This window comes from Pseudopipra pipra, chromosome 1 (genome assembly GCF_036250125.1).
Source record: "Pseudopipra pipra isolate bDixPip1 chromosome 1, bDixPip1.hap1, whole genome shotgun sequence".
Classification (NCBI taxonomy): domain Eukaryota; kingdom Metazoa; phylum Chordata; class Aves; order Passeriformes; family Pipridae; genus Pseudopipra; species Pseudopipra pipra.
Genome location: NC_087549.1, coordinates 28,791,315 through 28,863,403, shown reverse-complemented (window position 1 = coordinate 28,863,403; position 72,089 = coordinate 28,791,315). Strand labels below are relative to the sequence as shown.

The following is a 72,089-nucleotide window of genomic DNA, read 5'->3' as shown; positions in this document are numbered from 1 at the left end:
GAAGGGTTAAAGGTAGAAAACTTGTGGGCTGAGATAAAGACAGTTTAATAAGCAAAGCTAAATCTGCACACACAAGCAAAGAAAAGTAAAGAATTAATTCACTGCTTCCCATGGGCAGGCAGGTGTTCGACCATTTCCAGGAGAGCAGGGCCCCATCACACGTAATGATTACTTGGGAAGGCAAATGGCATCACTCCAAATGTCCCCCTCCCCCTTCCTTTTTCTTCCCCCCAGATTTATATACTGAGCATGATCTCATATGGTGTGGAATATCCCTTTGGTCAGTCAGGACCACCTGTCCTGGCTGTGACTCCTCCCAGACTCCCAGGCACCCCCAGCCCCCTTGCCAGTGTGGCAGTACAAGAAGCAGAAAAGGCCTTGGCTCTGTGCAAACACTGCCCAACAATAACAAAAATATCTCTGTATTATCAACCCTGTGTTCAGTACGAATCCAAAACACAGCCCCATACTGGCCACTGTGAAGAAAGTTAACTCTACCCCAGCCTGAATCAGCTCAGTGAAAAATACTATGTTTGAAGTATGGACTGTCCCATGTGTAGGTTGTGTTTGGCTCCTGCAAGGTAGTCTCTTCTAGCACAGAAAGCAGAGACTTTCTGGTCTTTTTTCTTCAATTTCTCTGAGGAAATTGAGGATAAATATGATATCCAGGCACAAGTACCTTGTGCTCTTCAACAGGTTGTCATTTTATGAAGTATGTTACAGAGAAAAGTATACAATGAATTTCACCAACAGAAAAATCCTTTATTAAAAAAGCGGAGTATTAAGACTAAAGAAGAAGGAAGGATGGAATAAAAACTGGTGCACACTAGAAGCAAAGGCAAAGGACAAGAATGGAGAAAGGTGAACAGTTGTAAAAATAGGCCATGCAATTTTAACAAATTCACTTGAGCTAAAAATGCTGTGGAATAGCTCTAAGGCCAAACTACAGTCATGATCCCATGTGTAATTTTAAAGTCTGATTGTTGCTTTTAGCTTCCCTGGCAGAATCCAGCTAAATGGGATTAGTGATAGAGATGGAAGGGAAGAACTTGTTTCTTTTCCTTTTTTGGATAAACTGAAAATTTGAAATTTTTTCTTAGAGAATAATTTGTTTTCAGTGAATCCATCAGGGGTTTGGATGCTGGTTTTAATCTTTTGAACAAAAAGAAACAAAGGGGTTCAGTTTCCACCTAGGACATCAAATCTGGGGGTCTCCCTTGGGTGTCCACATGCGCTTTAGGGGCCTCCTTCAATCCAGTGCCCCTACACAAGTGCTTGTCACCGTTTGGGGAGGCACTATATGCAACCTGCTGAGGTCCTGGGAACCACTGGAGGCAGCTGAAGACCAGGCAGACACCAAAGGCACCTTTGGTGGCACTGGATGTCTGTTTTAGGCAGCTGAAATGACCCTGAAGTCAGCTCAGCCAATGAAGCCTGGTGGTCCAGCTCACCCTAAAGTTGACCTTTATTCACTGGCCAGCTAAGCAGAAGTATAGGCTGTACCATCTGTACCAGCCAGATATCTGCTGAACATGAAGGGTGTCACACACCAGACCCCTATTACAAAATTATCTCAATCCTATGGCAAAATGTCATTTCCAAATGAAAAACTGGAATGATATAATTAGATTAAATAAAGATTAAGTATTCTCTAACTAAAAAAAAAGTGGTTTTTTTTTTCCTGAATCAAAATGGATCAATGTAATATAAATTAACTGCTGATGGCAGTTCATTTTAGGTGACAAAACTGTATATTTTTACCTCCACCAATACAAATGCTTTCCTTTCTCAATCTTTTATTTCAGTAGTTTAATTTTAAATCAAATATTCTATTTCTCAGCCCTTTTATTCATATCCATATGAGCTGGAGATATAGCTGTGAGGCATTGGCATACTATCTGAGATACTGATTTCCAAAACAGCCTGGCAGATGAGTAGTTTGCACACGTACTATGGATGTATTTGGAAGGAGTGTTAGAACTAATGTATGAACTGACAGCTTGGAGGATCGGCTGTCTTTCAGTAGGAGGGTCAATTAACATCTCATGCATGTAACATGCATGTTCTTGTGGACAAAGTAGCATCATTTTTTTTTCCTCAAGATTTTTGGGAAGAGGAAAACAGGGTGTGTATGTAGAGTCCTCACTGTGGATCAGAAGGAAATCTACTAGCAAAGTATATTTATTTCTTCTATAATCACTTTTTCTTTGGCAATAATATCCATTACTGGTAGCTGACAAATCTGTCTAAAAGGAAAATGCATACTTGCAGTTTCATTTTACATGCATGCACACAAGTCTGACTGGCTTTATCATAAAAGTGTAACTGGAGCACCAGTAACTCCTGGGATTGCTTACACATTTCCATTCCGTGCTCCTGTTCTGATGAGGGGAACAATTAATACTTCTAAAAAACATTCATCTTTCTATTTGCAACTCCCTAGAATTTGGACTTTCAAATAAACAAATGAAAGAATTACTATTGAAAGTATTTCTTTCTTGTTGGCTGATTTTAACAGGAGGAATGAGAAAATAACTTCCCAATGTTAAGTTCACTCACAGGATTTTTTTTACCAAATCTGGCACCAAAAAATCAAAAAGCATGGATTGAGCCAGACACGAGCTCCACTGAAGGGGAATATTTTATACTATGCCAGTGAAAACTGGACTTAATTTCATTAGTTATAAGTCCCTGAAAATCTGCTGGCAGGCCCATGGGGCTTTGGCAGGGCAGCATGGCATTGCTGGACACAGAATTTCCAGCCTAAGTGCACAGTGAGCTGGTGAGGTGACAGGGGAGGTGACTGATACATGGGTCACCAGTTCATTGGTGCCACTGTCCCTGCTGCAGGGACATTTAATATCAGAACATGATGCTAAAATTTTCCTTTTTATAAAGGTATTTTTAGGTTGACTAATTTAACTCTGGCATTTACAAAGGCCCCATGAATGTGGGCCAATGGCCAAATCCCTTGCCAGAATAAGGAACTGATGCCTGCTGATGCCAGGCTAGTGCTCCCGCTCTGATTGAAGTTTCCTCTCTTCATTTTTTTTTCCCGTTAGTAAGCTTCCTGCTATCCTCCTCTGGCAGATCTTTTGTCCAACCTTTTCCCCTTTTGGGGTGGGGTTAAACTTAGCTTTAGGATGGACTCACAGTAGAACATCTGAACAGCTATCTGACCTGCAGATCTAGGAATATCTTTCATAGGCATTGTAGCTCCTATAATTGTGGAATTAAAGCTATAAGCAATTGGAACAACAGTAAGTTTGCAATAATAATGTGTTTTTCTATAGCCTGTTCTGGACTCATTCTATGCAATATGTGTTTACAAAGTAGCTTGTACTGTGGCACTGTAATGGCTATAACTCCAGCAACCTCATTCATAAAGGTGTCCTATTCATTTCAGTCATCTCTGTAGAGAAGAACTGAGATTGCAAACTCTATCTTGGATTAAATTGTCCATTTGGTTAAGGAGTAGCCTTTTTTACTTCATACTCACTCTATGCTCTCTGGCTTTGTGTCCTCAAAATAAATGTCTAGGGCAAATCCCACTACTTGCATCTAGAGCTACTTTGGTGAAGCTGAAAGGGAAGCATTTTGAATTGTGAATAATCCCTAATTTAGAAGGGGAATGTAAAGGACATGTTGAAACAACACCTAGAATAAGTGTAGTGCCACAGGAGTGATATTAGAACAAATTGTCTGGAGTCAAGCACTCAGAAGGAAAGGAACGAAAGGGCTGTCTCACAAAATACTTGAATACAGCCATCAGGAACATTGCAGTTTTTAATGTTTTAAAGTGTTCTTTAAAAAAAACCTTAAACCCTCAAGGCCTGTCTGTATTCTTTGACTCATCTTCTCCATTAGCAGCAAAAACAAGCAGGGAGAGATAGGAGAGATAAGAGGTCAGGGAGACCAAAAGGGAGAGGGAATGTCACTTCTCAAGGCATGTTGATGACACTGATAAGTTTGTATGTCACTTTTTACTTTTTTATTCTCTACTGGATCTATTTGTTTTTCTGGAAGAGTTACATGATCTTTTGAGAAGATGGTAACTAAACACTTAATCTTGCATTGTGACCACATTTATGACAACAACATTATGTTAAAGTTACTGCTTTCAAAACCTCTTTAAAATTTGCTTCATATAAATGTAGATTGATAGGCCTATGAAATGAGACTATAACCACACTTAAAAACAGGTCAGCAGAGAAGATACTTGGGGAGGTGATTTTCCAGGCATATAAGTTAGGTCTATTCAAAACAGTACTCATTTTGTAAGTGTGATTCAGATATGCTTGCAGACACGCTTTCACTACTTAAAGCAGTGAGATAATGAGGCTTAAAGTGGATTTATCATTGCCCAATAGCCAGCATTTCACAATCTGAAATAAAATTACCTAAGGCCCTCATAGTGCATGCTCCATGTTGCATGCACCTCCCAGGTGAAAGGCAAGTGGTTGAAGTGATTTGAAAGCATAGTGTGATTGCATCAGCCAGGTGAGAGGCTGCTGGAGATGAGCTTCAGCCCTGAGTCAGCACGGTGTGGTGTGATACTGGCTGTGCTGGAAGAGGTGCAAAGCCTCCGTGCCTCAGCAGGAGCCTTGTGAAAGGTTTTGGCTGAGAAAGCTCTCCTAACACCTACTCCCTCTGAGCTGATTCCACATTTCCACAACAGATGCAGCTGTCTCCGTTTTGGGGAAATTTTCCCTAGGGTGCCCTGAGAATGATAGACATGTGGTTTTGCCCAGCATTTACAGGGATTATGCCAAACCAATATGGGAAGACAGGAGGAAAATAGATGTATGTCCTTGTTCCAAACACATGTATTAAGGCACATAGTGTGACAAATGAATGTTCTGGAAACACTAAAGACTATAAATGCTATATTCATCAAGGACTGCTGTGTGGCCTAACTTTTGTATTTTGTGAAGTAGTTTTCTCTGAATTGCTTAGCACATCTGCTTGGTGGATTATAGGATAAGTAGGCAAGGCAGAAGCAGCCATAATTTTTACTCATGAGACCACAAGGGATCGAAACCAACTACTCTTACAGTGATGTGAACAAAGCTGTAATCTTCAGCTCCTTGCCCTTTACTGCCCTGAATGGGAGTATCTACGTCAGTATGGTCGATTCTTTCACAGCAGTGAAAGCGTATCCTGTGTAAGAGAGCAAAATTCTCCATCTAGCAAGCCTGGTACAGTATTTGCTGATGGAAAGAGGACAGCTGCTGTCTGCTCATTGCTCCAAGGGGAATGTAATCTATGAAGGAAGAATATGCATCTGGGGATCTCAGCATTTCAAAAGACTTCAAAGTCAGGAACTCTGAATGGTACCCTCTTAGGAAAGACATAATACTTCCTCACAGCACGTCTTTTTTCATTCTCTTCTTCTATCCCATAAGACAGGGACAAGCCTATTTAGTATGACATATAAATAAACGTGTGTGAAAATTCAACTCTTTTAGAAATTTCTTTTCTTCAGAAACCCAAGCAGCTGTTCAGACTAGTAAGGAGTTATTGAACACTTCTTCCTTTTGTTCAGCATTTTACTGATTTTACTAAACGTGCTGCAATACCCCAGGCCTCTGACTATGTGAGATAGAAAAATGAGGTGATGATGATGGATTGGAAATGGAGTCCAGCCATAATGTCACCAGCCTACAGAATACAGTTTTCCATAGGAGCATGAAAGATGCTTTGTGAATGAATAGAAAAACTGAGAAGGGACTGGATGGGCACAAAAGCTGACTCTAAATATATATTCCAGTGCTGCCTACATGGCGAGATGTCATCACACAACATTATGGTCTTAAATGATTCCTCAAAACAACAAAGCCTGAAACTATTCATTTTCTGCATATTTCTCCCACATCAGTGGAAAATTTATATTGAGGCAGACAAATACCATTTAAACTAAAAATGTTAATACAAATATCTTTTATTTTTAGCTGCCTGAATGGTTAGGACATGCTTTAAGTGGTTACATCCACCCTATTTTTATGTGCTTAGACTCCTTTGTCTCCTCTCAGCATTCAAAGACCCACAATTTTTCTGGTATTTGTTTGCATGTTAGTGGTATAATTTGTACCATTTCTGGACTAAGTGTTGAAATTGTTTCTTGTTACTCCTAATGGGTGCACTGTCTTTTAATTAAAAACAAATGCAATGCAAACCACAATAATAAAATAGATTATAGACTAAGTTTCTAGCACCTGATCTTCATACAGCAGGCCGCACAAGCACACAGTCATTCACCTCATCTCCTGTTGTTGCAATGTCCTACAGACTTTATGCAATACAACTCTTAAAACATCTTGTTTTGGCTGGCATTTTGACTGCCTCTGGGAAAATCCTAGGAAATGAGCCAGCTGCCATTTTCAGAGCAATGAATTCAGTCCATTCCCAGATGTGACCCTATGATGGGAGGGACCATGGGTCCTTGTGGTGGAAGGCTGGTGGCAAAGGCTGGCTGGTTCTGCCAGACCAGTTTGTTTGGCACTACGGAGCAGTCCCCTTGTATCACTGTGGGAGTTTTGGGCAAGAGAGCAGGAAGAGCTGGTCCAGATTAACCAGCTTGTCAAACCAGATCTAGCTGATTGGTTTGAGATTTGACAACTCTGTAATAAGTAAATTAGTATTATACCCATTTTAGGCCACATTTAGGACCTTAATGATCTTAGGAACATTATAGATGGAGATGTTTCATGATACTCTAGTGTTTAACTTATGCATATTTTATACTTTATAGTACATTTTAAGTACAAAAAAATTTAACCCAATCCCTTTACTGCCTTTGTGAGACTTATCGCAATCAATCCCACTAAAACTGTCCTCATTTTTTACAACTCTCAGTCTGAAAGAAAAAATTCTAACCATGCTACATATTTGGAAGTCCTGATATCTTTCTGCAAGTTATCTATATCACTCTGTAGTAATACTTAGCTGTTGTTTTGAGTAGTTCTTCTTTCAGTCCTTGGTGGCATATTAAATTTTCATCATGGTCACTCTTTTATAGGTGGGGAAGTGGTATTGGGAATATTAGTTACAGTGACATTCCCAGAAAGCTGGTTGCGGTGCAATAACAGAAGGTAAGTTTTTATAGAGTTCTTAATTCACTAGTACCACTACTTCAGTTACAGCAGAACTTATGGGCTTGATGTTGAAGTTACAGAAGGAGTGACAGATACTATATGTTGTGCAAGTTAGATCAGAAATTATCTGTTTTTTGGCTTGAGAAAATTAGGAGTTTAAGAAAACTGCTATTGCAAGCCCTGGGAAAAAGTTTTTTTTCGACAGAACTTGCGAAAGGTTCTTATTGCCTCTTGCAACAAAGCTGATAGTGCTCAAGAAGATGCAGCTTGTGTGTCTAAGCCCCTGCATCTAAACAGAAGTTGTAGGTGTAGGCCTGCAAGGTGGACAGCCCTGATGCAAAAAAAGACTGTCATCCAGGGCCACGGGGTATAAAGACAAGAAGAAAGTCTTGTCTTGGAAATGACTGGTGAATTATTTTGCTTTGCTGCTGATTGATCGACAGGGTTTTTGAGATTACTTAGGATTTTGAAACCTTAGCAGTAGTCCCCCAGAGATGGTTTAATGGACAGAACAGGAACATGGCATTATGCAGATGCCACCCTCTATTTTTAGAGAAGAAAAAGTTTCTTCTCTTCTCTACAACGTATTTAGAAGAATGTCACTTGAATGCGATCCTGCAGATCAGGAGAAATCCATTAATACATCTGATTGTCTGCAGTATAGTGGGTTCTGTAAGAAATTCAAAACATCAGGCAAGTGCATGCCTACCATAGAGAAGAATATACAAGAAGTGTGCAAAATAGTTCTTCCAGTGTTTTTTGAGAACAGGTCAGCATAATATGAAAATGTAATTCTGAAAAACTATTATTTTGTCCACATTACAGGGTTGTGTTTATCACACTATTCATTTTTGTGCTGATCCTGTTAAAAAGCATGTAGGAAAAAAAAGCACTTTGTCACTTCCAGTGAGACAGCTGATGCAAAGCAGCAGATCCTGAGCTTTCCTGGTCTGAGAGCGACGGAGGCTAACAGCTGTCCTTGCTGTGTTGCCTGATATCTAAAGTCTCTTCCAAAGTCACTTCATCTTGTGGATCATATGGAAGTTAGATGGACACAAAGCAAAATTCAAAAAATGGAACATAATCCTAGTGAATTAGAAAAGAGAGGGAAAGAATCGGCAGATGAACCCGGGAGTGATTTCTTCCTAGATGTTTATAAAATCTCACCTTAATCCTAAAAGTTTAGGCTGAGAAACACTGAGAACATAGTTTTGTTCGGGTGAACTGATGTTTCCAGAGGTTTTGGTGATGAGTTTTACAGATTTCATTTAATTACTCTCTGTCTGGGAAAGCAGCCATTGATTCGTGACTGATTGGAAATCCAGATGTAAAGTTGAGCCAGTTTTGCAGCTGGGCTCCAGTGAACGTAGTGAACAGTTTAGGGAAAGTACAAAGCGTTCCTGAGGGAACATTCGGAGAGGGAGGAGTGTAGACTGTCTCCCTTTTGACAAGAAAGAACAACACTAGCAGTTAAAAAAAAGTTAATTACGAGGAAATGTAGAGTTGTTTCTGAAGGAGATTTGCCATGTTCTTTTTTATAAAAAAAAGACAAAAAGTTGTTTTTGTCTCAGGAAAGGAATGATTGAACACTCACTATAATGTTATTAGTTTACTTGCTTCTTCAAAGAGCTATAATCCATCCAGAAGGAGATATCCTTTTAGACATCCTGTGTGTAGAACTATTGTTACAACCTCATCTGCTGAACAGCCAGCATGGCACTGAAGCAAAGAAAGAGCAAAAGGTGGCAGCCTGCTTCCTCTGCCTGTTAACAGGCCAGGTCTGCCTCCTCAATACTCTTCTATAGATACGTATACTTTTAATGTATATGAACAAAGGACTCTCAAGTAACAGACAATGAAGATATTATAATAATAGCCTTTTTAAATGTAAAAACCATTTTACTGCTTATTTTGGAGGATATCAATTTAGACTGATGTAATATTTGCTTGTCAGTTTGTATCTTCTGCTTCTAGAGGTTCTTCTTCAGTGATCAATTTCCTTGACCTTCATAGAAAATTGGGCCACACCTTGTGCTGAGCCTTTAATGAATTGCCAGAGACACACCCTGGGAGGTCCACTCTGTTCGTATGGATTAGTTTAAAGATTATGGGCTATGGTAATCTTATGCAAGAAACAGTCTAAAGCATTCTTTGCCATGACCACAAACCTAACTTGGCACTCCCCGCTGTGCTGAGAGCAATGCTGAGGCTTGACTCTGCCTGTGTGGCTGAGGAGCCCAGCTTGGGACAGTGTCCCACCACTCCTGATGGGACAGCAGAAGGTAACTATCTCCAAGCACTTCTGTTGCTTCATGGAGTGTGTGGAGCTGCTACAGGTGTGCACTGTCTATAGTGGCACTCGTGAAATAGTTTGGAACCATTGAGCCATCAGTACCAAAGAAAAAAATTAAGTTCTGTGGAGATGCAGATACGAACTGTATGATCTCCTTATCAAGCTATCATGTAAGTAAGTAGCCCCAGTTTGTGCTAGAAACATTAAACATTTTATTTTGCCTGTCACACGAAGCTCTATAATCAGAGCAGCTATTGCCTCCTTTGGTATCCCTCTGGAGTAGAGATTGTTGCCCAAATACTGACCAGGCAAAACTTTCTCTCCTATGAGGCAACAAACAAGGTACAACCCAGAAGTTAATTGTGCTTATGAAAAATAGTTCCATCTATGTTAAGTTCCTCCTGCTTTTGTTTTGACCCATTAGCTAGCAAATCCTCACAGACTTGCACCGAAGACAAATTTCTTCACCAACTACCTCAGCACGAGTCAAAGGGTGGACGGATGTGTCTCTGAACAGCTGACATCAAGGAGGAGGTCCCTAAGGTCCCTACTAAAACATAATAATTATGATAATTAGATGTCAGGGCTACTTTGCAAAATGCTGTTAAAATAAGGCAAGGTTTTATTACAAGAAAAGGGATGAAGAGCCAGAAATAGTTGCTGTATTTTGTTAACAAAAAAGTCTTCCTTTCTGAGTTTAGCATTGTTGTATTTGGTAAGAAATCTAAAAATAATAATTACAATAGTAATAGAATTTAATTTATAATTATATATTGTTACTGTAGTAGCAGAGAAAATATTATGAATTGAGATTCACTACCAGTAAGAGCTGTCATAGGCGTTAACCTTTGTAATTGATTTTAGTCATCTTTGACCTGGTTATGAAAATCCTAGTCTTTTGCAATGCACTTGGAAATAGTAGGCTGGGCATGAGAATGCTGTATAAATTGATGATTATATTTTATCCTATCTCTTGTGACCCTTCCCCTATTTAAAGCAAATATCAGATGACGTTTTCTGTTTTGTTTCATCAGCAGACTGGATGTTTTAATAAGACTTTAATAAGCAGCTTCATGTCCCAGCTGCGATGCAGGATGGTGGATCAAAATTATGTTGAAGGTGGAAATGTATTTCAAGTAGCTGCAGACACAGGAGTAGCCTCAGTGTGAGTCCAGCACAGCCACCGAGGATTCCTCTGTGGGCAATAGACAAGGATCCCACCGAACCTAAGCAACCATGTGCAAATGAGATCAGTTGTCCCCTAGTGATTTTTGTTTGTCAGTTTTAGAAAGTGTACAAATGACTAGAGTATTTCTAGACAACTTCCACCAAGACTAAGAAAGTTAGGGTAAATTAATTCACTAGGTAAAGAATAAAGGTAAGCTGAGCTCTAACAGGATGCTACCTCTGTATGGAGTATTTAAGTAGCAGTGCTACTTAAATGGCCTGTCAAAATGTCTCACAGATGAAAAGTAGTCTAAATCAAACCTAAGATTCAAATAAAAGAGAAACTGAGGAGAAGCCAAGAACTTGAAGCAGGCATAGCTCAGTCTTGGACAAGTCTTTGACAGGAGGCACATACTCCAAAAGAAGGTAACTAAATCATGCTACTTGTTAGTAACCAGAGTTTGATGACACTTGAATCAACGTGGTAAATGGGTATAAGGCCTAGTATGTTTGTGATATATATATGTTCTTGTTACTTTTTTTTCTTTGGTAAATGTACATCAGTCTTCACCTGTCTTTCATTTTTCGTGGGTTTTTTTGTTTGTTTGTTTGGTTGGTTGGTTGGTTTTTTTGTTTTGTTTTGTTGGTTTTTTTTATTTGGTTGTTCTTTTTTTTTCCCCTTGTTGTTTTTTTTTTGTTGTTGTTTGTTTGTTTGTTTTTTTTAGAGATTAAATGCTTCATGGATTAACACTGGTCTTCAGGAACTAAAAAGTGATTAATTTATCATGTATTTCCCTGGCATGCCCACGCAGTCCTGATTCCTGTGCTAGGACACCTATTAAGTTTCTTACCGCTCTCTTACTTAAAATCAGGAGCATTTAATCCTTGGTGATGTTCTCATTCTGAGGAGCATTGTGTCTCTCCACATTTCATACCACCACACCCACTAGGCTTTCACTGAAGTCTTCTCAAGGTGATAATCCCTGTAGCACAGTACTGCTATAGCACTGGAGTTGCCTAATGGAGAATAGGGGGAAATCATTATGATTACACCACAGCTCCAAGCTATCTGGATCGTGCAAATCTGGAAAGCAAATGTTGAACTCAGGAAAACCTTCATGCCACCCATTGTTAAGCGAAAGCCTGGGAGAAAAATGAACAAATACATTGCATGTTTTTCTAAATATTGTTGAACTGCTCAGAATAAATATTCTAAAAATGCTCTCATGGAACAGTGAATATAATAGATACATTTTTGTTGGGACACATTTATTAGGATGAGGAACTATCTGTTTCCTGATTACTTCCTCTCTTACCAGTACATATTATATCTTTCCAAGCATGTGCCTTGTTGCTGTCTGATCTGTTCATTGATGAGAAGTGATTTATATTTCATGTTTGCAGTGCTTGTGTAAAGGCTTACATTAATGAATCATGGGGAAGGAAATATCCCAGTTTGCTGGCAGAAGTGTCAGCTGAATGGAATAGTTTTGGGGCCTTTGGTAACACCTTGCTGAAGGCGTTCCTGGTGTTGGACACAAACAAGGCAGATGAATCTTTGTTCAGAAGGAAATTATATAATACACCACGGTGGCCAGAATGCGTCATTCCTTGTCTTCATAATAAATTAAAATACAGAACTATTAATTTCCTAGGTAATGACAGACATATTGTTTTTTAAGTTTGCTCTCTATCTTGTAAATACATCAAAAGAAACCATTTGTCTTCTATATTTAATGTCTAGAATTTTTTCTTTGCACAGAAGTTTTTCTTTGAAGATTTCAGTAAGAACTAAGGACCCTGACATTTTCATCAGCAAGGGATTTTTTTGGGTGCTTTTGCTCTCAGCTAAAAGAATCTGGCCCCATGCTTCCTGCTGGGCACAGCACATCAAGCTGTATCTTCTGCAACTTTCCTGCTGACCATTGCTCCTACTTTTCAGTTGTGGTGCCTGTGAATCAGCACTTCAGGTATGTCACACTCAGCTCTCCCATCATTACCAAGATAAAAAAGTTCCACAGACAACTCTCCTTCAAGCTCACCTCAGCTACTCAGTAGTTCTTCCACTTCCTACCTTGTGTCCTGGTTTGCTCTTTACCTTCCACTCACAAGTTTTGCCCTTCTTTTATGCCTCTTTGGAGGATGTTTCCATTTGTTCTACTCTGTGCCTGGAGGATCAGAAGCAAACAGCTAAAATGAGCTCCACGAGTCTCCTCGCTGTCCCTCTTAACTATTTTATACATTGTCCTATCTCTGCGATATTTTAACTTGGTCTGAAATGTTCTTCCTTGCTCTTTAGGTTCGTAGCATGGCACGGAGGTATCTCTGTTCTATGCCAAGTCTTTCTGACTTTTTCGCAGTTTTTTCCTTAAAAGAAGATCCTAATCCATACCCTAGATTGGCTTCTGGCCTCTTCTCTTTTTTTCTATCCACAGTGTTCTCTTAAACTGCAGGTATTTATGTTTTCCGCACTAGCTGATCATTTTCTCTAGTGAACAGAAATTCAATATATTCCAACATTCAATATGCAGCAATACTCTTACAATAACATTTTACCTCCCTCCAGGAATCACACAGTGTCCGTGAAATGCAACTGTCTTGTACTGCACTGATGAGGTTCTGATCTGTAGATAGTGTGGGGGTGTTGCAATGAATAACTCAAAAAATTTTTATTAAAAATTAGTTTGAAAGACAGTATTGTGAAAAGAAAATTTTCTTTTTAAGAGCTGCATTTGCTTTCAGGTAAAATTGCTTCATCTTTTTGCTTTGTTGCTTTTCTTGATTGTGATTTTTTTTCCAAGTCCTATCATCCATCAAGTGTAACTGAGTTGATTCCAAAGATGAATTTCTTTTGTTCCACATTTCAGGATGAGGTTATAATTCTAAAATGTTGTTGCCAATCATTTGTCATGATAAATATTTTCTCTTCCAGATATAAAATTGGGTGATCCTGTTTATTCTCTCTGAGATGGGAATTTGGAGGTATGGGCACTTTCTCTGCAGAGATCTTTAAGAACAAAACATGGAAGGTTTCAGAGGAAGAGATGGGCTAAGTGTTCGTTACTATTCCTACTTGTCTACAATATCATTGTAAACTAAGAGTGAAAGTGGTTTCAGTCAACAAAGAAATTCAAAGAATTCAGAGCAGGCTGTTACCAGAATAATTGATGACACCTCTGTCACCCTGACTCTTAGTGCATAAAATGTGCATCATCAGGCCCTTGCTCAATTCTTTCCTTTAGACTGCTGAGTGCTTTGAAGGTGCTCCAAAAAAACACCAGGGGATGTAAGTGTCTACAGTGGAAATCCTTATGCATTAATTGACCCTTACCCTTGTCCAGCATTCCTGCTTTGATATCCGTTTGTCCTTACCTGCAGGGATGCTGCACCACTGCTGTTAAATTCAAATGTACTAATCTCACTGTGCATCAGTGTTACTCAGAACTTCCTTCTGTCCTGAGAAAACATCCCAGCTGCCTTCAGAGTGCTTGCTGTAACTTTGAAGTTACAGTCAGTCAGAAGAGCCTTTTGGTAGGGAAATCTCACTATTTCTTTCCCCCCTACATCACGCACCTTCTGCAAATCAGCACAAGGCTACTGAGGGCAGAGAAATGGTCTGTTCAAATCCAGATAAATTCTTGTTCCTGAGGGCAACTGGTCATAGAGAAAGACATCTGAGCTTGTGTTTTATCTATCTACCTACATCTGTACTTCCTCAATCCCACCCTACTATAAATACAGAAAATTAACTTATTAAAATTTAAAAAAATACTTGATCATCTTCTCTTTCCCTGATTCCTCACTTTCCAGACAGCTTAAATTTGTCTAAAATTTAAAATCAAAACAGGCAGCTTCAGCTATCATAATGAATAGAAAATGTTTATTATGCCTACTGGTCCCTGTTTAAAACTTTTGGTTATTTCATAGGAACAGACCCACTGGATGGTGAGAATTTTTCCATGACTATCATGCTGTATAGATATAAGGAAGCAGGATTTGCAGGGAAAGCTTTATTCTTTATTAAACTAGCTGGTATATGTGGAAAAATCAGGTAATATTTCAGACTTAGAATCTCTTCTTTAGTTCAGCTAAGATCATGTTCCACCTCTACAGATACATAGACATGACTTTTTGTTGTTTGTTTCAGCCTTCTCACTGATGTACAAGGCTGTATGAGCCTGAATTCTGGAAGGAAACAGAAAATCACTCGTGTTGATTATTCAAGCTGACAACTTCGATCACTCACTTCTGGAAAGGACTGTAATTGACTTTGCATAAAAAAAGCCTTTCAGTTTGTACCTCCTTTAGGGATTTCAGGTTCACCCAGAAAAGTTGTTTGAGACAAATGCATTTCCAAACCTGAGCACTGAGATACATGTGACACAGTCAAGTCTCCCAAGACTGTTCTTTGAAGGAATCCATATGCCTGTCACTGACAACACTTCTGTTAATAACTGTAAAGTTGCACTGATTTTCTCAGTACTGTAATGTCCTAGTCACATTAGGCAAGAGCAGCCTGTACAAGTCTGTTACTACATACTCAGCAAGTATTACCAGACAAGAAAGAAGCACAGCTCTTCAAGTACTGGGAGAAAGGTTGTCCTAGTTCTTTGGAAATCTTTCTTCTTTCTTCTTTGACCTAGCAGAGACCTAAAACTGCCCAGTGGTTTCTTCAAGATTTTGCAACCACAAGGCAGAGCCTGGCAGATTCTCAAGTGTAGAGTAAGTAAGGGAAACTTTCTGAATTAATTTGATAAAAATGTTTAGAAATAAGATATCAAAAGAGGTGAATCAATGCTAGCTATATTCAATCCTGGTAAATAAAGAGTCAAGGCTGTGGTCCTCAGTGGGAAGCTGAGCATAGAGAACTGCTCTGTGAGGCAGGGGTGAGGTTGTGATGGGACAGACCGAGGCACATCTGGAGTTTCAAGCAGAGAAGAAAACGTACAACAAAGGGCAGACCATTGTTATGATATTACTGGCTCCTCCTTTTCACAGCACATGATGCACAATGGCACAAGGAAATTGCTACACCTCTGGTACTGAATGTCTTCTCCCACATGTGGAGCTAGTAAGTGATCTCTTGGTTGTCCATGTACAAAATTGTGCCTTTTCTTTACTTTTGTCATATAAAGACATCTCTGTCATCAATCCACAGTGGACCCAGTCCTGTCAGGTGAAGAGACTGTCTGGTACTGATACACTGAAATCTCGAACGGAGGGATTTTTTTGAAAAGGTTTGGGAGGGGAATATCCTGTACTCCATTCTTTTTCTCTACAGCTCCTTTGGCCCCCTCCTCCCACTTCCACACCCAAGCTCAAGTTTGTAAACCTTTTGAACTATTTTAAAAAATGTACAGCTTGTCCTCTAAGACATAGGAAATTACATTTGATGGTCTATTGTATAAGAATTTCCATATTTAGACAAAAATCAACAGATACAATCTCTGATTTCCTTTTCCCTATACTCCTCATATTTGCCTCTTCTTGCATTGCTTGATTTTGCTGCTGCCATGTTGTAGCAGAAGCAGATGTCATCAATTAGAAGGTGGATTTACAACTAGTGAGAGATATGTTCAAGAGCCTACCCACTCATCCTGCTACCATGTACTCACTCTGGCCTGGGTTGTCCGCCTCAACTCACATCTGGTGTTTTTGATGCTTTTGAAAGTACTTCAGAAATAAGATTCTACTCTGTCTGTGCTAAAAATATGTCACATATAAGAAAATTTTGGCTCCCTAATTTACAAGTTCTGAAGCAGTCTTTCTAAGGCTTAGAAAACTAGAGGTCAGTGATATTAGACTGGATTAATTATGTAGCTAAACTTTAAAAAGGATTTCTAAACATAAGGTTTGGGTTTCTTGCAGTTAACTATTTGGTATAATCGTGGTGTAATTTTTCTCAATGACAGTAAACCCAGCAACTGATTAAGGAAGGAACTCACTAACAGGAGCTCAATGACTTTTTAGTAGTTAAACCAATTTGTAAAAAGGCTGGGGAGGAACACTACCAAGCAAAAGAAAATCAGAACAATATGTTTAAAAATTAATACAGTAAAAAGTAAGCTTTCTGAATTAAAACGAAATCCCTCAATATCTTTTAAAGTATGATTCTGGCTAATTTTAAAGGCAAGAAAATGACTGGTGAATTTAGCAAATAAGTTAAAAAACCCCTAGAAAATAAAACCAAACAAAAATTCCCTCAAAAAGCAACAACAACACACACACACAAAACCCCCAAACCCTCTGAAATTAAGAAAACAACTACAATTTGTCTTTTGCACTTGACACAGGACTTTAGCCTTTGTCAATTTAGATAAGAAGTGTCATTCTTATACTCATTTTTCAAACTGTGGGATGGACTTCCTTTGAACAAAGATGCTTGCTAAGATCCAACTTCTACTCCAACAACAGCACAGACATGAACCTTGCCTTTCCCAAAACAAACACACATTTCTGTATCTATTGCAAATGTAAATTTGTTCCTTGGGTGGCACTTATGAGAAAATAAAATACATCTTGTGCAGCAGATGCTGGTCACATCTTAAAGTGCAAACGAAAGGCTTCAGCACTTTGATACCCAAAGTGATCCAGGTGCCCATCTCAGACTGGCAGGAATTCCAGTGTGGTTAAAACCAGTCTTTCTTGAAATGTTATTTAAGAAATCTGAGGACTTGAGTCCACAGGAAACAAATTGTTTGTTTTGTTGCACTGGATTTTTATTGCAAAAAGAATGAAAAAGTTAATGCTTTTTACTTTTCACTTTCCTACCTGTCTTAGTATTTAGGACAGTCTTCACTGTTTAGAAAGCACACATAAGGCTTTCAAACTGGCTAATTTTTGGGTAGTATATCAATTTACTATGTATAAGTTCAGCTAACAATCATATTTTCCATTGTCAGCTTTCTGGCTCTTTTTTGCTAATCTACAAAGAATGTTTTGCACTGTGAAATACCCATGTAACTACAATGTTTGTATTCACATGGAGAAAATTGTAATCACATGTAAGTAAAGCACATTCCTCATGATCTTTATGCTGCTTGAAGATTAAGAATACAATAGATTAAAAGAATCCAGGAATAGGTTGGTCTGTGGGGAGCAGTCACAGTATTTGTGTAAATCTATGCTGCTCTAACAAAGCCCTAATAGAAACTCGTGAAATATTTTTGAAACAGAATAGTTATATGACCTCATTCCCCCCTTGGTTTTTGCATTTCAGAAGTAGAACTGATCAGAAGAGTATGTGCCATGCATTTTTAAAAAAATCAGAGTCCAACTTCTGCACAGGAGGCTCTGTAGTTTTACAAAACATCTCAAGACTAATAAATACTTGGAGCTAGATCAAGTAAGTTCAGTGTAGTTATATTGATTGGCAGGATCTGAAAAGCTGGACCCTTAACTGCTTCCATCAAGAAATCACAACCACATTGTGACATGAAACATGTTATCAGAAGATTATTAAATTTAAAATAAAATATTAAATTAAAATTTTCAATCTTGTTAAAATACAGTGGCCAATGCTAGATATTAAAAATTCATCTGGTAGGTGCCAGCCAAAAAGCATTAGAAGTGGCACTACCACAACATCACAGGTGACCCACCTCAGACAGAATTCCTAATTTATGAACCTTTTGCTATGATGCCAGCTTGAAAACAGTCTTTTTTCTTTTGGCATTAAATAATATTTCAGAAATAAATAAGTGAAAATAGGCATCTGCTTATTTTTGATGGGTCATAGAATCAACCAGTTTGGAAAAGACCTCCGAGATCATCAAGTCCGACCCTTGATCCAACACCACCGTGGTTACTAGACCGTGGCACTAAGTGCCACATCCAGTCTCATCTTAAAAACTTTCAGGGACAATGAATCCACCACCTCACTGGGCATTCCAATGTCCAATCACTCTCTCTGTAAAAAATTTCTTCCTATATATCCAGCTTAAACTTCCCCTGTCAGAGCTTAAGATTGTGCCCTCTTGTACTACTGCTGATAGTTGCCTGGCAGAAGAGGCCAACCACCCACCTGGCTACAACCTCCTTTCAGGTAGTTGTAGAGAGTGATGAGGTCTCCCCTGAGCCTCCTCCAGCCTGAACAACTCCAGCTCCCTCAGCCTCTCCTCACCAGCCTTGTTGCTCTTCTCTGGACCTGTTCCAGCACCTCAATATCCTTTCTGAACTGAGGGGCCCAGAACTGGACACTACTCAAGGTGTGGCCTCACCAGCGCTGAGTGCAGGGGAAGAATCACTTCCCTGGTCCTGCTGCCACACTGTTCCTGATCCAGGCCAGGATGCCATTGGCCTTCTTGGCCACCTGGGCACACTGCTGGCTCATGTTCAGCTTCCTGTCAATATAAACTCCCAGGTCTCTTTCTGCCTGGCTGCTCTCCAACCACTGTCTCCAGGCTGGGGGACAGTGCTGCATTGGGTTGTTGTGGCCAAAGTGCAGGACTCGGCACTTGGCCTTGTTGAACCTCATCCCGTTGGAATCAGACCATCTCTCCAGCTTGTCCAGGTCCCTCTGAAGAGCCCTCCTGCCTTCCAGAAGATCAACACGCCCCCCAACTTGGTGTCATCTGCAAATTTGCTAATGGTACACTCAATCCCCTCATCCAGATCATCAATAAAGATACTTAACAGAACTGGACCCAACATTGATCCCTGGGGACACCACTATTGACCGGCCACCAACTGGATGCAGCACCATTCACCACCACTCTCTGGGCCCAGCCCTCCAGCCAGTTCCTAACCCAGCACAGAGTGCCCCTGTCCAAGCTGTGGGCTGCCAGCTTTTCCAGGAGTATGCTGTGAGAGATGGTGTCAAAGGCTTTGCTGAAGTCCAGGTAGACCACAGCCTTCCCCTCATCCACCAGGCGGGTCACCTGGTCATAAAAGAAGATCAGGCTGGTCGGACAGGACCTGCCCTTCCTATTTGCTCTGACTGTATATCTCTATTCTTACTCAGTTTCAACAGCAACAATCTAAGTTCAAGGTGTATGTGGCAAATACTACCAACTTTCCAGTTATCAGTAAGAAGCCAAGTGCTCAGGGCTCAATGTAAATCTGTATCGAGAAGAATCTGACTCTCAAGTGTGCACTGCTGTATCTGCTGCTTTCTGTAAAGTTAGATTATTTGGAATGACACAAACAAACCTTTAAGAATATCTCACTATGTGTGACTGAAAGCCATAAAATAATTTCCATGATATTGGGAGCAAAAAAATTATCTGAGGTAATCAAGTGTGAAGAAAATATTCGCCCTGAAAGAAAGTTCCAGTTTTTTCATGCCTAATTGGCCCTGTCAGAGTATTATGAGGTTATGTGTTTCCTTCTCTCTTTTGAAACCTTTGGATGATTCTAAGACATCCTCTTTTAGAACCCAGGCAATGTCAAGTGACCTAAGGTCCAAATGTTATTCCCTATGAAAGTTCATAAATCAATTAGTTCATCTAGCCACAGGATTGGACACAGAACTCTCCATGGACACAATAGTGGTGCCTTCAACCTGACCCAAAAGCCCGTCAATGTCCTTTGAATCAGAATCTACCTTTTGAATGCTCATGCATAAATTCAATTTTTGGTCAGTGCTGATTTGATGATTTCTGCATCAAGTTCCGCTTTGTGGTGTAGGCATCCCTGTGTTAGCTAACACAAAGAGAGCTTGCAAAATAGCCATTGTGAATGAAGACAGTGTTATAATCAGATGTTGTTAGCAATAAAGGCCTAATTAGACTCTAGTCCCATGCTTGGTGTCAACCCCAAATAGACTCTTATGCATGCACTTTTATTGTGTGGCATTTTTAATTGAATTCTTCAAAGAAATCTAGGATTGGCATCCCAGTGATTATAACCCCAACCTCTTTAAGAGTGAAATCCTCAAATACTGTGGCCAGGAGGAAACTTCAAAGCAGAACTGCTGGCAACTGTGCATGCTCCAGGAGCAGCAGGTCTGCAATGCCCCAGTGGGATGTTGCTGGGGAGCAACCTCAACATGTCAGGGTGCATGGTGTGTACATCTTGTCAAATGCCTCCTTCCATGCAGCCATAGACAGTCCTGCAGGATCCTCATACTCCTGGCAAATATTACCCCGGGAGAGCAGTGATGCTGCTGTGAGCAAGCAGAAAAGATGTGCATGGCACTGTTACACTTCTCACAGCATTCAGTATGTGCCTACTTTATCTTCTTGCATTAAAGGATAAAGATTCAGGTCTTGGACTGGTGCTTTTCTTCCAGTATCCTTTAGGAAATGTTAAAGGCAGAGCAATATATCATATGGGAAACGAGACTTCTGCAAGACAATTGCTCAGAAGATTTTCTTTTTACAAGGCAAGGACATAGAGACCCATATTTAATGCCTAAATAAACTTTTTAAGTGATATGCCAAAATATAAATCTGAGGAGCAAAAAAATTAGGTAGAATTAGTCCCAGATTTTACAAAGGAATTTGAAATAAGGCAGAGGTCCTGAAATGGCTGCCTTCAGACCTGAGCATGCCCATGATTGCTGTGACCTGAACTGTTTCTCGGGCATCTTGACCTCAGCAGGGAAAGCGTAAGCAGGTTTGATGGTCCTGTCTTCCGGCAGAAGTCAAGTACCTCCCTACTGCTTTGGGCAGGGATTTCCTTTGTTGCTGGATATGTTTCAGCATTGAATAGGTAATCATGTCATTTTCTAATAATTACAACCAGCTTGCATTTCACTGAAGTTAAGGGGCAGGGTCATTTGGTGCATTTTTATGAGTTTAAATAAATGTAACAGCCAATTTTATTAGATACAAGTTAATTGAAAGATGACAGCAAGATATGTTTTAATTTTTTTTTTTTAAGAGACTTTTGCCCTTTTCATTAAAGAGCAAATAATTTTGTTTCACATCTCCCTGTTCTAGAGAGAGAGAAGAGGAAGTTTCTTTTAGACAGCCTGGCTAGGCCATCTGGTAGCATATTAGAGAAGGTGCTTGTGTGGAAGCAGAATTTCAAAAGTGAAAATAGTTTCCCTAAAGTCTACAGGGAATTTTAAAGACGATGTTCAAAAAGCTGCACCCACCCCCCTCTTCTAAAGATGGTTTTCCCATTAAGATTCATAAAATGTCCTGGGAATTTAACTAGGAATTTTACCTCTGATTCAAGAAGACAGTGACCACATTTCCAGGAATCAGCTCACTAAGCTCAGCAGAGGCCATTCTCATTCCTTTATTGCACGTGGCTGGTATGTCTACATCTAACACAGGCATTTCTGACCTTTTGTGCTTTCTGTTTTGCAGATATACAAGTTGAAAAAAGTTAATGAGTGATCTTTGTGAAGCTTTTCCCACCACTTTAATGAACAGCAAAATATGAGCTCTTTCTTCAGCCAGGTGTTTATTTCTCCCTGATGTATTTATGAAGTTTGTTGCACGATTACTGAGTTTACACTAGCATTTGCTGTACAACACTGCTGTATTCAGTGTAACTGAGGATCCTGTACTCTCCATTAACTGCAATGTCAGGAAGTTTACTAAAATATCAGGAAGACCTTGAACCATGCTGTTAGGTGAGCTTTCCTGGACACTAGGGTGGAGGGGAAAATAAAATGTTAGAAATGCACCTAACATCTGAACCCCCATTCTACAAATGGATACAATGAGGTATAGAAAGATTGACTAATCGTTTGATCTTTCAAGCTACAGTCCATCATTAGCTTTTGAAAAATAATCAAGGTCAGATGTGATACAGACTTACAAAGTCATCTGTAGTCTGAGAAAGATAAAGTGAGAGGTTGTTTTCCTCTCTTCACCTTTTGCAGAATTCAAGAACTTTAGACAAGTAACAGTCAAGCAGTGAAAAAGAAGCAAATTTTTCATGTGGGCACTCAAATTTGCTATGTGGTGGAACTTGAGATCGCAGAATGGTGGAGAGCTCCAATGTATAAAGCAATTCAAAAAAGAAGCTAGATAATTTGAGGAGGGAAGCATTGAGGCTCTTCAACGTAAGAATGTGAATGTGAGGTCCAGCAGTGCCTCATCTGAGGATATCTGAAGGCTGGGAGGGTGTATGAGGGGGAAGAAACACTTGGTACATGCCCTGCTTACTTTTGTGTCCTTTCCTCTGTATCCACTGCTGGAGATCAGGTCCTAAATGCACTTTCAAACTGATCCAGTACAGCAATTCCCATCTTTTTGTCTGTAGGTAAGCAGTGCTTAGACACAGATTTATTTTAATGCATCTTTATCTCAAAAGAGCTGTCAAGCAATTTCTAAGTGATTTGAATAATTCTTTTTCACATCCCTCGTAAGTGATGCCAGGGAGCATTTGCTGTTCAGCATTTGTGAAAGTGCTGATCTATAATCAGATAGTAATCTGTTCCTTTTCTGTCTGGAAAGAAAAAAATTGCCATAAATTCATAGCTCTGTCATGAGGGCTGCAAAGATCAAATGCTTTTTGTTTCCCCTTTTCACCCACAATAGCCCCCTTCACAAAGTAGCTGCAGTAAGCAGTGGCACAGCAAGGGAATTTCAAATCACTCTGGCTTTGTTTGACCTAGAAGTCAATATCAGACAGGGACACAACTGCATTATAGTTTCCTTCCCACAGCACAGCATTGTTTGGAAGGTGCCCAAAGAATATTACACCAGTGACTACATTCTTAGCCCAGTGGGTATCAGTAGCCCAGAAAATTGGTTCCCTCCTTTGTTAGAGAACTTCCCATTTTTAGCCAGACCCTTAAGCTCTGTTCTCTGTTCAGTACCATCAGAGTAAGTAACAACAGAGATACTCTTATAAACAGTCAAATTTTATGTCAGACGATAAAAATGTTCTTAATAGGAATTTTATTACATTTTTACTGACTATTAATGAAATGGCAGAAAATTATTTAAATGTTGTTTGCTTATTTAATGTTCTCTTCCTCCTTCCTTTCTCTGCAACCATTTTTGTCCTCAAATTTAATATATTTAGTCTTGCTATCTTTCAAGCAGTAAGACCAATATGAGTACATGGACACTAAAAGTGAGGCATCTACCGTGAGTTTGCATGTTAGTGACAGGTTATATGTTCTAATTAATATATCAGTTAAAACCGTTGCTCAGAGTGGCAAGATCATTATAAACCCTTCCTGTTCTCTAAAAAAGGACAGAAAGTTCAGGGTACATTAATTGCATTTTCAAAGTTAGGCACATGCTTCACTGTTTCAGAGCTTAAGACTGTAAAACATAATCTTTAATCTTAGCTATCAGGGAAGATAATTTGGGATAATTAATGAAAATTTAACTGTGTAATTAATCTGGCTACTACACAGATTAGGTATTATAGTCCTGACGTAAACCTCTCCTTATCTAAGGCCAAACAGCTCTTGGGCCTGATCCACAGCACATTGAGGACAGCAGAAGTCTTCTGATTGACTTCAGTGGGTTTCCAACCAGGATGTTTGCTGTTATTATTTAAAAGTAATTTTTCTTGGATTTTCTTGCATTTTACAATATCTGAGCAGCTGCTAATTAACCACATGGGGATATGATGGAGAACATTTACCAAAAGAGTGCAATGCCGCTGGTGTGGCTCGGGGCAGAAAGCCCATGCATGGTGCTGACAGCAGCTTCCTTGGGGACAGGCGCCAGTCTCACTCCAGCAGATCCAAATCCCTGTGAAGAGAGGGAGGACTGAGGCCCTGCCCTGCTAGGACAGGCTGTCAAACCACTCAGGAAATGGCTTTCAGTCCTGGCCCCACTTACCGAGAGTTTCTGTGAGGATGTTCAGCTTTAATATCCAGCCCACAGAACAGTCGTGAGAAAGTGGGAGTCGGGTTCACTGGCTTCCTTTGCTTCCCAGAGCTGCCACTTGCAACCCACCCTGTGCAAAATATAGCCTGGAAAGGGAAAGTGGACTCATTAATATCCCAGCATCCTCGCTTTAGATTTCCTTGCCTTTCCCTGTCCAGGGTGCCATACCAATTTGTGGTGCTCTGGGTTTGAGCTGGACATGGGCACTTGCAATACTGTGTGGAATAGGTCTGGGCCAGCTGTGATCTCTGGAATACCACAGCCATCAGGCCAGACACAGGGAGCACGGGCTGGTGCTGGTCCCAGGGGCACTGCAGCAGCTGTGAGCAAGGACCAGCACGCAGCCTGTGACAGGACCGGCTAAAATGCAACGTGACATACCCCTGTGCGAGGTGCTTCCAAGTGGCGTGTGGAGAGATGCAGAGACGTAGAGGGGCTCCCTATGCTCTGAAATGTAAAATTGTTTCACAACACTCCAGATGAGGTTAAGACGGGAGATGAAATACACCTTTTACAAACTGAAATATCACTTGAGCCTAATTAAAAACCTGTGATTATGAGAGTTTCTTAGCAAAGACATGGCATCTTTGATGACTGAAGCAATTGTTTTGCAGTTCAAAAGTGACAACACGAGTCTGTACAAGTACACTGCCATAAGCATCAGATTTGGAGAGTTGTTTTTATTTCTCTTGACTAGTCTTTATGGAAGACCATAAAAGTGTGTCACAAAGAGATTAATTTCTGTTCATGAATACTTATTGATCCAGTTTGAAAAAAAATGGAGATTTAATAGCCAATGCCATAGACATGAAAACTTACTGGGTATTTCCTACATATATGCATGGTGATTTCGCTGCCTCGCTTTAGAATGGAGTACCAGATTTACAGATCTCTTGGGAAGATAGGTTGGGTGCTTGCATTTACCCAACGTGCCACTGACTGCTAACTTTAGTGGTGTTCGTTGTCCCTGGGAAAGCACAGTTTCCATATTTGACCTTTTTTGGATCATCTGAGCATGCAGCAGCGCAGAATTTCCTAGGGACTAGAGAAAAGGTGAGAGTGTGACCTTGTGGATTGTTGAATGAAACATAAAGTGATGGTTCAGGGCTTTCTAACTTTAAAAGGAGATGTCCTGCCTGCCAGTAAGGTGGCAGCTATGACAAAGGAAAACAGGTGTGTCACTTTTCCCCTGTTGTCACTATTTGCCTGTTTTAGCTGGGGACTTCAAATCTGAAGAGGAATTGTACTGAAAGGATGAGTGTATGCATGAATTTCAGACTTCTTAGTATCACATAAGTCAAATATGTTACATTTTGGAAGAGTTGATATCTGAGAGAAAGGGTGAAAACTATCTTCTTTTGAAAGGTGCTGCTTGACCTCAGGCAAGTGTCTCCCGCAGGAAAGCAGGTGCTCTAACCAGCTTCATATTACAGTTTTGAGGATGTTCCTTGCAGTTTTTTCCGATGATGGTCTCATGCCCTGATGCAGGCAGGCCAAGAAAATAGCTTTTCAATGTCTGTCTGGTGAGACCTGGCTCTAGAGCACCCATCCTCCCAAATTCAGCCACAGAAACATTCAGAGAGGCTGTGCTATGCTTGTGGACGTAGCTCTCTGCCTGTGGTGGTAGTTATAATCAGCAGATCACAGCGCTGCCTTACAGCTCAAAGGTCTCACTGCCCCAGACCACTTTCCTTACAATTGGAAAGAGATATTCTGAGGGCTTGACTTGGCAGCTAGTACCATTCTTTTTAACATTTAAAAACACTCTATGGATAACCTGTACACTCTATGGATAACCTATACACTCTATGGGTAACCTATACATTTCTCTCCTATGAAGCCAAGATGACTCCAGGCACAGAAAGTAAGCTGTAGACTTTCCAGTTCTAGCCTTCCAGCTGGAATACAACTCACATGATTTGTTCTCATCAGCAGGTCTTGGAAGGTCTCTGCAGAAGCAGAGTGAGCTGAGGGCCACCTTCTACTTCCCATATGACTTACTCCAGTGCCAGGTTTTGCACTATCTTCTATGTCTTTCCAGGAGTGGCAACAGGGATTGAATGTCTCATTAGGCATATGTATCCTAATAATAGGCCAGGGATGAGTTATGCTTGAAGAAAAATATGTATGCGGAAATTTGTCCCACTCTGCACTGTTTTCACTCTGACAAGGTCAGGCTGTTGCACGGATGACTAAGAATAGCAGTGGCATGCAGTCAGTGAGAGTGATGACTCAGAAAGTGGTTTTTAAGCTCAAAAAAATTCCTCAGAGTTGTCACTGAGGATTATAGATGCATGAGGAACATAACACTGAAATTAGGCCTTGTGGTTGTTCTTTTAATTAGTCAACTTACACATTTCTTCATGCTCATCTACATACGATTATTTTTAGAAGCAAATTCTTGCCCTTGACAATCATTCAACATCAAAAGACATGAAGGAAGAAAATAAAACTATGCATTAGTATTTTTATAGACCACCCATGTAGTTTCAAACTTTCAAGAATATATAAACAAAATACTACCACTTCCTCTCCCATCAAACTACCTTTTTCACATTACAGGTATTTTGTTTGCCCCTATTGCAACTGGCAGGGTGAAAAGCGGATAGTACATCTCAAGTTCCAGGTACCTTTGGAGTGGAGTCTGAAAAGCAAATGTTTTAGATGTCATTTGATGGTCAGTGTCTTGAAGTGTCCGTCTCTGACTGCAGGTAGTAACTGGGGATGCTGAGCTATAAACTTCCTTAGAATATTAAAATTTCTTCCGTTTCTCAGCAGCATGCCGCGTTTTCTGCATTGTAATGAGTCATGTCATTAGTGTTGGAAAGTACTAGTTCTTAATGAATATAAGTTTCTCTAATCAGCCACCAACAAATTCAATAGAAAATCACCAAAACAAATTCAATAGAAATCTGCTGTAATACATTTTATTTACTTCAAAGGCTTTGTAAGTCATGCTCAGTTAACTGCATCTTCCCTAAACCAGCTTTAAAATAAAAGAATAAGTATGATCAACAGAGGTCCCTGGCTTAGGATGCATGTGATTTTTTACCATAAACCTTAATCCTGGGTACTGAAGCATTCACATGATTATTTAATACATATTTAAAATACCAAGAAATACCAAGAAAAGTACATGACTTTTTAATCACTGATTTACTGTTTTCCTCTCATGTACAAATGGAAAAACAGCACTTTATACATGCAGCTCTTTTGCTTGATCTTCTGGGACATTATTCTCTGCTGGATAGGAAATGAATTGTATAATTTGAGATTTATTTTCTGCCAAAAGGTTTTTTTCTGATTTCACCCAATACCTCTCCTTCAAGCATACATTAAACTGGAGAGTGCTAATTAGCTCAGAGCTTTCCTGGAGAACCACCTATAAAATAATAAATATATGGAAACACAATATTTAACATACTGGTCTGCACTAGCACATGAATCACTCTGAGGATTTTTAATATGCTTCGTGATGTGCTTTGGTTCACAGACCCAGGTACTTGAGGGGATAGTAAAGAAGATGAAGGGAGGTGCCAATGGCTTCCAAACAATGAAAGGGCAGTGACACTATACAACCAGGAGGTCCTGCAGACAGCCTTGCTAGCTGCATGTGACATCTCTCTGAGCACCTGGAGAAAGAGAATTGCACACAAACAAATCATGTGTAAATGCAGGAGTCGCCTTGCAATACAGACCAAATTCCTATGCTGACAGAAAAGGTTAATGTAGCCTCTAAAGACTGTTTTTAGGGTCAGTGTGTCTATGTCACTTCTCACCTGGGTCTGCACTGAAGAGATCTTTATCCCAGGCAGGTATGATAAGGAATAGTGACATAGGCATGTCTACTGGACACCTGACTTTGCAAATTCTTGTCTTTTCATGGCAAACACCTCAGTGTTGTTCAGTCTTGTTGCCCCAAAAGAGTTTGGAAACAAGCACTATGTGTGGAGTACGTTCAAAAAACATGTAGGCTGACCTTGCTCATGGCTTATTAGATGTTCTTCTGCAACCAAAAGCTATTATTGATTTCTGTGATTTAATCTAATTCTTTCACTTCCTTTCCCAACTGTTTTGTTTCAGTGAGACTTTGTGAATCTAAATCACATATTGCTGGACGTTTCAAATTCTCAGTGCACATTGTTTCAAAATGCACAAACACACACAGTAAATAGAAACAGAGAAACAGAGAAAGGAGAATTCCCCTAGATTTGTCATACTGGTATGCATAGCTGGTCTTTCAATACGCACTGTGAAGCCTGGGAAAGACTTGGCTAGAAATAACAGACAAAATATTAACTTTTATGGTTCTTTTTTTAATAGACCTTCCAGTTCAGTGAGACTCATATGGTCCACCAGTGCTGCCACATAACCCTGTACTTATATATATGCAAAAGTAACTTTTACCTAGTTTTTGTGTTTGTGGAGTCAATCAGCATTCTTTGCACCTATTTTTTAAATTCAATTGAACCATGTTTATTATTTTGTTACTCTATTTTGAAAAATGCTTCTCCCAGTGTAATGTTAGTATCTGAGAGCCTCATTTCATAAAAAACCCCAAATCTACCTCAAAATAACCAGTAATCTATTAGAAAAGAAAGCTTGAAAATGTTATTGCTGGACAGAAGTTCTAATGAAAGGGCTGTGAAGTACTGTGGTTTTTGAGCAATAAGAGGGCTCCACATGTTTGGTGCTGATGACAATGAAATCATAAGGCCTAGTTAAGCACTTCTGAGAGTTGAGATTTCTGTGCTAGTTCTGCACTTTAGGAAATCTGTCTTCCACTAATGTGGCATCACATCTGTAGTTAACCTCTTCTGCCTCTATACTACATAAAAGGCAGCTAGCTGTGTTAAAACATCCGGCTGGAGAACAATATTCCAGTTTCCTCCAACAACATATCATCTCAGAACTCTTTTAAAATAGTTTATAAAACTTTCAGTAGACACAACAAAACAATAAGTTGATAATTTAAGAAAATCATCAAAAGCAAACTAGGAAATGAAGCTTTTAGAAAAGGTTGGGGTATGAATGCAGACTGACTGTGCATTTTTTCATGTAAAGAGGATGAAAATATTCCGTAGTTGGATAAGGTGGAGCTATGCAGGGACTCTGTCAAGTTACCACCGTCATTACCTGCTTTTAGTAATAGCAAGTGGCAACTCCATGTCCACCAATTGATGTGTCATACACATCGTCTTTTTTTCCTCTACAAGTGATAGCAAATGCTTGTCAAAAGTTCATGGATGATTAAATTCTGATACAACAGAATTTTACCCTCACCACATCCTTAATACAGTTTAATGGTTTTTGTCTATTGATAATTTTGTACAAAGTATTCCCCTTGATCCTGTACTGACATGGCAGCATTCAGAGACATTTTAACAGCAGGTAGCCATGTTCAAGAGACCACTAAATAACACAGGTGGGACATCTTATGCGAGATTCATTGCAGCACAATCTGGATTTTACACCGGATAGGCTAGAAGAAAGGGATACAATCCAGAGGAACCTGGACAGGCTTCAGGAGTGAGTTCATGTGAAACTCATGAGGTACAACAAAGACAAATGCAAAGGATTGCATGTGGGTTAGGGCAACTCCTGGTATCAGTAGGCTGGGGGATGAACAGGTCAAGAACAGCCCTGCTGAGAGGGACTTGGTGGATGAGAGGCTGTACACGAGCTAGCAAGGTGTGCTTCCAGCCCAGAAAGCCAATCGTATCCTGGGCTGCATCAAAAGCAGGGTGGGCAGCAGGTTGAGGTGGGAGATTCTTCCCCTCTGCTTTGCTCTAGTGAGACACCACTTGGAGTGCTGCATCCACCTCTGGGGTGGTAATGAGCATGTTGAGATACTGGAACAGGTTGCCCAGAGAAGTTGTGGATGCCCATCCCTGGAAGTATTCAAGGCCAGGTTGGATGGGGCTCTGTGCAACCTGGTCTAGTGGAAAGTGTTCCTTACCAAAGCAGTGTAGTGAAATCAGGCGATCTTTGAAGGCCCCTTCCAACACAGACCATTCTGTGATTCTATGATTCTAAATCTCCTCCTAGTCTTTGAAAGAGAAAACACAGTTTTAAGAAAAAATTTAAAGTCTCTAACACAGAAATCTAATATTACTTTTTTAGCTCTGTTATTAACTGTTCTGCCTCCCATAATTACCCATACACATTAAAATATGTACTCCTGCAGTGGCTTCTGCTATCAGTAGACTTATGTGAGTGTCGTGGAACAGAAAATGGATTTTTTACAAGTGTTGTTTTTATTTTCATCAAAGCATTTTGACCTTTTCAGTTATTAGTAGTGTAAGTTTCTTTCATTCTTCCACTGAAATTTATCTTCAAGTCTGCTACAATCAGGAGTTTGTGGCCTCTCCAATTTTATGCAAAGCTACTTTCTTCCAGGAAAATATGGTAATAAGGAATCACCTTATTTGCTCTATTACCTCCCAAGCTCACAGGACTTTGTTATATATCCATATGTTTAAGCTACCCCATTAGAAAACTCACACTCTCAAAGAGCCCTGCACGAAAATGAAGGCGAGTCTATATACAGAGGAAGCAATCCCATCTGTTGGATCATATTTTTAACTGCTACCCGAGAGCTATGTGGGGAAAATTCACAAAAAGTTACAGTGTAAATTACCAACTACTATCCAAGTGAAATCCCTGAAATCCTTAGCCCAAGGATCTCCTTAGCACAAGATGCCCAAACTTGCCACCTGCAGAAACCTGAGAAAAGGAATAATCTGTAGTCAGTAAGGCAGTGCAAAAGTAAGTAAAAGGGCTTGGTTACATTACTAGGACAGAGGAGAGACTTTGGCATGAAACTTTAAGGTGAGGTATGTTGGAAAGTGTAAAACCAGTGCTGAACATAAGTGGGATCTTCGTAAGAATTCTCTTCTGTCTTTAGTTGTTCAGTAGGAAAATTTTTAAATGACTGATTAATGATTTTTTCCTCTGAGTGTTTTCAGTCTAAACAGTAATACTTTCAAACAAATGTGATTATACTTTTCATTATTATTTTTCTTTTTCTGACTGGAGAACATTCACAGGATAGAAACAGTATGATGTATTTCACCAGCTTTTATAAAGAAACTTTTAATGTTGAACAAAAAAAATAAGTGTTTTTATTTAGCATTTATAAACAGCTTTTATTTCCTGGCTATAAACATTGCATGGAGTTACTCTTTCATCATTCATCCATCTTGGGTTTCATGCTTAATATGGAAATAAATGATACATGTGTTGGATTTCATATGTCAGAGCTTTCCGTTGCCCGAGGGCTGGATTTCCTGCTATTGTTTGCCACAGGTAACTATATATACTCAATGACCACACTGAAGACCGGTGATTTCTGAGGTGCTTTTTGGCTCAGTACCTACAGAGCCAGACTCCAGAGCACACCCTTTTGTTTGGGTTAATAATGGAAAACCAGAAAATACTCTTTTGTTTTCATAGAAAGACTTTTCTTCCTTCCCTTTGAAATCAATGTCAACATTTTTATGTGATTAAGAGTGAATTCCTTAAGTGACATGACAATGTCTTGAGAGACAGATTGTCATGCTGACTGAGGTCTAAAAGGAAAGCTGTGAGCTTTATGTGTGTTCAAACTACAAACAAGTCAGTGCAAGGTACTCTGGTCCTGGGTTCTTTAAAAATGACATACAAAACAATTTTCCCCTCTACATCGTGACACACGGTCCTTTTCACCTGTCTGCCAGAGCTACTTGTGGTGACCAAAAATTGTCCTGTTCTAGTTTCCAGCTATACAAATGTGACTAGACTGTCCTAAGTGAATCTTTGGTTGTGAAAACGACACAGTGAAAAGTGGTTTGCCTTGCTGTGAGTGCATGAAATCAGATCAGATTTGCTCGAGAAGATGACAGAACAGCAAATGTTATGCTGATGGTGGGGGAGAGGACATGTTGTCATCCAAATCTACTCTGCTTTTTTTCAAAATGAACATCACTTCCCAGCTGCTGTGATTAGCAGCTACCAGTGCTTGCTTGTTACTTCTTTGGATATTCACTCACTTAGATGATGTAGTTTGTTTGTGCCAGCCAAGGGGTGGACATAAACCCCAGTGGAATAAGTTCTGATAATATGAAAGAACTAATTTTGCAAAGACAAGTGTGCAAGCTGATCTTTGTGAATATTCTCCAGCCCATGAAAATTGATTCCAAAATGAGCAACTTTTTGTCCATTACTATTTGGCTGCCACACAGCAGTAAATCTGCTTTCTTAGAGACATGTGTGACCTCCTTGTACCATAAGTTCCTTGGAACAGAAACTGTTCTCTGTGTCAGTACAGGATAGCACAAAGGGTGCTAGTCCTGGCTTCATTGTATTGTTGCATTATATTGGATTATATTCATTACATTGGATTACAAATATAGTTCACTTCTAGACAGAAGATCTGATAACAAATGGTTCTGCTTTCATATTGCTAGCAAACAAGATAACTCTGTCAGATAAAGCATCCTTTTCAGGAAAGTTTGTTTAAATTATCATCCTGTGTTTATTTTTTCTATAGAAGTTGTAGATGAAGTTCTTGAAGGGATGAAGAATGGTTTTACACTTTGTGGACTGATATCAAAAGGAAAACAAAATTTGAAAAGGAAGTTTTTTTCAATTAATATTGTAGGTTATAAAAATTAACAATATATGCTGTTGAGGCTTTTTACTTTTCCAAAACTCTTACTGAGTTTACATTTATGAGACTTTATAGGCTTTTTGTAAGGCCAACGACTAGGCAGATGTCATACAGAAGCACCAGAAGGAAAGTCTGAAAATGTGTAACTATATAGCCTTGCTATGCCTTCAGGGTCACCTCTTCCCCATCAATCATTTCACAGGAAGTCAATCGCACTAATTACTGCATTTTAAGCTGATGGTTTTCTTAGGTTAACTGAGAAAAACGAATGGATTGCTTGGGTTAACTGAGGAAAACTAATGGATTGCTTGGGTTAACTAAGGAAAGCAGACTTATGCTCTCTTCCTACCTTACATTTAGATGACAAAGAGATACCTCAGGTTTTCTGTCTTTTGACCATGTCCTCTCTTCCTCCCAGTTTGAGAGACTTCTCATAAATTTGCAAGATTAAAAAACATTATAGCCTATGAACGGATTCATAAGCAGTAGGAGCACATCAACTGCAGGAGTGTGTTTATGTGTTATGAAAAGGATGTGTGTGGAAAGGCATGCAAATTACAAAGGATAGTGTCATCGTTTATAAGTTATTTCCTTTAATGAGTACTTCTATTCAAATCCAGATGGTGCTTGGAGAATTTTCTGCTACTGAAAAAAACATTCCCTTCCTCTTGGCTGTGGTACATCCTTGCACCACACCTGGGAGTGATGCTGGTCACATTCCCATTGCCTGGCTTTGGATCTGAATGTTCCACGATGTGATCATAACAGGGATGCTCAACTCAAGTCCCTGAAGTCCCCCTTTCCTCTGGGACATAAACATCATGCTGTTGTTCAACTCTAACATAATTTCTGGATTTCACTCTTTCCCCATCAGTTGAAAGTAGTCTCCACAGACTTACCAAGTGAAGGAAAACTCAATATGAAGACTGTTTGGGGGAGTCCTGAGTAATTTCCTGATGAAAGACCTGAAATGAAGCTTGAGAATCTTGTTTCTGTTTTGTGTTGCTATTTTTGCAAGTAGAAAAACTGCAGTATTTTTAGAAACAAATGAGGAACAAAGATTCAAAGTTAGTTTTGCTTCCAGTATTTTGAATGTTTGTCAGATTCATGACAGTCTCCTGGGAGCCCAAGCTAGGTTATGACAATACAACACCATATTGTTTCGTATAGACAAGAAGGACCTTTTTGTTCCCCAGATTCCTACACATTTTCCGAACACTACAATTGCAAACAAAATTAAGCTACTTTTGAGTTAGGATAGGGAAACCACCTGGAAAACAGCCATCAGAGGTGAAGTTCTGCAGTGCACTGAGCAGGATCTTGCACAGAGAAAGCAAACAGTCTGTGACTGCTACCTGGTGCAGTGCACATCATGATCGGGGGTGTCAAGCCACTCAGCCCAGCTTCAGCACTGCAGGGTTTTTTTCAGAGTGTCGTATTTGACTGGGCTAATTGTCACCTTCTATGCAGGGTGTTTTTCAGGAGTGATGTATTCTCCCAGTGGGTGGGGATAGTCCCCCATCAGTCTGTTCAGGTGAACTGCTTTCAGCGGGTTCCCAGTAGATATCCAGCAGTGTTTGACAACAGCACAGGTAATTTAATTTTTCTAAGGAGCAAGAACTAGTCTTGGCCATTTTCCTGCTCACTTTAACTATTTTTTAAGATATTAATTCTGATAACACAGCCTTGCATAAAAAATATAAATCATATTGATGTCCCTACGCTGACCACTAGTAACTATCGGGGGGTTCCAAGCTGGTTTCAGATGGAAGAGCTGTTGTTAACATGGAGCTTGAGAATATCTTTAGTCCAACATATGTCTTCTACCTCAAAGTGCTCAGAGGTATCATGCAGGCAATTTCTGCTTTGAGAATTCAGAGCTGGTGCTATTATAAGGTTTTCAGGGAAGAACTTGATTGAGTACAGTTATATTAAATCAAAAGGTACATTCTTCAACTGTTTTCACAGGCCCCTATGAATACTCTGAAACTTGTATCAAAGAACAATACAGCAATTCTTCACTGATCCTAGAAAAGCTTTGGTAAAATGACGCTTAATCAACATATGATCCTTAAAAGTGACAGCATGACACACATCGCTTTTTCAGGAGGTAGAGTGTCTTCTACTTTGCAAGCATCTCAACATTTTTAAAACAATGAGAGATTTAAGTTTTTTTTTACTCATTTCAGATTTTCTATCTCTCTCTGTGTCATCTCCTTTTTTTTTTTCTCTCAAACTATTTAACATCCATATGTTTATATACCTTGGACAAAGGAGTATCTTGTGTCAATATATTTCAGGTACTAGCAACTTTAATCTCCTATTTTACATGCTTAATCTGTCAGAAAATGTAAGTAGTAGAAGAAAATCAGGAGTGTTGTTTGTGCTCTGAGTAATCTGTAGTGCTTGTTCAAATTGGCTCTTTGTGTCCTGAGCTGTTGCCCCAGGAGAGCATGTACTTGTGAAGCTGAGGAGGGACAAACTAAGAAGTGACTCTCACAGCAGGTACTGAAGAGGTGAATACTAATGCTCTGCAGCATCAGCTCCATAACAGTTTCAGTGGTGGAGAGCAGGAGCCTGGTCCTGTGTCACTGGATGTGACTAAAGCCATGTGTACGAATAGATAGTTCTCTGTGTGTGCATGTCTCTGTGTGTGTAGATCTATATATATTTCACATCTTACCTATCCAAGCAATTTGATGTGTCAGCACAAGTCTTCTGTGCCCTTGACCAGTCTCCCTTCCCTGAATCCCTTCACCTTAGTAATTTCACACTTCCATTTAGGGCATGTGTTTCAGGCCTCATTGCTTTTCTCTGACCTCTCTCCATTGATACATTTATTTTGCACTGCATTATTCAGGACTGAGAATGAATCCTGGGGGCTTTGCTAGTGACAAGCAGAGCATGTGGGTGACCACAGCTTGCTGACTATCCTCCAGACTGCGCATCCTAATAGGAGATTTGCCTTTTTTCAGTAAGGCCATGTTTGCCACTTCTACTCAGTCTGTGATCCACTATGAAGTCCCAGTGTTTGCACTAGTTTTTGCCTGTTCTCCATCTGTTATTTGTGCTCCTCCTAGTATTGTCTAGTTCATTTTTTCCCTCTTAAATGTCCCCTGGCTGCTTCAAACTATTTCCTGGGTTTGTTGAGATCATTTGAATTTGAACCCTGCCCTCTGGTATGCTTGCATTTCCTCTCATCTCTGTACACTCTATAAATAACAATGTGGTTGTTACTGAGGACATTGAACAGGACTGGACCAGCATAAGTCCATATGATACATCCTTCCACTTTGAACCATTGACTGGAGAAGTATGGTTTTTTTCATCAGTTTGTACCCCTTCTCTGTAGCAGCAGCTTAATCTAGCCTAAATGTATGGCATGTTTATGAACATAGAATCATAGAATGGTTTGGTTTTTAAAGGACCCTGAAGATCATCTAGTTGCAACCACCCTGCCATGGGCAGGGACACCTTCCACTTTTTCCAAAGTCATAAACTTAGTCCATAGTGATTGCCTCTGTATTTCACAACATGCTCTCTGCCCAACTGGAAATAGAGCCAGAATAAACTGTTATGATGCTTCTTGATTACAGCAAAATCCCCAGAAAGAGGAAGAATCAGGGAGAGCCTTAATCTTGGTTCCTGTGTTCCTTGCCAGAGGGCTCAGATCCTATCTGGAAAGCACAGATCATTAGGCACCTAACCTTTCATAATCTGACTACTCTATCTCTTGTTAAGTTAAATGAAAACATTTGTGTTGACTAGGTAATTAGGGACCTTGAATGTTATGTCTTATAGTGTCAAATTGCTTTGTAGTCTTTTTTTTCCCACTGTTCAGAAGGAGAGGAGGTTTGTGAAGGGATTAATATTTCTTTTAAGTGGATTTACCTATACAAATCTGTAGGAGTCAGTAGGCTATAAAACTCTGAACACTATATGGCATAAATACAAGAAGGTGGCACAATGCCCTACAAAGCTATGAACCTCTGCTGGGAGATTATATACAGGGACTGAGAGCTCCACCTTCACTGTCTTGCAGATTTTTTTCATATCAGATGTGCAGAGCTTCCAAGTAAAACATGCATATGTATTTTAGATTTCAACTCTGAAAATTCATACCAGGATCTGAGAGATAAATGAGATTATTACTGGCATATGTAAGTACTGTACCATAGCTAGAGACACTGAATATCTCCCCTTTCTGATAATTATATCTACGGATTTCCCAAAGCAACCCCAAGCTCTGTCAAACTTGAAACAGGCTGTACATTATCTGGCATGTCCCACAGCTCCACTACAGGTGTCTCCTGATGTCATTTTAACTGTGACATTGTGTGTATAAGCTTGAAAGACAAGATGAATTCTTGCAGTGTTTTTGACCCATTATTGCCAAAGGTGCCTCTTCTAAGGAAGTCTTATCCACCAGGGAGTGTGCCAGGGAGTGTGTTTTGGAATTCAATAGAAAATCCTTTTCCCTCCGTTACACTTCTCACAAATAATATGATTGGTACTGGTGATCATTTTATAGCAAATACAAAAAAGTCTTAATTACTTTCAATTAATACTCCATTGAGAACTTGAAAATAGATTCAGCTGTAATCCATTCACCCTACCCTTCCTAATCCTTGAATGATTGCATTCCTTCTGACTTTAGTTTTAAAATTTTTTAGTAACATTTGAGGAAAGTATGTTTAAATATTGGTTTGCTGCTGGAAAGATAAAAAGGACTGTATGAATGCTGTCTAACACAGCTTTCCCTCTCTGTAGTGTCTAAGCACTGCATTATTCCCAATGCTGTTGTGCCCTTTAGTCCGAATAACATCATTTTATTGTGTTTCCCATCTGCAGCACGATGGCCAACCACAATGTTTTGCATTGAAATGGTGAGGATATGCTCTAATTGCCTCACTAACAAAGACCTTGATTACATCTAAATTCCAGGATTTCTGAAGGCGATTTTTTCATGGCATCAGCCTATTTGTTTCTGACTGATTACCCCTTCAGCACTAACCTTTCACTCCTTTGTATCCCGGACAACAACAGAACTTCTTTAATGCAAAATGAAAATGAGGGAAGGTAGCAATGTCTTAAAAGGCACAGTTGAGCAATTTCTAAACCGCACACTGTTTATCAGCATAATTAGTTGCCTCTTGGAAAAAGTGTGATAAGTGGTGAGGACATTTCATGAAACACAATCATTTTAATAACACAGTCTAATCCCCGCCCCAAATCTTTGCCATTTCAAGAACTGCTCAGCCACGTGTTTGCTGTCTAGTCAAACTGTCCCAAGAGGTTACTGTGTAAAAACCCCAGCAAATCTGTATGCTGGACACCTGGATGTGTGTGAGTTCACTTTACAGGAATACCGTTGCCCCCTAAATTAACTCTGGGCAAATGGACAAGGGAAGTTCAAAGTTCGAAGAGAGACAGTGGTGTTGCCTTTACTTACAGCTCCTTTCCATGTGGAAAAGACTACGGTATGGGTATCCCAAGTTTACCTATACATTACCAGGTGATGTTTTGCCATACTTTGCCCAGTCCAAGGAAATCACTTTGTTACATGGAGTCCAGATGCAGCTTTTATTTGATGTCAGTGCTCCTCATGGGAGCGCTGGGGCTGAGGCAGACTCTTGCCAAGGCAGCTTGTTTCTCCTTCCCTGGGAGATGTCAGAGAGGGCAGAGGCAGGCAACGATGTCTGGGCTGTAGCAACTGAAGGAGGAATACCCCTGCAGGCATTTCCCACTGCGTTGGGAGATGCAGGTGAAATGAGGTGTGACAGAGCCTTACAGCACTTGCAGAAAGAGTGTCTGATGGGAGAGGAGTGTGACTGGGGTACTCTGAAATCAGCTGGGATTTCACTGCTTGGGATGGGTGCTAGATCAAGTTGATTGCCTTAAATAATGCTGTTTATACATCAGCATCAGTTTACTGATATTTCTAGGTTAAGTGCATACTCAAGTCAGGGAAATGGCAAATGGACTTGTTTGTTGATTTGAAAGCACAGTTCGAGACACAGACATTGTACCTCAACCTAGATATTCATTCCAGAAGTATCTAACCCACGTAAAAAGTCTGGGAAAGAAGAAAAAATCATTTACAATAAGACATAAAAAAGACCTTGAGACTGCAAAATTTGTATTCCCCCCAAATTCTCACGGAGATCCCTAATATTGCTTTACAGACAGCAGTACCCCAAAGCTCTCCATTTCTGTGCTGACTTGTACCACCTGCCTTATTGTTTTTGTCTTCAACACTATCAGTTCTGTTGCACTTTTCCTGTTTTGGAAGGTCTCCAGCTCTCAAGACATTTTTAAGTGACCTTTGTATAGAGTGAAAGTGCCAAATACTAGGCTCCTAAACAGCGTATCTGCATTTATTTAGGAACTTAAAAACCCAAAACTGTTGTTATTTTAATGCCAAATCTCTGGAAAAATAAATGCAACTAAAATTTTCTTAAGGAAAAGAAGAGGGAGGTGGGTTATGTCACAGGAAAGGAAATGACAGTAGCTAAATAAATGAAGGCTAGGTGAGCAGTCCTTTTCTTTTATTCTGTTGCTGTTTCCAGATCTGGAAAAACTACAGTTTGTACTGAAATGAATATTTATTTCCTTTGCTCAAGGAAATAAAAAACTGAAAACGAATATTTTATTGGAGAGGAAAATTTTCATTTAAGCTCAAAGAAGCATTTGCAGGTTACATCGGCAAAAGCAAAGGAAATACAGATCTTGTTTACAGAACTATATCTTCTCCTTTGCTTATGACTCAGGGGTGGGAGACAAGCTCTGCTCAAAAGGTTCTGGACAAGTTCCACCCTCCCAGAGCCAGGCTGGGGCAAGCGGCTCCAGCAGCCTCTCTGGGACCTTGTTGCACTTAAAGGGGAGGGAACGAAGGAGGTGCAGAGCAAAAATCCAGATTCACAAGTCAGTTTCAGGCAGATTCTGAGCTGTAAGAAATGTGTCTTTGATTCTCTGTTAAAAGACTAGGAGAATAATCTGGAGGGTCACATGTAAAAGGGTTCACACTGTTATGAAAGCCTGGTGGATGATCTTCACCTAAAATACATTATTAAATCTGTTTGCAAAAGATGATACAAGGAGTATCATTCTGCCTCCATTCCTTGTTACAATCACTGAGGACTTGGAGTCACTGAAACTCCAACATTCACAGAGGTGAGTTTTAATGGTAAGGTTCAATATGGGGGATTTATCCCTCCATCTATGTTAGAGACCAGGATAAACTCTTCCTTAAAACTACTGTCAAGAAATCTCACAGCCTTCTCTCATAGCTCATTTTTCTAGGATTCATCCATTTGCCTTCTGGCAGCTGCCTGCAGTTAGTTTGCACCTAAATAAAAATGTATCCAAAGCTGGGCCCAGGCTCTAGCTTTTCCAGTAGTGGGTAGAGAAGAAAGGTGACCTTTATATCTCACATTCACATATGATATCCATCTCTTCACTCTCTGCTTGGCCAAACCAATTTAGATTCTGACGTTCAGGATCTGTCTTGACTTCGAGAATTTGTGTTTTTGCCTGTAAACCCAGTAGGCAAAGGTTCATATCAGATCTGCAGCTCCTAATGAGCCAAAATAAACACACACACCTCTCACAGTTGCTTTAACCTCACAGAGGAGGCAGGGACAGCCCTGTGTGATGGCATGGAGGCAATGACAGGGAATGAAATACTCTGCGTGGTTAGCGTGAGTGTTGTGGTAAACACTGGCTAATGGAGGCAAAAATTAATAAGCTCCTACAGTGCTTTTTTTGTTAAATAGATTTCCAGAAGCCTAGATTTGTTTTTTATTGTCTTTTTCTTAGATAAAGGCAGAGTAAGTGCAATGGGAGGAATGAACAGCTTAGCTACTCAGCAGGCTTGATAGCAACCTCTACCCAATGCAACAGTTGTGTGTGCTAAATATTAAGCATACACTTAAGTGGTGTATTGAAAATAGCCTGGTTTGCTGAACACTTTTCAAAATGAAGCCCTCTAGGCTTAAGACTTCTGGAATCCATTCACACCTGCTCCACACTGTTTCACAGGTTTATTTGCTCTTTTGGCAGACAAACATGGAATATATTTCAATTTTTTTTTTCCTCCAGTAGCTGTTTTCTTCCAAATAAATATCAGGATACAAAAAATGGTACTGAAAGAAGTATAAACTTTTTGGGATGAGTATGAAACAATGATATGCTAAAATCATAAGGCTAAAACAATAAATCATACAAAATGTCAAAAATTGTGCTGGTGAAGATAATTTCCCTATTGGAGCTATTCAGCAATAAAATCTTTTGCAGGAAAGGAATATTGAGCACATGAGATGATATTTTTTACACATATCAAGGAAGCAGTGTTAGCTCTCTCTCAGTTACGGATTACTTGTGTTTCATTATTTTACTCAGAAATCATCTGACCATTTACACAGAAAGGATCAACAGAAAAGACAGCGCCATTCAAGAATGAAAACTTAAATCACTCATCTGGAGCCAAACACTCTATTTTCTGTGTTGAGAAGCTTTTATTGGATCACCACAATATTTTGGATTAGTTACACTATGGCTCTGAAATATCAAATTATAGTGTAGACATTTTCCCAATACAAGGAAATAAGGTAATAAGAAAATAAAGAAACACAGTGCATGAGGTTTCAGTCACCGAACTAAGCTGAATTTTAAGAGCCAGTCCCAGTCCAGTGCAGAGAAAGAACTTCTTCACACTCTTTCATAGACTCTAGTGCAGACAACTCCTTTCATGGCACATTCCTAAGGCACAAAGGAAGAGATTAATATAAGGCTTTTGCTGACACCAGGTGTGTCTGGTGCAGTAACATCTGAAGTCAGTGAAAATCCAGATGCCACATTTTGCCTCTTTACATATTTACAGAATTTTCGGAGCAAACAGCAAAGCTATATTGCAAATGGAGTTCCTTCTATTTTAACAGCTTTAGACTTCATTAAGCGTCATATAATGACAAAAAGATTGCAAAATTAGGGTCATCTTCCACAAACAAATTTATCTTCTCTGGTATTATTGCTGGCTTGACAGAAATATTAGCCCCACCTGATGATTATAGCATGGCCCACGAACGCTTTCAAATTTACAAAGTTGGGGGTTCTTTTTTGTGTGGAAGCAGAAGCAGCCTGAGTATTTCAGAGGTCAGGCTTCTGGCCTAAAAACTTTGCCCTTCTGAGTCACAAAATATTTCTCTTGACCCTCTCACCCCATGGCCTTCAGTGGCTGCTGGTGACTCACAGCCACAGGATGCCTGTGACAAAGGCAACGGGATGTTGAAAAAATACCTCATTGGTCTGCAAATGATGAAGCCTCCTCCACAAACCTGATGAGGCAAGGGGTAGACAGCAGGACACTGACAGAAGAGGAACCCTATCCCTCTGCTCTATGAAGATGGTTTAATGATTAGAAAAAACTTGCACAGAAATGCAGCCATGAAGAGATGTAAAAGCAAATCACCCTACCTAAAGGGAGGCTACAAGAGAGGTAGAGACGGACTTTTTATAGGGGCATTAGTGACAGGACAAGGGGGAATGGCCCTAAAGTGGAAGAGGGTAGGATTAGATTGAATATAAGGAAGAAATTAATTTTGGGAGGATGGTGAGGCACTGGAACAGGTTGCTCAGAGAAGTTCTGGATGCCCCATCTCTGGAAGTGTTCAAGGCCAGGTTGGACAGGAGTTTGAGCAACCTGATCTAGTGGAAGGTGTCCCTGTTCATGGCAGCGGGTTGGAACTAGAGGATCTCTAAAGTTCCTTCCAACTCAAACCATTATATGATTCTAAGTAAGAGAGCTTATGAAAAAACATAGTCAGAACAAGCTAATATGTAAAGGTGTAACGCTGCTGACTTCAGGCAGATCTCGAAAATAAGTTTGACTCCACTCTTTAAAAACTTTAATGAACAAAGTACTTTATTTCATTCAAAAATGAAATATTAATTTTACTAGTGACCCTGACACCTAGGGTCCCTAAAATGTTTTATCACCCTGGCTTGGCCAATCCATGTCTTCCACATGGCTGCTAGAGAAAGGAGCATCTAATGCAGGATGAGAAACAGCCAGCATTACCCTTCCCCAGGGAAAGACACGGTTCCCTCACAGCAGTTGGTATTTCAGAGTGCCTACCGAGATCTGCCAATCTCTGCTGCAGGGACACAGAGCTGATGGCTTTCACACACTACACCTCAAGAACCTGCTTAGTTCACTCGGCATTCTCATGTTCAACAGCAAACAAAAGTGTGTGAATTGATGGGCTTTAGTGGAAACAGATGTGTGAAAAGGTGCAAAAACAGTTTTCTAAGGTTGGACAGGCTCTATTCCAATTATAGGGAAAAGAGCCATTCCAGGGACAGCACTACCCAGCTTGTAAACTGTTTTTCATATTTCACAAGTTTCTGCTATTTCAAAACCTCATTAGTTTTAAGAATAATAATATTGAGAGCAGTAAGAATGCTGTCAATTTATGTCAACTCTGCAACTTTAGTCACTTTAACAATAACTTGCTGTATGGAACAATATTTATTTCTTTCCAGCTTGTTTTCTAAGCTTGGCTTACTCTTTCTGCTTCCTTGATAAGCCTAAATTGATACTCTTTTTAGACAGAAACAACCTGAAGGCTGCATCTTCTGATCTTTATCAGCATACAGGGAACATGAACTTACCACTACCATTTTCCCATCAACCAGTCTTCTCTTTATCGTGGTCTCTTTGCCATTCCACTTCTGCACTTGCACCAATGAACCTTTCTCCAAGTTTATGACACTCTGCAAAGGCCAAGAGAAGAGTTTCAAACTGTAGTCTGAGCTTTGGAGGTTAAAGTAGCAATTCACTTCAGATTTGGCAAGATACGCGCTCTTGGTAATGACTAATGACACACTTAATAACATTAGATTCAGCACCATACTGTTTCTTCTTTCAGTGCTTTCTGTGAATAGTTTGGAAAACTTATAGCGCACTAAGAGGGTAGGGAAAGTTCCTCTTGGTGTTCTTCTAGGAGATGTCCAGACCACTCAGAGATTATCAGCCCCCTTACCTTGACTTTCCGGTCATCTGCTGTTGTTTCATCAAACTGCTGGCCCAGTTTGAAAGAGATTGTTGTATTTTTAAATGTGCTTTCAGTTCTGATGGTTATTATGTCTCCTTTCATACTGATGATCACATCAGGCCTTGCCAGGCCGCCTAGTTTCCGGGTAGCTAAGCCCACTCCTAGAAATCAGAAACAAAACTATTACATTCTAGAAAGCAAGAAATTCAGTATCCTCTCATGAATCTTCAGTGGAAGAATAAGAAACAATTTCTTCTTGAATACTTTAATGCCTGATTTAGATGAGATGCTAATTCTTCAGATGTGGAAGTAGGAATGGGAACCTCAGTACTCAGAGGCTGAGGCAGCCCCAGCTGATAGAGTGCACCTTCAGTAGGAAGTCAAGATTTATGTGGTTATACACCTGGGCACATTTAACTAAGAAGAAACATAGTTGTTTACAAATCTGTGTGAATTTGTGTAAAGACAGAATAGACAGAAAAATTCAGAGAAATGGTCTGTTTCTCAATTGGTCTGTTTCTCATAAAATCTTGTAAGAATCCTTCTAAAAATTTTTTTTGATAAACCTAAGAATTTGCGCTTTTGTTGACAGCTGCATGGAAGAAACTGGATACTGAACTGTCAATACGCTGGTGCTTGTTCAGTAAATCATACTGAAGACTGGGCAATTCCTAGGTTGCTATTAACACCCCTTAAGGATCCTTACATCTAAACCTCAGTGAGAAGTACAAGTATGAAATATAAAAAAATGTCAAGGTATAAGAGTGAAGAGCTGCAAAGAGCTTCAGGGAAATCCCATGTCAGAAGCCATTTGTATTGCCTAGTGCTTTCCAGTCCAGTTCATTTGCTACATGTTGTGAAGTCTGGGGCAAGTAGGAATGAAGGCCACTGGCAGTGTATCACTGTTTTATAAAAGCAGAAAGGGGATAGCTGTAGTTAGTGCCTTTGTTAATGCTACGCTGTGCTCAGAAAAAAAATTTGTATAAAAGGGTATAAAGTTATCCTCAAAGTGTAACACTGTTTGCAGTAATTATTCTATACTAAACAATTCCATTGAAACGTTCAGAAAAAATATCTGTAGCTAGACTTTCATCCCACATTCACTCTGGTTAACTAATTAACTGCAATTCTTTTGTTATTCAATCTAACATTTCAAATAAAGGGAATCAGTGTCTCAGTGAATCATTTATATAGTAATAGCAATGCAACAGCTAACTGTCTCTGCACTTGCTATATAGGAATGAAGCCAGCATTAAAATGAAAAACAATGCCTAATTTGTTGCATTCCTGGCGTTCTTCAGTAACAGATAGATTCATTCATAGGATTTAGATGTCTGAAACTGAAGTGTCATGAGATATCAGCTCCATTATATGTTGTAAATTATCACAAGGCATGAGTTTAACAGTGCAATCAAGAGGAACATAAAAAATCTGCATCTCATGACAGAAAAACAAATTATATCAGTTCAGTTAGATAGAAGTCAATTTATTATAGTAATTCATCACCTACCTTTTCCATTTTAGATGCTAAAGGAAAAATTAAATTATACTAGAAAAGTAATTAAAGTGTTTTTGTGGCCAGGAAGAAGGCACATCTATGGGCAAAGCACTCCCAAAGGAAACCTACTGAGGAAAAAAAAAAAAGAAAGAACATTTCTTACCCAATTCTTTCATATAGTCATCAAAATTCTCACTGGAAACAAGTTTCCAGGTTCCCACAAATCGGTTACACATTGTACAGCCTTTGTGAGGTGTTGGTCCTGCAGAGAGAGGCAGTGGCCACAACAGCTCTTGGTGGGAGCCAGAGAGATTGTGTGCCCAATTCAGATCTCGCTGGCCTCCTTTTAAAGAGGTCCAGTCCCTGTGGAAGTCAGGAGGGGCCAATAGGAGAGGCAGTGCCCGGGCAAGACAATGTGCACCTTGTCCAAGGCAGTCGTGCCAGTACCAAGGCTCCGGGTGACGTCTGCCTCTGTTTCCTCCACTGAATACATCAGGACACTGAAGGCACGTGGGGATGGGGACGGGACATTACCATTGCACCCACAGAGCAGTCAGGAGACACTGCAGTAGGGGTGCCAGCAGCAAGTACAAGTACAGGAGCACTGCATCCTTATGACATCCAGCTCTGAGTGTCCTCCCAGTATTATTGCCATGCTATCACCATATAGGATAGAAATCTGTAATGATCATCTCATCCAACTGCCCAGACAATCAAGGGCTGACCAAAAGTTAAAGCGTTTTGTTAAGGGTATTGTCCAAATGCCTCTTACACACAGACAGGCCTGGAGTTTGACCACCTCTCTAGAAAGTCTGTTCAGTGTTTGACTACTCTCTCACTAAAGAAATGCTTCCTAATGACAAATCTGAACCACACTTGACACAGGTTTGAACTATTCCCATTCATCCTATCACTGGATATCAGGGAGAAGAGATCAGCACCTCACACTTCACTTCCCCTCCTCAGGAAGCTGTAGAGACTGTTACCACTGTTGTCACTTCTGTGCTAGTAAGATAAATCAAAGCCATGTGGATTTTGGGAAGGAAATGTTATGAAGTTGATGTAAAAAGTGGTTTGTGGGGTTCCTTGACTTTCATGATCCATCCTAGAAAGGGTCTGTGGGTTTTACCATTTAAAGGCAGAACTAAATTATGCTGCTTTTCTTCATCAGATAAATGATCTGAAGCTGTGGGTTCTTCCCTCCACATATCCCAGGCAGCATCACAAGAAGAAGAGGCAGCCAATCTTCACTGGCTCCCTTCTTCTGCAACTGGGCATATCCAGAAGATCAGTGTATCAGTGGAGATCAGCTCTTGTACTTCACAGATGGATGGTATGAAAAAGGGCTAGGTCTTTAAAGTGCTTATTCCTAGTTCCAAGGTCCTTTGGTGAGAGGCAAGCAGATTTGCTGACCTGGGAGGAGGGAATATACTGCTCTCTTTTTGTCTTTATGCACATGGATAGTTGGTCTGTCACAGAGTTAAGGGAAGATTTAAATCAGCACAGTCATATAAGGCATTGCATTCAAGTGTGTCCTACTACTGTCAGATTTCCTCAATGTTCCCTGCTGCCATGGAGAGACTCCACAGGCTCCTTGGGTCCATGTCTTCCTTGTACTGGGGAGCCCTGAACCGGACCCAGCATTCCAGCTGTGGCCTAATCAGTGCTGAGTAGAGGGGAAGGATTATCTCCCTCAACCTGCAACACTCCTAATGCAGCCCAGGATATTGCTCACTGTCATTGCTGCCAGGGCTTGTTCCTGCTTCATATTCAGCTTGGTCCACTAGGACCCCCAGAACCTTTTCTGCCAAGCCAAAATTGAAAGATTGAATAATTTGAGTTTTGAGCATTCAAAACTTTTTTTTTTTTTAATCCACATTTAGAACTATTGTCTTGCGGTTAGTAAAAATCAAACACAAAGAACAAATCCATAAAAGATATGCATATTTGACAGTCAGGAATTTAAAGCATTGTAATCCAAGACACCCCAAACTATCTGAAACTACTTAGTGCAAGACCACATCAGGTGTAATTCTGTCCTTCCTCTTCCTAAACCATCTTCCTGGAGAAAATTATTACTTGGTACATGTAAAGATTAGAGACTTTTTTCTGACTTGGGTAAACAATAGTTACCTGTTTGTCTTTTTTTGTATGATTACTCTTTCTGGATTATGGCCACTCTTCAGCTCTACATTGTCAGGATGGAGAGACGCTGGGATTATAGGTTGCGGGACCAAATTTCTTGTATTTAGGGTTGAAAGAGTGAGATGGAGCTACTGGTGGGCCAAGGAGGGTGAGGTCTGGGTCTTGTCTTGAAAACCGTCATAAGCAAGAAAGGGAACACACTGAAACAGATAAATAATACAGTCTGAGAAATGAAACTATTGTAGTCTTTGGATTATATTGTGGTTGTGGGGAAATAAGAAGGTCTTAAGCCACAAATTTTTGGTTGTATATGCAAAATGGTTTTATCCCATCAATCATAACATCAATAGTGTAAGCTGAGCAAAACTTTGCACTGCTGCACAGGTCTAATGAAACTGCAGTGCAGTGAGGGAATGTCTAGAGTGATTGAAAATGAAAACAAGGTAAAAAAGTAGGAAGCAGATGTTATATCTGTAATACATAAATAAATATAATATGTAAATTTGAAGGTGTTGTCCACACAGACCTGTTCTAAAACAGAGTTGCATTATATCACATTTTGTGTACAGAATAGCTAGCTCTTTTATCCAGTCTCTGGAAATGAGAAAGCTCCTCCTAAGTGAAACTATCTATTATTTCTAAAGAAACAATATGAAAATATTCTACCATTGCTCCTCAGGCATTCTTTGTTCTTTCATTTAATTGCTTTATCCACATAAAGACACTTTACAAGACAAGGCTGATACCTTTGGGAAATAAAAGATGATTGGGATGTTGTAAAATCAGGCCCAAAGAAATTCAATAAGAGCAAATTAGTCAGAATAGAACAGCTACACTGCAGTACCAGTAATCTTAAGAACAAAAGTGACAGAGAATTATTTATGTAGACAAAACCCCAGTCTTAAGCAGTCTCAAACAATGTTGACATTGCTACCATCTATCTCTTTGTCACTAAGAAAAATCAGTACTTTCATTTAAAGGACTTGCAGTTTGGAAAGAACAAGAGCAGGGAATTCTAACTCAGTCGAAACAGTTGTGGAAACCAACCTTTTCTTCAAGTGTAAAGGGAAAAAATTTTCAAAAATTGTAAGTACATATGATAAGGTGGAACTTTAATTCTATTTTTTGCTCATAGTTGGAGTAAAACAGGATTTGAAATAATTGAACTTGGAGATTGTGAAGCAGCACTAGAGACAAAGGTAAAGCTTGATAAAAATAGTGAACTAAAAATTCAGAGATTATTTAGAAATAAAGGTACTATTTAAAGAAATATAGAAAGTAAATTTATCTCAGTTTCTTTAAAGGAAATATGATCTGGGCAAAGTCAGTGCCAAAAATAGTCTAAATTAAATTCCCAGGACAGCAATGAAGAAAACCAAAATAAAAGGGGAGAACAGAGGTCAAAGAAGGACTTGCTATGAGGGCACCAAGGATGTTTTAACACTGACTCTATGGAGCTGAAGGATCAACTCCGAACATGGTGCCAGCAGCCTGCCTCTTCCCAAAAGCTGCATTGGAGAGTGCAAATAGTTTCTTATTTCCTTAGCTGGAGCATCCTACAAGACCAGGACATCTGGGGCCAAGGGAATGAGTCCAGACTGCACTGTGCATATGGTGCTTCAGTGGCCAGGATGCAAAAGTCCTTCAAGTTCTTTCTAGTGGAAACAAAGAGTTAAAAGAAAAACATAAAAGTGACAGAAAGGTCAATGCTCAGAATAAGCCTTGCTTCGTCTTTTTCATGAGCTGCTAAAAATCTGTGGGTGTGAGTCCCCTTTCTCTCTTGTCATCTCAGTAACCTGTAGTAGTGATTGAACATGCTTAGGGGCAAAAATCTCCTCTGTCCCTGTTAAAATTTATAAACAGAATGTCACTTTATTGAAATTTCCAAGAATTGAAGTTTTAAGCGGCTTGATTCATTCACAAAGTTTGAATTCACTCACCAGGTACAAAAATAAATGGTGATGATTTCAGAAGAGATTACCTGCCTCTGAAATATTAAGCTGTGAATGTTCCACTTGTAACTGTTGGCTGTATTGAGAATGTAAGATTTCTAGAAAATAAAGGCTGCTATATGAATACTGGAAATTTGACCTCTGAAATACAGTATTTCCAAATCTGTGGACAATGGGATTTATTTAGTTATGGGCTGTTATTTAATGTCTATATGTAGCCTATTTAAGTCAATGTTTCTGCTTCTTATAATCATCTCTCCCATGCAGATTTTCTACCACTAATCTGCAACTGCTGTTCTTTAGGTTGATGAGGCTTCACAAGCAATGAAACCAAAGTTAAAACAGAGGAGCTGTTCGTTCATGGCTCTTTCAACATTTCCTTCAGGATTTACTGATAGCCTTTTGGAACTGCTCTTAAACTACTCCTCAGCTCATGCAGAGTATAGAAGTCCTTTTTCCCTCTTTAGTTGTATAAGCAGTGCAAAAACTCAAGAACAGTCTGAGTCATGCAGAGGAAAGTTCAAGTGTACATGAAGTCTCTGCTGCATGGTCGCCTCTGAGAGCTGACCTCAGGAATGTCAGGAATATGAGGAATTTAGTTCACAGATCCTAATCGCAAAGCTTGAGATACGGTCATTTCCCCATTTAGTGGTTAATGCACATATTTTGAGATTTATTGTTCAGGTTTTCCCTAGAACTCTCATTATTTTTGTTCTCAGTTTGAGTCCTCCCAGGTGTAGAAATCATAGCTTCTGTGGGTGCAAAGTTTTGAAATAGGAGACCAGGCCTATGAGCATTAGAAGAAGGTAGTTTGAAAATAAGCAGAGTTGAAAACATGGTGTCCAAAGGGCTTTACATCTAGAGAGGCTCATGTTCCCAAGACTGATCAAACCTAATCAGCTAGTAGAAAATGCATGTAGGTAATAAAGGAGGTTGTAGCACTAGCAAACTTGTACAGGCTTTTAGTAAACCTGAGAGTACTTTTGAAGCTATGATTCTTAATTCAAGGCTTTTTGTCTAATACAGGACAAAATAAGATGTTAAAGAAAAGCATATTAAAAAAATAATCACAGATGAAATCTACAGCAGCTATAATTTCACTCTTGAGGGGGGAGAAGACAAGATCAAGCCACTTCAGATTGTCCCCAGGTTTAAAATTTTCTGCATTTCTACACAGAGGAAGCCAACACTGGTCATCCACAGCATCCACAAGCACCCACAGGTCGTCCTTCTCCCTGCTCCAGGAACAACTTTTGCTTGAAACCAAGAGCAGCCGCTTTATTCCCCTGGCTGTGCACAAACTCCTTGCAGTGGGTAGGCTACATGCAGCACTCAGCAGATGATGTTTCTGTGTCCAGGTCTACATCTGTCACTATCACACAAGTGCCACTCACTAGATTGACTCTAATCCTCTTTCTGTGGTGAGATGGGTCACATTTACTGTGTGGTACTGCCTTTCACACAATTCTTTCCAGCACAGTACCCTTTCTCACATTACATGCCCCCCAAAGCCCCTTTCTGACAAACGCCAACACAAGTACAAGTTGTAGAAAGCAGAATATTTTATTGAATAGGCACAACAAATTAGACCAGCGGCATGTAACTGTTTTGGGATATATCTGAAAAAAGTACAGTTCTCTTTAAAACAGATTTATGGAGTTTTTCTCCTTTGGTTAAGTTGTTTTTCTCCAGCTTCAAGCATTAATCCTGTGTGAAGGTGACTTCTTCATGCTTTTTCATAAACTCTTTTGCAGGAAACATTATTCATGGTGCATTCCTGGAAAGAAAGGTAAATTCAATCAGCTTTTAATTCTCACTAAATGTTTGTTAGTCAGAAAGTAGAGAAGTACTTGTCATTGGGAATCAGTGTAAGAAAAATTTGCATTTCTCCTCCTCGAATACCAATTGTCAAAACAGTGAAACTCAGTTTTGAGATCTTCAGAAACAGAAGTCTAAATACAAGCACAAGACTGAAAGAACATTAAAGGACTACTTCAGCGACCTCCAGGAGAGTTCTAGTCTTTTAAAAATCTCTAAAAAAGGCTCCTAGGATTTCTATGGAGGGTGACTGGACTCTGGACCTGGGAATTAGCCTTTTGTCCTTTCATCTTTTGCAGCTGTGGCTTGTCTTCTTCACACGTGTGTATAACGCATGCACACACACAGAGCTTTCAGACTTGCAGCTGTTGGTGTCAGCCTCTGCATGTTAGGCTCTGTCTTCATCTGTTTTTCTGTTAGATCAAACTCTGTTTTATTCAGTCTTTCTTAATAATGTTGTTATTAAAAACTATTTCTGTTTCTTCTCCTCTGGTCTCTATCCAAAGAAATTTAAATATTAAATTTATGAACATATTATTTTTCCCTAGGGGAGGGCAGAACTCTCTGGGAATTTCATGTATGTGTATCATTTTGCAGCATGTAGGAATCTCAGCTGCCAAAAATGAACACAGTTTTAGTCCTCTCCCAGATTCTTCAAAGCGTATTTCCTAAAACTGGAAAGCTGTGCTGGGAAGCCCTGGAGTGTAGGTGGGCCTTATTGGCACCAAGGCAAGCACAACAGTCTCTGACCAGATAAAACCAACCAACAGAGCTTGGACACAGGTTTCCTTTTTAGCTCAAACATCCTATTATTGACACAGTTGTTGATGATGCATGAGATGGTTCCCACAGATTGCTGTTCAGGCTCTGCTGAAGACGAACTGGAGAGTTCTTACAGTGGATGCACTTAACATGGATGTTGCTAATGCTTCCTCTGTACTGTCCAGGACTTAGAGATTCCAATATATGAAAATAAAAATTTCCCTCATAGGGATGTTGGGTTTTTTTCTCCCTACACTTTCCTAACTATGTCTTGCTATGAATGGAGAGGGGCACCTCCATACCATTCCATAAGTTTAACAGCATTTTGGTTCTAACCCACACTCCAGACTCATTCAGAGAGACTTCTTACCAAGTGCACAGAGCCCTTTATGATTCTTTTCCCTTTCCTTTTGAATCCAAACTCATATATCAGCCAAACATGAATTCTGCATGCTGAATTCAGTGATTAGGTAACAAAAATGAACGCACCACCACCAGGTTTCCATCCACCACTTTTCTCTTTATGATGGTCTCTTTTCCATCCCACTTCTGCACCTGGTTCAGTACGCCGTTGTCTAGGGTTATGACATTCTGCCAAAGGAAAAAACAAAGTGTGGCTGTTTCATCAGGCTGCTCTGGGCTGAAGAGAAGACTATCTCCATGTCCCAATGGCACTGAGTACAAGCATTCATAACAGTCTTACCTATGAAGGCAGCATTTCTACACTGGATATCAAAATCACAGCTCTGCCCTCCTGCACCCACATCCCATTTCAGAGATGTATTTGCAAAGTGGCATTTTTGAACTCACCTTTGTTTTTCTGTCATCTGCTGTGGTCTCATCAAACTCTTCACCCAGCCTGAAAGAGACCTCTGTATTTTTGAAAGTACTTTCTGTTTTGATGGTTATCACATCACCACTGATGCTGATAGTTACATTGGGCTTGGCCACACCAGCCATCTTCCTGGTAGCAAACCCCACACCTATAAATAAGACAGAAATTTTTATCTCTGCTCAATGTTTTTCTCTTATGTGTTGCAAAAAAAAAAAAAAAGATCAAAACTCTTCAGTGCTGTTTCCCCTTATTGCTTTATGAATTTTAATAATTCTATGTTGCAGATGTTCCTTTGTAACATCTCAATAGCTTGGAACTGCTATAAACCAAGTTGGGTGGGTTGATGTAAGGAGATTCTCTACTCTATATAGAGAGTTGATGTAAGGAATTTCTACATTGTGAAAATAGTGTGAACACTGACACAAGATTTAAATGTTGGATTTTTGCACATGGACTTGTTCAGAACATCTGAGATAGCTTGTACTCTAACTTGTACGCTAAACGTATCTAAACATAAATAAGTAGAAATATACTACAGTTTCTAAGCCTTGAAAGCAATGAAACAAACAAACAAGGGGGGAAAAAAGCAAGCACTGTTTAGATTTATCAGTGGCTAGGCTGAATATAAGGAAATGATTAAGAAATAGCTGGCAATGGTTACGTCCTGAGTAAAATCTGGAGTAAAGATTAAGAGTGCAGGAGTCTCACTCTCTGAAAGCTTTTGGGTGCTGCATAAGTCACAGTGAGTATTTTACCCCTAATCTGCAAAAAACTCCCAGCTTTTTACCATGTACTAATTGAATCAGTGCAGGTTACCCCATGCTTCTTCCACACTAACAGAATGTCGAAGACTTTTAAAGCGCAATTTTAAATTTAAGCAAGAAGCTTACGCCTTTAAAGAAAGTGTTAGACATCAAATCTTTGCAAGTATCTGCATGAATCCATGCAATTTTCTTTGTTAATATTCACTGGAGGCAGCTGCAGAGTTTCATTCACTATAATAGCCATGGCAATTAATTGGTGTCTCAGTCCGGTAACAATGTAAAGTTGTTTGGGTGTGTTGCTTTTAGACATAGAGAAGCTTGCTGCTTTCCAGCATCACACCAATTTGCATGTCCAAGGATAAAAGCTAATTCATGCATGCATAGACTTGGTTTACCTGAAATTATTCCTCTCAATCAAGATTTTTCTACTTTATAGTAATTTAATACCACTAATTCAACAGCTGAGTTCTCCAGTTAAAGACCATCTGATCAAAATAGTCCGACTAAAGCTCCCTTGACAAACAATATAGCCAGAAAAAGCAAATAAAGAATAAAGTTCAAAATTGATATTCTTTCCCTGTCCCAGATACAAATCAAAATAACAATTCTCACCCAGTTCTTTCATATAGTCCTCAAAGTTTTCACTAGAAACGAACTTCCAGGTGCCCACAAACTGGTCGCACATCTTGTCAGGCTAGAAAGATGTCTTCCACAGGTTCAAACAGAAATGCAGGACGGGAGGATATTATGAGCTCCAGGAGATGAGGACTTATGTTTAAAAAGGAGCTGTGGCCACATGATGCTCTGGGATGACCAATGAAGAGGGAGTCCCAGTACCCAGTGTTTTTCTTCCTCCCCTACCCCTCCTTTGCCAGTAGGTCATAGTGTTATTATTCATATGCCCTTACTAGCACAAAGATCACTGTCTTGTTTTTATTTAATTATTTTTGTCATTTAAGAACACTTCACTGTAAGGGCAAATAATTAAACAGGCTTTCAGAATAGAAAGGTAGGCACAACCCACAGAGGGTTCTCTCCCATACTCTTTTCTTTCGTTTCAGTCTACTATATCAAATGGACACAGCTCAATTCCTAGACTGTAAGATCCAAAAAGCTTGTTGGGATAATTTAGTTTGCTTTCTGCACACCTGCAGTCAGAAATTTTCTCCAGAGAAGCACAGAATTACAGGAAGAAGTGGATTTGGAGCAGAGAGTGCTTGTGGCTGTAGAAGGTAAGGCAATAAAATTGCTTCTTTGATTAGGATATCCTTGTCATTGCACCACCTGAATCAATTGAACAATAGGTCTTTAGTCTGTGTTTATGTGATGGAGAGAGGATATGAGAAGAAGTTACTTTTCTTCTGTGAGAAGAAAAGTAACAACACAGAGGATTTCTCTCCCTTTCGCTCCCGTGCTTTCTGAAGACCTATGTCCCAATGACTAGCATTATGAGTAGTTATGGCATAAAGATAGACTTCAGTATTGACCTGCAAAAGGTCCCGGGACACTTCATTTGTTTTCTGTTTGTGCTGATCAGGTAAAAATCTGTTTGAGGCAAAGTGTGTACAGGCCTGACATAATGAGGTTCATCTTGACTAATCCTCAAAGCCCTGTCGCATCTGTATCAGAAAGCAGTCAAACAATTTCTTAGACTTTCCTTTGGCTGTAATGTGCTATTCCAACGGCAAAAAGCATCTAATAAGTGCAGAGTTCAGCCCCTGCAATTCTCTTTATATGGATTTCCAGGAATTGCTCTGCTGGTTGCTAGGCATCAAATGTTGCGGTCCACATATTTGTGTACTTGGTGTCTTTGTAAGTAATAATGTTATAGAAAAATTATTTATAAAGGATTGCAAGATCATAGGCATATTTGGAGGGGAAGGAAGGTCAGGAGGACTCCAGTGCACCCTCCTGCTCAGGTACAGTCACCTCTGAGCTCACACCAGGCTGCTCAGGGCTGTGCCCTTTTGAGGCTTGGAAAACTCCAAGGATGGAGACAGTACAACTTCCCTGGGCAACCTGCACCCCTGCCCATCTGTCCTCATGGTGAGACAATCTCCTTATCTTCTCTCTGAACCCCTCTGCTTTCAGCTTTTGCTCATAGTTTCTCATCCTCCCACCGTTCATTGATGTGAAAAGCCTCACTCAGCTCCTTGGTCTCTTTCCCACAGGTGTTGAGAGCTGTTGTAAGCACTCCCAAAGGTTAACCAGGATGAACCACCTCAGTGTCACAGTTTCTTTTCACAGGACAAGTGCTCCAGAGCCCTGAGCATCCTGCAGACCCTCTGCTGAAGTCACACCAAAATTGATGCAGTACCCTGGATACGATCCATTGAGTACTGAGAGGATGGGAATAATCATGTCCATCAACCTTCTGGCTGTACTTCTGTTCATACAGCCTAGGATGTTTTTGACCCTTCTGCTGGCAGGGCTCAGCTAACTGACCATCAGGACCCTGAGAACCTTTTCTGCAGTGTCCACCCAGCCTGGATTGCTGTGAGAGCTGAGTATGTTTGTACATAATTAGTTATCCTCTTGTACCTTTAGGATGGCAGCCTATGGTGAAACTTATTCTTTTTTACCTTTTTTATTTTTTTTTTTCCTAGAATAGCTAATCTTAGATTTGGCCTATTTGTTTTTGATTTTGTTTTTTTGCATATTCACCAACTTTGGGCTTATCTCAAAATAAATAAAACAATATTCTAATTATTGAAGCCACTGATGCCTTTTCTGGTTGTTTTTCTCAGAGTATCACATGCTCAGGTCCTATTTAAAAGGAAACTCTGAGGGGCCTTCAAGTTTGTGTCATTATCTTGAGGTATTTTTCTTGAGACTATTGGCTTAGGAAACACTGCACTGTCTGTGAGCAGTTTGTAGGAACATGAAAACTCAAATCCAGCAATTAAATAATGAGAACTGAAAGTACTAGGTGAGGATTGCTGCAATGCCCTGGATGGAAAGGATGTGATTTGGAAGAACTCAGTTCCTGTTCGTACTTTTCCTGCCTTTTGGGAGCTGTTGTGTGTGTGGCTTACTGCAATTAGCATTCATTTTTTTGGAGGGGAAATAGGGCTTTTATGTTTAAAACTACAACCTGGCAGGGGGAATTGGCCTTCCTTTGGTGTTAACCGCTCTCTGCAATGCTTGTGCTGTTGGAAGACTTTTTTGGGAAGGTCGAAGCACCTTTCCATGCAAATCAGTTTGGAGCAGACAAGTGCACCCTCTGTATGCAGTCAATTACTTGCACATATTTAAGGTGAATCTGAGCTAATTGTAGATATCTTGCAAATGTGATAACCGAAAAATGCAAGAAGAAAGCCAGCTTGTGGGTTGACTTGCTTGTTTACTTCAAAGTAAGCAGCTATCTGGGAGCAGGCTTATGACTCTCACTTGGAAAGTATCTTACCAGCAGTCTCCTTTCCTTCAGGAAAGACTTCCAATGACAAGAGATAAACTTGTGGCAATGATGTCATCTAATACAAATCATGCCTGTTCTCTGGGGCAAAGGCCTCAGATCAGCCCTGCTGATAAAGACTGAAGTTTTTAATGGTCATGAAGAAATTAGTATGACTTCTGGGCCTGGAAGTTTAAGCAAACCTGTGATTCATGTCACTTGCAGAAGTGTCTTGCCAGCAAGAGCTGGGTAATCTGGCTAAACAGCCCTGTGGTCATCAGCACTGATGAGATCTAATACCACCAAAAGAAAGGGCATCCTCAAAAGAGTAGAAACTTACTTCAAATTAAGCAGAAATTTTGGAGAAACCACAGCAGGTAAGAGGTAAACCAGGAAAAGGAAGCTGGTGAGGGTCCAGCACAGTGAGGAAATGCTGTAAAGGAAATTTGTCTCTTAATCCAGATACGAACTGATGCAGCTCAAGTCTACAAACAACGATACACTGTCTGCAATGTGGTTTCGAGGTGCTGTGACCTTTGAAGATAGTTCCTGATGCAGGAAATGTAGAAGTGATCACAGATCACAGAATTCTGTGATTCTGTGAAGTGGAATAGCAAAGGAGCAGCTTTGCAGGGGAAACCATGGGTTAATTGTTATTCTGTGAGTCAGACCATGGCGGAGATCTACTTGAGATAAACTCCTTTTTACAAAAATAAGCACAATAGTAACCTCCACTACAGTATGTGAGAAAGAAGATGTATGGAATTATCAAAGTAAAAATACAGCTTACTCTGCAGTGTGAAAACATCAATTAACAATTATCACTATTAGCAACGCTGTTTAAAAGAAGAGTTCTTTCTTCAGTTCCTTCTTGTTCCAGAAGGGCAACAATGTACAACTCCTTTGATTGCTGTGAGTATTGAACTGGTGGCTACCAATGAGAAGCAGCGTATTGGCCTTACACACTTGTCTCCATAGTTCTGCTACTCTTTGAATGAAAGACAGAGATGAAAATGCATCCATGCTCAGTTCCACACCAGATGCCATAGCAGACTATCAGTCTGTTAAGAATGACTTCTGTTGAAAACTTCCTTAAAAGAAACGTAGCCTCTATGTGGGTTTATTAGTGGCATCCATGGCAATATTCATAGTAAGAAAAAAATACATATTCTTGCCAAAGCTATTAAAAATGGGGATTTTTCTTTAAGCAGGGAAGGAACTGCAGCTTTGATGCAAGCTTCCTTGATGCAGTAATACCTATTATTTGATGCAGTAATACCTATCATAGCAGGCCTCATGTCAGGAGGGAGGGACCCTGTCAGAATATCTGGTACTGCCGCAACTTAGACCAAAGCAAAAAGTTTTCTTAATACTTGTCTGGCTGGATACCTGAGTGGGAGTCTCTTCTAAGGCCCCAGGGTAACATCAAGAAAGGGAATCTAATGCTGAAGAGCAGAGAGGAGTAGGTTAAATAATGCCCACCTCTGCTCACCCACTTGCTACTTTCATTTCTGATTAACGTTTGAGACAGGTGAATTGCCTTAGACTTCTGCTTAGCCAGGAAAAGGTATAACTAAAGCTTCAGTACTCATGATGTGAGGCACTGACTTTACAAAGTACTGACTTCAGTTGGTTTGAAAGTTCAAAAGGCCAATTGATTTTCAGTTGTATTTCAGTGGTGGGGATGGAGGTGAGCAGGAAAAACAGCAGGTCCTTTTTCCTGTGCTCAGTCCCCAGCACCACACTGATGCTCCCCCACTCAGGGGCTTCAGACCCTTCATGATTGTGGCTTCAGACCTCAGTCAGGACTGAGGGTACTATTGCAGATGGTCACTTTGTTGAAGGAGTCAGATTTGCCAGCAACAACAAACCACTTGTTAACCCATTATACTGCTGAGCTGTGACATTTGTACACCTTAGGCTGGTGCGCCCCAGTACTTGATTTTTTACTTTTACTGATTCTACATTCTTGTATTTCCTCCTGAAATTTAGCCCAACCAGTGAGTCTCCATGTGCTTAAATATATTTCCAATATCTGAAAGTAGGACTGTAAAAATTGAAACATCTAAAAGGTGTTTCTTAAACACTAAGTTAAGTTGGTGATAATGCTAAGAACAGAAATGAAATCTCATAACTCTGAGGCATAGTGAGATCAAGCCCAAAACAAAACCTGCTGGTTGACACCATCATCTCGCAATTAAAATATGCATAATTACGTTTTCTGAACTTGCTTTAAAGAGGAAGAAAAAATGCGGATATGCCTGGAGGGAATAGTAAGCCTCTGGACCCTTGCCTTCACATGAGAGTAGTGTTGACAGCTGAGATTCTGACTTTTCTCAGCAGATGGCATGGCAAAAATATATGCTCTCAAACATCTGTGGCTCATGCCAGGGGACTGCTATTCCTGAGGAAAACCCTGAATTCTGGAGCAAGGCCACTGGCAGTGTGAATACCATCAAGCAATGCTATGAATTGCACAGAGTGACTTCAAAGGAATATCAGAAAAGTAAGAAAGGAGGAGTATTTGCATATTGGGTTTGTTGTTTTTTTACACTCCAATGAGAAGAAGTGCAGGTACACTAGCTCCTACAGTCATGCAGGTGATAGGTTTCCAGAACATAACATGGACATTTCTGTACAAGAATATTCAAAATATCATAACTCCACCTCATATATACTGTATTCAGAAACTGTCACAGGGAGATCAGTGATAAATCTAACTTCATGACTTATAAAGGTTTGTATGAGAGAAGTTCTTGGTTTGCTGGCTATAAAGTAGTTACTGCAGATGTTTAATGTTTCTAACTACCTACTGATTTCCTTTACCTAAAGAACAAGTTTAAGGTTGTTGTCTGAAGTTTCTGATGCTCAAATCTGTCCAACTCTTTTTTAAGTATGGTACAAGTCTTGCATCTAGCATCAGAGCTTTTCCTCTTAAGACTACAGAATGAAAGTTGGCCTTTTTTCCAAGTCCCACTTTATCTTGTCCTTGGGCTTCATTTCCCTGGACTTGCCTCAGAGTACATAAATACTGCTTTTCTTCCTTCCCCACATTTTCCTGCTCTTCCCCCCCACAAAAAGAAAAGGTGCTTTTCTTTTCTTATTTCTTTCTTTCTTAACTTTTCTCTAAATTTAATTATTGCAGCAGACTTGCAAATGAAGAAAGCAATCCACTTCTCAAAGCACTTTTGGGAGACAGTATCAAAAGTTTTGCCGAAATCCAGGTAGGCAGCATCCACAGGCTTTCCCTCGTCCACTAGGTGGGTCACTTGGTCATAAAAGAAGATCAGATTGGTCATGCAGGACCTGCCTTTTCTAAACCTATGCTGGCTGGACACGATCCCCTGATTATCCTGTATGTGCTGTATGATCGCACTCAAGATGACCTGTGACATGAACGTAAGTGGCATGAGCACAATAATCAGCATCAAGAGCAGAAGAACTGAGTGGGAGAAGTGCTGCTTTCGACTGTTGAGGACAAATCCCTGGGCCACAGAGCCTAAGCCAAGGATATTGGTTGGTTCATGAACGTCTGGCACTGGTCTGTTTTACAGAAATGGGCTTGGTAGAAGGAAAATTTACTATTTGTGTTGCACTGTTGTTCATCCAGTTTCCAGTTATTGCCTATGACAAACCACATCCCTTTTTCCTGGAATTAGTCTGATAGTTATATATTCAGCTTTTCTCCAGGGCTGGCAGGCCTCCTCTTCAATGGGAGGAGTAAAGTGCCTCCTCTGCAGGAAAGTTGATACTTTTGAGTGTGCTAGCGGAAGGTGGGGTATGGCAGGCCTAAATTCCCTCAGGCTGAAGTAGCTGCTGTAGCTACATTTGATATTCAGAGAGCGGGAGATAGGGAAGTTTCATTCAGCTGTTTTGGTTACATTTTATTAATAAGACAGTTGTCTGCATCTGCATGGATCAAAGGTATGTTCACAGCTGGTAAAGCTCCATGGAGGTTCCCACATATGGCGAGGGCTTCAGAGAATGCTCCTTCTTCTCCTTCACTGAGCTGCCGTGGGTATTTCTTCCCATAGCATGGTCAGTAGTAGAGATCCTTCTCTTTAGGACCTACACTTCTTCATATTTTGAATATGAAGAGTTTCCCATTTACCTTGGCATTGGCAATTCTTCCTCTCAGACTTCAGTTTAAGTATTAAGCATCTGTTGGTTGGTTTTGGTTTTTTTTTTACCTATCATTTACTGTTCCAGCCAACACCTTATTGCACAGTGCAACAGCATAAATCTGTATTCTTCTGGTACTATGTCTCAATCTCATTTGTTGACATCCCTGTCATAGATTGACATTTATGAGCAGGGAGTACTTGATTGGAGAAAAGATGATGAATTGATACATACATGAAGTCTTCAAAGTTAGTTCAAAACAAGCCACCTTTAGGGAGATATTCAAGGTGGTCATTGAGTGAAAAATACCAGCCTATTCACATTCCTTCCTATGGGAAGATGGGCTTGTGAAAGACACTGGGCAGTTGAAAGCCTCTGAATCCACCTTCATTAACTAGCAAGGTAGTTAATACCAAGACAAAAAGGAGTGGCAATTAGTTCTGGTTCAAATCTCCTACTGCTGTTACCTGGGTTGTCTCATGTAATGAGTGGAGGGAAGGGCTCAAATGATCACTGTGATCACCTTAATACCTGTTCAGGTAGATTTTGAGAGTTACAGATCATCAAGATATTTTTGGACTCTGTCATGGGAAAGTACAAAATCTTGGCCACACTGATCAAGGCATCTGTGAGAACTCTCTAAAGAAAAAGTGGCATTATCCATGGCACTTGGTTATCATTTGATGCCACAATGGACCACTGTGCCTTGAAAGAGCTGCTTGCATCTCTGGGCAGATTCCACACAGGCAAATTCCACACGTTGCAGCAGTGAAAAATGCAGTATGAGTAACGGTGATGGCAGATGTAGATGCTGTGAAACTAAGCCTGTAGAAAGGAGTCTCACTGTGATGAATGCGGTGTGTTAAAGCCATTCCTGATCCCTGAAACAGTAATAGAATGTCATCAATGTTACTGAATTGCTATAAATAATTGCATGTGCTTTTAATACGATACACGATGCAGAAAAGGTTTTCAAGTCTCACTGCCAGTTCTTTTAAATCTACAGAACCACTAGATGAGCACAGAGCTCTAATCCAGTGGGCCAAATGTAATTGCTAACAAGGCCAAGATCCTTCCAGATCTTGTAAGCAATCAAGGAAAGTGCTTGGTAATTCAGTTCACACAGGCACAATTCTACGTGGATTTGCAGGAAAGAGTAGTCTTGCTCACTTATCCTAAATCATGATAGTTTTTCATGAGTTTCACAATGTTCTTCTACATCCCATTAAAAATATAGTATAAAATTATCTACGTGAGCACTGATGAGAAATTCCTCCATGTAACATGAGAACCCACATGTGAACTGTTTTGATTATACTTGAGATGTGCAATCAGAAATTTATAAAAGCAATAATAAAAAGTCTTACAATTGTCCTGGTTTCTGCAAGGACAGGGTTAATTTTTGTAGTAGCCAGGAAGGGGCATGCCTAGAACCCAGAGGTTATTCTATACCACCTTATGTTATTTTCCAGGAATGGAGAAAAGGGTCCCTTCCAGGTCCGGGAAGTGTGGTGGCGGTTTGTGTATTGCCAATTTCTGCTTGGTGAGCATTTCTTGTGTGAATCGCTGGCCTTTCTTGTACATCCTTTTATTAATATTGTTGTTGTTACCATTTGTTTTCTTATTTCACTGCTGTTTCCAGTAAATTGTTCTCGTCTCAACCCATGATCTTTACCTTTTGTGCCTTTGATTCTCTCCATCCCATTACAGGGGGAAGGAGGGGAGGGGAGTGAGTAGCCCACAGTTTGGAGTGTTTCAGTGGGAACACTGAATTGGGGAACACCATTCCTAAACCACGACACAAGTGTATTGAAAGCATCCCTGCAACTAATCTGCCAGTTATGTTGCTAGTTAAAACTTACAAACATACAAAGAAATGAATTTGCTGCCAAAGGAACTAGTTTGAGCAATGCTGAAGTTGTTTCCTATAATGGTATAGAGGTAGTCTAAGACTGAATAGTCCGGGTCAACAAACTGGCTCTCCTTGGGTGAGCAGGGCTTTCTATAACCAAACAACTCACGAAGTCTGTTGGCACTGCAAAAACACTATGTGCCTAATATGATCTAATCTAGCTGCATAACATCTTCTGCTCTGTGAAGCAGAAAATGTTGGAGGCTGCTTTCTAACTGGTACAGCTAATTATCCATGTGTTCCCTGAACATTTGTTGGTACAGAACCTGAGTATGGTAACTGTTTTCAAAAAATCTTTCTGTCTGGCAGTCAGTTCTAGGATCAAAGCAGACAGGCTTAACCCACTATCGTCACTGGCACTTGAAAGTGCTGTTCACTGTTCTTTGGAAGTTGCACCTATCATGTTTCAAAGTTATTGGACTGAGGCTGAAAGATAACTCTTATCTTTCATATACAATTGGGCTAGTGTGAAATCTAGATTAAAATTCCTACATTCACAATCAATCTGAATAAATTAGAAGAGAAGGATTCACATCTGCTTAAGATGAAATTTGGAAGATCCCTCACCTTCTGATGTACATGACAAAAAATGAGTGTGCTAAATATATCAATACTGTAGGTTAGCAGAATGTTATTTTAAAGTTAATTATTTAACACCATCTTGATTACTTTCTTCTTAAGTGTTCAAAAACGTGGATGTGGCACTTGAGGATATGGTTTGGTGGTGAACATGGTGGTGCTGAGTTAATGGTTGGACTTGATGATCCTACAGGTCTTTTCCAACCTTAACCATTCTATGATTCTATGACTTTACTTGTACCATATTTCTATTATGAAGATAAATGCAAAGTTATTAACATTCCATACTAAAAGATTAATTTATTTCTAAAAAGGTCAATTAACTTAATATCTTGGCGATAAATGAAGTTCAGGACTGCAAGCACACACAGCAGGATGATTCCCAGTTAAAGATCTGCTTTACATCTAAGAAGAGACGATGACTTTTAGTTACTTGAGTCTGCAGTGATGTCAGCCAGCTAAAGTCTCAAATTAGGATATTGCTAGAATGACCCAAATAATCTGTGGAAATACCTTACTGAGTTCTCTTATGCAATAACCATCAAGAGCTGTTACCAACTACATAATTTAGTCTTCATACTGAAATGGCAACTTTCTTATTCATTCTGGGAGAGCATCAAGTGCAACTAGAATACTTTGATCTCAGATTTCTCTGTTGTGCATTTCAGAAGCAAGCTGATCTACCTTCTGCCTCACCTTTCCTTTTATCTTCAAATTTGATCCTATTGTTAAAAGTAATAATTCTGAAAACAAAAGGTTATTTTGCACAATGGTAGAAATCATTAATTCTGAAGCTTGAACTAAATCTGTTTGTGTTATTTGGATTACTACTATTCAGAGTCACAGTGACAAATCTCTGTGGTTTTAACTTAATGGCCAAATTCTCAATCTGTTTTTAGGCAAGACAGTGGTCTGTGTTTGGGCAACTTGGGTTAAATTAATACCTAACACAGTTTCTGCAGAAAGCACGTCCCTCACACTTCGAAACTTGCCTAGTTTCTGCTGCATGTCAAGCTACACTGCTAATGAGCCTCTTTGGAGAACAGAAAGTACAGAACATTATCTCTCTTCTCCTTTTCTTGCTTCTTTTCCACAAAGCAGACAGACAAAACCTTTCTCTTTAGAAAAAAAAGAGCATTCATGAGCTTGAGATACAACTGTCTATGTTCTTCTGTGACCTGTTTTATGATGTGAACAAGGGGGCCAGTGCTGTCAAGAATACTGTTGCTCAGAGAGGAAAGTGTTTCTCTTAAATTAGGGCTTGTTAATGCCATTAAGATGACTGGAAAGGCAGGCACTGACTCCAGACAATGAAGCTGATGAAAACTGAGCTAAATCTTCTCTCATTCAAACTTATGAAAAAGCAAAGGCAAAACAGAAGACAATCGTTGCTCTATTTATTCATCTCTGTGTATATTAGTAACTTTAAATTCTGTACAGTTGCTTATAGTTCTTAAAGTTGCTTACACTTCCTTTTCTCCAAACTCAAGCCCTTGCATTTTGAGAGCCTTTGTCTTTGCTGCCTCTCCTCAGGCCCAGCTATTCTCATCTCCTTTTCAAGCACTGGTGTATTTTTTTCTCCCTCTGTGTGCCCATCAAATGGGGAATCTACTTTGGTGAACACATAAAGGTGGAAAAGAGCAAGGCAAGGCTCATGAACATTTTTATTTTTTTCTTAACAGAATGGTGAAATTAAGCCTTTTATTAACTTGGTAAAACATATCCTTTAAAATCAAATAGCTTTATTCCTTTTTCTGACTCTGTAGAATTCTTTTAGCGTAAGTGAGGAAGCAGCAACTTCCCTTCTCAGGAAAAACCTGAAAATCACATTCCTGGGGCCCAAGGAATGAAACAAGTATGTGATGGAAGGTAAGTGTTTCCAGGTATAGGAACCAAGCAAATCGATCACACATTTTTCCATTCCCCAGGAGAACTATTTCTAAAACACTTTACTCCTTACATTTTATAACTCTACAATTTTGGGGGATTAACTAGGGATTTACTTCAAAGCAGTGTTGAGTTTCCGGCATCTGGGAAAAGTGAGCTATTTGCTTGTGTCTAACATTCTTACTGGAAGCTCTGTGTTGTGATGCTGCAAAAAAAAAGCATGTACGAAAGATTCTCATTATCACAAATTAAACTCCAAGCTCAATCCCTAAGAGTGTTTGGACCTTTAAGTAATCCTTTCTCAAAACACTGAAATAGTCATTCAAAACACTGAAATAAAGTCACTGTAAGTCATCTATTTCCACACGACCCAGTCTCAGAGTAGTAGCATGTACTTGAAAACCAGGAGTTGTTGGTTTGCAAGACGTTGGATCTACAGCCTCAGTTGTGACAACTAAAGGCAGATAACCTTAATTCAGTCATATGGTTGTAATTTGCTGAGCTGCAGTATGGGCAATTCACCAGCTGTTCTGTGGCCACCAAGCAAGCGATCTGTACTTGGACTATGTCCTTGTGTCCCCACCCCATGTCAAACACAGGGTTTTTTGTTGGTAAAGGCAAGCTAAATTATTTTATATTTTTTATGACTATTGTGGTTTGGCTGACACTCTGGATGAAACTGTCCTGAATAAATGTGGATGTCTAGAAAATGGGTATCTAAATCAAAGCAAATCATCTTGGATTCCTCTTTATATTCGGCAGAGGTCCAATGGTGCATTACAGGGTACAAATGCACTCATTTTAAGGTCACTGCCTATGCTAGAAGAATACTTTTTTCAGCTGTGTTAATATCTTGTAAAAATAAGCAAGAATGCTCCAATGTGAAGCTCTGTATCTTCATGTCAAAACTGAAGATGAAGTACATTCTGCATGATGACAATTATGATGAGGGTAGGATGCACTCAAGGTTTTTATTCATTTACATTAACTGAACTTGAACAATTGAGGGATTATAAAACTATGATTGTCCCCGTCTCCAGCAACTAGAGTTTTTCTCTTGAATTAGAATCTAGATGACCACCAAGCAGTGGTAGACCATCAATTGTAATTTTCCAATAATACCTTGAAACACTGGTCACTATTTAGTCTTCTATGTATAAAACCATGAATCATTTCCTTGATCTTCAGTGTCATCTCTTTGACTTTGTAATTCTAATATTCAGATGACATCTTGACCCTGAGTAACCACTGCTTTGTTTCTTTGTAATTATTGGGAAGCTAATAAAGCACAGCGAATGAAATAATCTCAACGATGTAATATTTAGGTTAACAATTTGAATAATAACTATGTTGCAAAGACTGTAAATTCTGATAGTAATAATTTTATATAATTTCGGGAAAGAAGAAGTATTCCTACATAGAAGAATGCTTTTAAAACTCTCCTGCCTTTATTTTTTATTTCTTAACGAAAGCTGATAATGTGCTTCTACTGAGTTGAAAAATAGGCTTCAAATTGGCAACAAATATGCTTCTTCTTCCTTTGGTGAAAGTAGAAGTTTAATATGGCACATCATCTCCACAGTTTTGGGCAAGTGCTGCAATATTTAAGAAACTTAGTGTCTAATGACTGAACAGACAGCACCCCGGCCTTCAGCCACCCAGTCAGCTGTACAGGCAGTCAAAGAGGTGGAAAGCAGTCAGAACAACCACCCTGATTCTTCCAGATTTCCAGGCAGTGTCTGTTCCAAGAAACTCAATTACTCTCCTCCTACTGCAGACATTGATGTGATTGATACAGTCCCTGTGGCTTCCTTTGAATTTTCTTCACCCAAAAGGGAAGGATATTGTGGTGGGTTTCTGTGGCTGGGTTTTAATGGGGGGGAGGAGGGGGGGCTACAGGGGTGGCTTCTGTTAGAAGCTGCTAGAAGCTTCCCCTGTCCTATGGAGTCAATGCTAGCCGGCTCCAGGACAGACTTTCTGCCGCTGGCCAAGGCTGAGCCAATTAGGAGTAATAGTAATGACTCTGGGATAACATATTTAAGAACAGAAAGGTATTGTGTGGGAAGAATTCCCGACGGGGAAGAGCGGAGTGAGAACATGGGAACAACAATGCAGACACCAAGGTCGCTGCAGAAGGAGGGGCAGGAGGTGCTCCAGGTGCTGGAGCAGAGGTTCCCCTGCAGCCCTTGGTGCAGACCATGGTGGAGCAGCTGTGCCCCTGCAGCCCATGGAGGACCATCGGGGTGCAGAGACCCACCTGCAGCCCATGGAGGAGCCCACGCTGGAGCAGGTGGATACCTGCCCAGCCCACGCTGGAGCAGGTGGAGGCTGTGACCCTGTGGGAGGACCAAGATGGAGCAAGGTCCTGCTGGGGACCTGCAGCCTGTGGAGAGAGGAGCCCTTGCTGGAGCAGGTTTTTCCCTGTAGGTGATCCACGCCGGTAAAGCTGATTCATGAAGGACTGCACCCCATGGAGAAGCGACCCATGGGACAGCAGTTTAGGAAGAGCTGTTGCCTGTGGGATGGACTCACACTGGAGAGGTCCATCAAGGCCTGTCTCCCATGGGAGGGACTCCACGGGAGCAGGGGAAGGACTCCTCTCTCTGAGCAGTGGCAGAAACAACAACTGACTGTAATCCCCATTCCCCATCTCCTGCACTGCTGAGGGGGAGGAGGGAGAACATGGAAGGAAGGAGGGGTGGGGGAAGGTGTTTTCAAGATTATTTTACTTCTCACTCTTTTGCTCTGATCCTGTTAGTAATAAATTTAAGTGCTATCCCCACTTTGAGTCTGTTTTGCCTGTGAAGGTAATCAGTAGGTGACCTCTCCCAGCTTTTATCTCAACTCACAAATCCTTAGCTGTTTTTTTTTTTCTTTCTCCTCTGTCCAGTTGCAGAGGGGAGTGAGAGAGCGAATGTAGCACTACAGATACACAACAGCTCCAGTGAAGATTATTTCAGTTATTTTAAACTTGGCTATAGATCAGAAACTGTTGTTCATAATGTACACCTAATTTTCATAGAGTCCATCATGTTAATTTACTTCAAACTTGCCCTTCAGTGGATCTTGTTCCCAGAGTGTGACCTGACTATGCAGAGAAGATGGATCATGTCAAGGCATACACTGAGCCACTCTCTCAGTGGAATGGAGACCGAGAATAGGCTTCTGACACCATTTCCCCCTCTGTTGTTTGTCTCTTGATTATATACTCTGTGCTGTCCCGTTTCAGGACCTTGTTTGGTGACCTACTCTCCACAGCCAAAATGCTCTGAGGAAGCATGAAGATAACCACAAGCCTCCTGTCAATGCCACTTGAGATTAAAGTGATATTTCAGTTACAGAAGCATAGAACTTTGGGTTAATTTCACTTAATTTCAGCTATTCCACAATCAGTCAACTCAGCTAAATTAGTCCACTAAGCTCCAACTACAGACAAGGTTCAGTGAGAGAGGCAGATCCAGGCCACATATTAACGGGGTATGTTTTATGGCAGGATGCATGTGGAATTAAATCTATCTTTCCATTCGCTACAGAGGGAACATAAATGAATATCTTAAAATTAAACCTCCTGCCTGCACAGATTTTGGTTTTGCAGAATCAAGGAGTGATTATCCAAAACTCAGAAATGCCTGTATGCTATCCTGGGGTTTCATGCTGCAGATCATTCACCTAACTGGTTTTGTGTAAAACTGCTGGGCGCCAGTCAGTACTGGCTTGATCTAACACCTTTATTAAAGATGGAAATAGATATAAAATCCTCGCCAATAAACCCTGTGGAAGACACAAATACTGGAAGAATGATAAATTATGACAGATGAAGAGCTGGTAATGCAACATGAGCTGGACTTGGTAACAAACAAAATGTGCTGCAGTATGCATATAAAATGGGATACTGGAAAATCGTACATTTGTAAGGATTTTGGCCAGACCACCACATGGTAACATCACTCTAACAGTGTGACAAACAGGGTTAATGTGATTCTAGTGGATGTTAAGAAAAGTAGGATACTTTTATGATATTGAGACTGCTGGATTAATTGAGAAGGCTGCTCAAATTTTATGAGGGATAGAAAGTGTGTCTCTCAGTGAAGGGCATACATAGCTTGAGTTGCATAGAAACAAAGACTGAGAAAGAAGCTGAATGCAGTATAATCATCTTGCCTTCTCTGCAAACACACAGCAAAAAGTTACTGTTATGTTGATATAGCTCCTTATTCTAAGGCATAACAACAGCCTGTGTCTCAAAGTGGAAACTGGACAAACTGAAAATGGAATTTAGATACACTCCCTAAGAAATCGAGATTAATAAAGGCTAACAGAATTTCTCTATATCTTGTTTACAAGTCAGTACCAGTCATTTTTATCATCATCATCATCATCATCATCATGTCTCCAGAAGATATTTTTTAGTCTAATTGAAGTTATCTGTTTCACTTGCAGTCTCTACTGTGTGAAGTTGAATGATTTAGGAAATACAAAAGTGTAGCCAGATTAATGTGTACCTTAACTTCTATGAATCACACCCCTCATGATTTTGTTAAAATCCTTGGTCACTTCTATTTCTGGGTATAGAATATTTATTTCCATTTCCAAAAGCAGTTGGATTTCACAACTGTTCTTGCTGATAATCTGCATGTTTTTTCTCACTCTACTGGAAATGTGGGCAATCAGTTTTATAGTCATGTGATGTGGTTTGATTGAACTTCTCACCCAGTGTGAAGGAGATTGTGTTACTTTAAAAACACTTTTTGTTTTGATGGTGAACACACGCCTTTCAGCACTGATTGTCATGCTGGGCTTGGCTAGCCTGTCTGGTTTCCTTGAGGATAAAACCTCAAGGAAAACAAAAAAAAAAACCAAAAAAAGAAAGAAAAAAAATATGAAACTTTATAATCTTTGCCAGAAACCTGAATAAACTCTTGTGGAATTGAATGTCTTGTAAAGAGAAAAGTGGCACTGATGGGAAATGCAAACATTTCACAGCATGTGGTCTTGAAGAGCTCTTAGCATCTGCAGTATGTAATTTCCTGCTGAGGATAGGATGTGATTTATCATTTATTAAAGTCAGTGGCTCTTATTTGCAAAGCAGGAAAGACATTTTCCATCATTGTCTGCCACGGTCAGTGGGGGAGGGAAGTGGGACCGCGGCACTGCACAAAGGGTCCGATTCGAGGTTGGAGGTGCAATGGCAGTTTATCAAAAGTGTGTGGGGGTTATATAAGCTCTGGTGTGGAAAGGGCCAGAAAATGGGGTGGAGCATGAGACAGACAACCAGAGAATGAATAGGAGCAGGGACTCAGGAGAAGAGGGAGAAACTGGGGAGGAACTGGGAGAGGAGAGGTCCAATGGTAGCTCTCTCCTCACTGCAGCTTTTTCAGGCAATCAGAGGGAGAAGCAGGGAAAGCAGGGAAAGCAGGGAACAGACAACTCGAGGCATGCCTGGACAGTAACTGCCTGGGCAGTTACAACTGTAGGGGTAACATACAATGCACATATTTGAAACCACATAAGAATTGTAAAGTCCGTATAATAAAGTCCTTTTCAATTGTTATATATCTTTTTCTACGCCTGGAACCATTCCCACTCTGATTCCTGTTCCTCCACAGTTGTCGGGTCACTGCAATCTTTTACAATTGCCTGAGAAACACTTTGTAGAATATTCTACATACATGTTGAACTGTGACACCAACCCTGCAGTTGTCATCCAAATGAACTTCATGAGGTGAGGGTGAAGGCCTACATTAAACCATCTTCATAATGTTAATTATTGCTAATGGCAATAGTGCATTCCCCTTCCCAGCTTTTCTAGTGGTATAAAACATTGTTAATAACTGAGCCCTAAATGGGGAGCTAACACCAATAAGGCTGTGTGTTTTTGGGTCATGTACTGACTGTGAAGAAAACCACCTCGAGCTGTAGGGTTTCTGCCCACCAGCTCCATTTACTGCCAAAGTTGCTCATGACCAGGGAACCTGAAATAGGAGATTCAAACATCCCACCAGCATCAGGCCTGAAAACAAACCAGAGAGAGACAGACCGACTCACTCCTATAGCAGTACTCTTCTAGAGTCTGGAGATAACTGAAGAATGAAGGTCATGTAACAGTTCAACTGCTTGAATCTTGTTATCTGAGATGCTGCCTACAAGAAAAGGTGAATCTTCAGAACATATTATCGCTGTATGGCATTCACCTGCAGCTTATAATCAACCCATCCCATTTCATAATGAAATGAGAAAGGATCACAAACATTCAGCATAATAATCAATCTCGTATCAGGGAAGCCAGAGTTTCACAGAGATTCGGTGCTCAGAATAAAAGGACAGTGGCTGTAGAATCCAAAACGTGCTGAGAAAGAGCAAAATGCAGTGCCCTGCTAATTCCTGGGAGTGATACCAGCTGAGTTATTGCCAG

At 40.0% G+C, this 72,089-nt stretch overlaps 2 protein-coding genes and 1 long non-coding RNA gene across 3 annotated transcripts; 1 reads left to right on the top strand and 2 right to left on the bottom strand.

The window, feature by feature from the left end:
- Positions 1 to 41,449: 41,449 nt before the first annotated feature.
- LOC135411861 (myelin P2 protein-like) lies at positions 41,450 to 45,839 on the bottom strand. The gene is made up of 4 exons (XM_064649991.1): positions 45,671 to 45,839; positions 43,998 to 44,170; positions 43,627 to 43,728; positions 41,450 to 41,715 (listed from the first exon to the last, which is right to left on the bottom strand). Exons 1-4 carry the CDS (start codon positions 45,741 to 45,743, stop codon positions 41,665 to 41,667), a joined length of 399 nt encoding a protein of 132 aa, XP_064506061.1. The 5' UTR covers positions 45,744 to 45,839; the 3' UTR covers positions 41,450 to 41,664.
- Positions 45,840 to 51,148: 5,309 nt separating this feature from the next.
- Positions 51,149 to 54,561, bottom strand: LOC135411853 (fatty acid-binding protein, adipocyte). The gene is made up of 4 exons (XM_064649972.1): positions 54,396 to 54,561; positions 52,995 to 53,167; positions 52,674 to 52,775; positions 51,149 to 51,381 (listed from the first exon to the last, which is right to left on the bottom strand). The coding sequence occupies exons 1-4, from the start codon at positions 54,466 to 54,468 to the stop codon at positions 51,331 to 51,333; spliced, it is 399 nt and encodes a 132-aa protein (XP_064506042.1). The 5' UTR covers positions 54,469 to 54,561; the 3' UTR covers positions 51,149 to 51,330.
- Positions 54,562 to 54,649: 88 nt separating this feature from the next.
- On the top strand, positions 54,650 to 56,497 carry LOC135411855 (uncharacterized). The gene is made up of 2 exons (XR_010429350.1): positions 54,650 to 55,015; positions 55,955 to 56,497. It is a non-coding gene; the product is annotated as an uncharacterized LOC135411855 (long non-coding RNA).
- Positions 56,498 to 72,089: the final 15,592 nt, after the last annotated feature.

Bases quoted from the DNA above. Each gene is read 5' to 3' on its own strand.
- LOC135411853 (XM_064649972.1), bottom strand. From the start codon at position 54,468: ATGTGCGACCAGTTTGTGGGCACCTGGAAGTTCGTTTCTAGTGAAAAC. The intron at 53,168-54,395 runs GTGAGAATTGTT...TCTTATTTATAG, and splicing joins GGACTATATGAAAGAACTGG to GTGTGGGGTTTGCTACCAGG. The intron at 52,776-52,994 runs GTGAGTTCAAAA...TTCCTTTGGCAG, and splicing joins CAGATGACAGAAAAACAAAG to AATGTCATAACCCTAGACAA.
- LOC135411861 (XM_064649991.1), bottom strand. From the start codon at position 45,743: ATGTGTAACCGATTTGTGGGAACCTGGAAACTTGTTTCCAGTGAGAAT. The intron at 44,171-45,670 runs GTAAGAAATGTT...TCTGATTTCTAG, and splicing joins TGACTATATGAAAGAATTGG to GAGTGGGCTTAGCTACCCGG. The intron at 41,716-43,626 runs GTAAGTTCATGT...TTTGTGCCTTAG, and splicing joins TTGATGGGAAAATGGTAGTG to GAATGTGCCATGAAAGGAGT.